At 37.3% G+C, this 72,089-nt stretch overlaps 2 protein-coding genes across 2 annotated transcripts; one reads left to right on the forward strand and one right to left on the reverse strand.

Annotated features, from left to right (window-relative positions):
* Positions 1 to 18,313: 18,313 nt before the first annotated feature.
* On the forward strand, positions 18,314 to 25,104 carry LOC145167890 (long chain acyl-CoA synthetase 4-like). The gene is made up of 18 exons (XM_079087156.1): positions 18,314 to 18,521; positions 20,190 to 20,253; positions 20,347 to 20,436; positions 20,532 to 20,588; positions 20,761 to 20,809; positions 20,895 to 20,971; positions 21,082 to 21,121; positions 21,201 to 21,295; positions 21,401 to 21,574; positions 21,715 to 21,825; positions 22,357 to 22,511; positions 22,639 to 22,714; positions 22,806 to 22,923; positions 23,461 to 23,718; positions 23,843 to 23,982; positions 24,137 to 24,319; positions 24,626 to 24,745; positions 24,845 to 25,104. Exons 1-18 carry the CDS (start codon positions 18,370 to 18,372, stop codon positions 24,878 to 24,880), a joined length of 1,995 nt encoding a protein of 664 aa, XP_078943282.1. The 5' UTR covers positions 18,314 to 18,369; the 3' UTR covers positions 24,881 to 25,104.
* Positions 25,105 to 44,174: 19,070 nt separating this feature from the next.
* On the reverse strand, positions 44,175 to 49,390 carry LOC145167891 (cyclic nucleotide-gated ion channel 1-like). Its single transcript, XM_079087158.1, has 9 exons — positions 49,263 to 49,390; positions 48,742 to 48,798; positions 48,089 to 48,662; positions 47,258 to 47,470; positions 46,883 to 47,178; positions 46,680 to 46,791; positions 46,146 to 46,382; positions 45,606 to 46,000; positions 44,175 to 44,981 (listed from the first exon to the last, which is right to left on the reverse strand). Exons 2-9 carry the CDS (start codon positions 48,768 to 48,770, stop codon positions 44,669 to 44,671), a joined length of 2,169 nt encoding a protein of 722 aa, XP_078943284.1. The 5' UTR covers positions 48,771 to 48,798; positions 49,263 to 49,390; the 3' UTR covers positions 44,175 to 44,668.
* Between the last annotated feature and the right edge of the window lie 22,699 nt (positions 49,391 to 72,089).

The raw sequence follows: 72,089 nt of genomic DNA on the forward strand, positions 1-72,089 counted from the left end.
AATAACCTCTCGCGTCTCCTGTTCTGCACGCTCAGCCCTAGCCCTCATGTGGTGTATCTGATCAGCGGTGCTCTGCGCCAGGTCGCCAGTGTCCCGCAGTCGTCTTACCATGACTGGAAGTGCGCGATCAGCTGGTCCTCCCTCCCTCAAGTCGTAGAACTCATGTGACATGCCGAATGGAGTTCGCTGTCCCTGCTGTCTGCTCCATCTCCAAAGATCGATACCCCAGGGAGGTCTAGGGCCGGTCGGGCCCATCCGGTGAGCGGGCACCCTAGTCGGGTAAGGGGGGTTGATGACTTCGGACTCTGTGTCTGAATCATCATCGCTGGGTTCTTCCTCGATGTCCTCTCCGGCTTCTCCTTCTTCCTGTACCTCTACTGGCTCGGCAGGTCCGCCTTCGACTTCCTCCTCAGGTTCCTCCTCAGACCCTTCCTCGGGGTCTTCCTCGGGTTCCTCTTCCAGCCATCTGTTATTTCCCTGATTGGGGAAATACGGATCTCCAGGGTGATGGAAGCCGGCCATACTGTCTGCGGGGGGGGGGGGGGGTATATATATATATATATATATATATATATATATATAAACTATCATTACTTCTAATATGATCTAGTTATTATGTAATTTGAGTTAATGTTCTTTTCTTGGTAATCAAGGGTATATTTTTAAGCTTACTGACCATCGAGGCTTTCTCAGAGCCTATGATAGTTGCACTTTGGAGAAAGTATAGTTGATCAGGCTACACTCACCCCTTACTACAACCATGAACAGTCCCTGACTTAACCGAGATGTCAATGTTATTTTGTTTGATTTAGTATTATGTTCTCTTTCCTATATCACACAAGTAAGGATGTTTTATTGTTGTGTTTTATTCGTTTTGTTCAAAGTTGGGTTAGTGCCTCTTTGGTTTATAGTTGCAAATCAATGTGTGGTTAGATATGCTAGTTCACTATAAACAGTGCTCTGATACCAACCTGTCACACCCCCGAAACCAGACGGCGGAAACGTCCGGGGGCTCGTGTGACTTAAATTGAATACCATCACAATGAATATACATGAATCATAACACAAACATCACCATGCATCAATACATTACAACTGATATTGTTTTACATTCAGTACATTGTTTTCAAATATTACACATCATAACACAAATTGTTCCAAAGTTTCCAACACAAAATAATCTAACATACTTGGTATTACTCTTCCGCTTATCTGTTCCCTGAGAATACAAGTTATTTTGGAAAAACGTCAACATATGAAATGTTGGTGAGTTCATAAGCATAGTTGTAAATAAAATGATTTGTATAGTTTGTAAAACCCAGAAAATCCGATATTTTCTGAAAAGACATTTGTTTATCAAAATGTGAAGATCCATAGTAGATGCATGAGTGATTTCAAACATATACATGAAAGGTGTTTTGTATTTTAGTTATAGAATTTTCGAGCGAGTAGTATTGATTTCCCCGGAAAACCCGACGTTTTCCGATGTCGTAAGGTATGCGTAAGTATTAGTTCTAGTATCGTTATATCGAATGAATATCGTCCTAATTCCGTCTACCTTGAAAAATAGTAAGCCTTAGCGAACGAAGAGAAGAGGAACACTATGTCCTGCTACTATCGTAAGTACCTTAGGCTGTCGTGGATGCGAAAGACACGATGGTCCAACTCGCATTTGATTACTGTGACCTTACTAGCTTTTCTAATGAGACACTTTGGCCCACTAGCACATAAAAGCTATTGAAAGTCCTTTTATAAAATATTGGGTCATTAAAGGCCCAATAACATATAAGCGTTATCCCTTTGGGCCCAAAGATCATACTGATGGGCTTGCAAGGCCCAACATGCATGATTTGAAACTCATAAGCCCAAAGTTTGTAAGTTTACTCATCGTAGGTATCGCGTATCGTTGGAGTGTTTGATTTAAACGTTGGTTATATTGTATCGATTCGAGACCGAATCGATTCGTGTATCACGATATTTGGAGTCAAACGTGTATTCGTCTTTCGAATTGTCGGTAGTCGTTGTTTTGTATTTTGACTTAATGAAATAGTTGGTCAAAATAGAAGTTTGACCTTTTCATTTCCTTTCTTTTATAAAAATAACAGTTTAAGTCCTTTAAATAAAAGAACTACATTTTTAGTCCTTAAAACAATTTCTTGACACTTTTTGCATCATAAATTTGTTGAAATAATAGTTTTAATCCAAAATTTATTTTGTTAACAGATTCAGCCCTTTCAAAATAGTATTTCTCGGTTAAAACCCCATTTTTCGCAACTTTTACAGTTTTGGCCCAAAATCCAAAAACTTTACATTTTTTATCCTTTTTGGAATTGAAAAGCATTTTTGACTTTTGAAATAGTTTTATTACACTTCTTATCCCCTGTTTTGCAGAAAGTTTCATTTCAGCCCCTTTAAAACTTCATTTTTCGCAATTTTGGGCTTATTGGGCCAAAAAGCCCAAAATTAGCCCATTAAGCTAAAAATTTACATTTCAAATCCTTTGAAAATTCTAATATTCAGAAAAATGATTATAGAAACTGTTTTGACCCTTTTGACCCTCCAAAAGCCGTGACTTGATAATTTTTGACCCTAGTTTTGTATATTTGACATTTTAAGCCCAAAATGGGTTTTTATGTTGAAATATGTTCATCATAATCTTGTAAGCTATTATTCTTGACTTGTTTAGTGTAAAATAACTTAGATTATGTTTGTTTCCTTTCTCATGTCATATATCTCGAGTTAACAACCCTTTTGGTTACATATTCATCACAAAAACACATAAAATCACACATACATGCATAAAATCACATATAGCATACACATACACATAGATCTACACATTTTCTTGTATTCTCCCCCATAAAACATATGAAAACCGAAAAGAGAGGGGTATGAAGCTCACCTTGAGTTGTGTTTTCGGTTTTGAAGAGAGAAGATGAGGAAATTTCGATCCTAGTAAGCTTTCTTGGAGGATCTCGAACTTAGATGCTTCTAAGGTGCAAGATCGCAAGTTTGATTAGATTTAGAAGAGATTTTGATGAAATGAAGTAGCTAGATCATGGATTAGTCATCAACTTACCTTAGATGATGAATTACTTGATGAAAACCTCTTGAAACACAAGCAAATTTCGAGATTTTTGGATGAAGAAGAAGGGATGAGTCTTGAGTGATTTAGAGAGAGTTTTGTGAGGTGTGTGTGTTTATTCTCTTGCTCTCGGCCGAAGGAAAAAGAGAGAGGGGAAGAGAGAAGATTGATGAGATGTTTACTTGGAAGTATGGGAATTGCATGGAAAACCATTAAGTAAAAATGAGGTGGCACACTAAAAGTCAACTCCTCATTCTTTGTGGGCTTGGGCCGAGAATGGAGAGGGGAAAAGAGAAGATGATTGGGCCTTGCATGCTTAAGCCCATATCATGACTTATTAGATGATTTTTGGTCCAAAATAAATCAAGGTATAATTTTTATGATTCACTAGGGCTAAATTAAATTGGTTGTGACCCATTAAGGCCCATTAAAATTTACCTAGTTTATTTTGGGTTCATAAGGCCCAAAAATATTAAGTTTCATGTATATAGGTCCAATTAGGGCCCATTTGAGAGTTCTAGGTTCAAGATAGATAAATTGGAAGCTTATTAGTCCATTAGGCCCAATAAGGAAATCCTAGTCCAAAATGGACTTAAACCGGGATTTCAAAGGTTTCCAATTCTTTGTTAACCATTTTTAGTGCTAGAATGAAGAATTTGATGAAGTTTTGTTGTTATAGAATAAGCATCATGCATGCTTTCATGTTATTGATTCATAGTTGTTATAAGTGTTGTAGTTACAAGGCACCAAAATTTCTAGTTGTGACACCCCAGGCCCACAACCAACGGGTTGGATTGCCAACACACTATGGGTCCAATCAACCATCAGGTTGGAATACCCCAGGCCCACAACCAACATGTTGGAATTCCCACATACTCTGAGTCCAATCATCATCGGGATGGAATACTCACGGCGCACAACCTACAGGTTGGAATGCCCAGGTCTATTGGCCTTCGCACCAAGCAGTTAAGCCTCAACCGCCAAACAAACATGTGCACATATAATAGATAATCACATAACAATCTAGAGACAATACTTGATCTAACGGATCTTACCACATAGCACATAACACCATCCTATCTACCAGGATGCCAATCTAACAGATCATACCACATATCATATAATATTATCCTACCCTCTAGGATACCGATCTAACAGATCATACTAGCATAACATAACCATATAATAATCCAAAGGGCCAGCCTTGGTGCCTTAGAACCTTGAGTATAGTGAGGAAAACTCACCTCACAACTGTCGTCTGAAACTAGAAGCTCAACTCCCGGATCACCAACACGAACTCCACCACCTATCGTTACCATAAAACCCTTTTTCGTAAATCTCCAAATTACCAGAATACTCTCAGAAGTCAACTGGTCAACTCTTGGTCAAAGTCAAAGTCCCCAATCATAGTCAACAGTCCATGTTGACTCGACTCGTCGAGTGTAGACCATCGACTCGTCGAGTCCTTCCTGAACTCGAGAAGTCGTGAAATCCTTGATTAGCTCGTCGATTTCCCCTTTAGCTCGCCGAGTTCATATGTGTCCAAGAATTGGGAGAAACCCTAGCCGACTCACCGAGTCTTCGAACAACTCGCCGAGTTCAAGGCAATCTTCAACGGACTCGCCGAGTTTGTTCATCAACTCGACGAGTTCACGACCATCTTCATATGACTCGCCGAGTTGACTATGCAACTCACCGAGTCCTTGCAGACCTTCATCCATGCAGACACTTTTTAAGCCATGCCAAGGTTCCAGATTGCAGATCCAAGCTTCTAAGGCATGTTTAACATGTAAAGTTGCAAACTTTACACACATGCAAGGCCCTAAAGGCTCTAAATGACCAATCTAAGCTTCTAATGGAGCTTTACACCTTGGGAGAGTCTCATCCTTGCAAGAGCTGGAAACTTTATGGAATTAGGACTCAAAAGAGGTTCAGATCTGAAGTTTCAACTTTAGATCTAGCTCCCATACCAAAATACCTTCATGAATAACTAAAGAAAGCCCTAGTTTTCACATATGAATGATTCTTAGAAGAAAAAGAGGTTAAAGTAACAGCTGGTTACCTCCAAAACGTGCCCAAACTAAAGTAGACTCTGGATCCACACGGAAATCTTGATGCTAGCCTCTTGATCTACAAATTTCCTTCACAAAAGTCACTCCCCAAAGCTCCAAAACACTCTCCAAGCTCTCACTCACGGCAATTAGAGTTTCTGGGTCTCAAGAGGGTGATAGAGGACAATAGGAGGCGCTAATGGTCCAATATATAGGATGCAAAACCCTGAAAATTAGGGTTTCCACTACCAGCTCCTACTCGTCGAGTCCCTTCTTGGACTCGGCGAGTAGGCCACTAAATACGCGAACCAACCCGCTGCTACCCGACGAGTAGGGCAACCAACTCGTCGAGTAGGCCTTGAAACAAATTAAATTCTTATTTAAACAATACTTGAGAATCGGGGCGTTACAATTCTCCCCCACTTGAACTAGACTTCGCCCTCGAAGTCTGCTGGAATAAACAACGTCGGGTAGTGCTCTCGCATTTCCGCCTCTGGCTCCCATGTCCACTCGGATGCCCTCCGATGCTCCCATTGTATCTTTACCAACGGAACCTCCTTGTTGCGCATGACTTTCACTTTCCTTTCGAAAACGGCAATCGGCCTCTCAATATAATTCAGGCGCTCATCAACCTGAATGTCATCCAGTGGCACCACTGCCTCCGGGTCCACAATGCATTTTCGCAACTGCGAAACTTGGAATGTACTCTGGATCCGACTAATGTAACACCTAAAAATTCAAACCAATTTAAACTTTTAAAAACATTTCAAACCATTAAAAATCATTACAACTTTGTTTTCAAAATGTATAATACCAGAGTTTTCCCAGAAACATAGACAAAACATGAGGAGCTGTACGATCACGCCTTCGCCTTGCCGCGATCCCCTGATGTACCTGAAACAATAAACTGAAACTGTAAGCCCGAGAGCTTAGTGAGTTCCCCCAAAATACCGATACACATACAGTCCATATAAACATATTATAACAAACTGAACGACATGTAATGGGTCCCCAGCTCACAGACTGGATTACCCCTGAGCCCACAGTACGAGTCTCCCTTTAGCCCGTAACTGGAATGCTCCCGAGCCCACAGTACGAGTCTCCCTTTAGCCCGTAACTGGAATGCTCCCGAGCCCACAGTACGAGTCTCCCTTTAGCCTGTAAGTAGAATGCTCCTAAGGTCTGTTGGCTACCGCACGGAGCAGTACAACCTCAACCCATCCCTTATAACATATAACATACCACATAACCACTAAGCATGCAATAGTCATATAACATCACAGGTAGTCCTATAGGTCTACCTAACTAACATAACTACTAGCATGCAACACTAACTTATACTCAACATCTAACACTGCTAGAATAACATATCCAATGGGCTGGCCTTGGTGCCTTAGACCCCTTAGTATAGTGAGGATAACTCACCTTACAACTGTTGTCTGAAACTAGAAAGCTCAACTCCCGGATCACCAACACGAACTTCACCACCTATAGTTACCATAAAACCCTTTTTCATAAATCTCCAAATTACCATAATACCCTCAGAAGTCAACTGGTCAACTCTTGGTCAAAGTCAAAGTCCACAGTCAAAGTCAACAGTCCATGTTGAATCAACTCGTCGAGTGCAGTTCACCGACTCGTCGAGTCCTTCCTGAACTCGAGAAGTCGTGAAATCCTTGATTGGCTCGTCGATTTCCCCTTTAACTCGCCGAGTTCATACGTGTCCAAGAATTGGGAGAAACCCTAGCCGACTCGCCGAGTCTTCGAACGACTCGCCGAGTTCAAGGCAATCTTCAACGGACTCGCCGAGTTTGTTCATCAACTCGACGAGTTAACGACCATCTTCATATGACTCGCCGAGTTGACTATGCAACTCGCCGAGTCCTTGCAGACCTTCATCCATGCAGACACTTTTTAAGCCATGCCAAGGTTCCAGATTACAGATCCAAGCTTCTAAGGCATGTTTAACACGTAAAGTTGCAAACTTTACACACATGCAAGGCCCTAAAGGCTCTAAATGACCAATCTAAGCTTCTAATGGAGCTTTACACCTTGGGAGAGTCTCATCATTGCAAGAGCTAGAAACTTTATGGACTTAGGACTCAAAAGAGGTTCAGATATGAAGTTTCAACTTCAGATCTAGCTCCCATACCAAAATCCCTTCATGAATAACTAAAGAAAGCCCTAGTTTTCACATATGAATGATTCTTAGAAGAAAAAGAGGTTAAGGTAACAGCTGATTACCTCCAAAACGTGCCCAAACTGAAGTAGACTCTGGATCCACACGAAAATCTTGATGCTAGCCTCTTGATCTACAAATTTCCTTCACAAAAGTTACTCTCCAAAGCTCCAAAACACTCTCCAAGCTCTCACTCACGGCAATTAGGGTTTCTGGGTCTTAAGAGGGTGATAGAGGACAGTGGGAGGCGCTAATGGTCCAATATATAGGGTGAAAAACCCTGAAAATTAGGGTTTCCACTGCCAGCTCCTACTCGTCGAGTCCCTTCTTGGACTCGGCGAGTAGGCCACTAAATACGCGAACCAACCCTCTGCTACTCGACGAGTAGGGCAACCAACTCGTCGAGTAGGGCAACCAACTCGTCGAGTAGGCCTTGAAACCAATTAAATTCTTATTTAAACAATACCTGAGAATCAGGGCGTTACACTTCTACTTATAAAGTTATTTTTTTAACTTTTTACATATTATACTTAATTTGTTAGTTTTAATATATTGTTGGATGCAAACCATTATCATTTTAAAGCTACAACTTTTGAACAATTTGTATAAAATATTTAAATTATAAATTTAAATATAACATTACAGGACTAACTTAAATATAAATTTTAGTTTAATTTAAACAATGCGAATAATATTTTGTAAATAGTTAAAAGTAATAAATTATAGTGTCTTTCTAATAATGATTATAATTTGGTTAATAAGGTTAATAAAATATCAAACTTAAAGTGTAATAATAAATAAACTAAATTTCAATATTAAAATAATATATTTACTTCTACTTATAAAGTTATGTCTTTAACTTTTAACATATTATACTTCATTTATTAGATTTAATATGTTGTTATATGTAAACCATTATCAATTTAAAGCTACAACTTTTGAATAGTTTGGACAAAATACTTAAACTGTTAATTTAAATATAACATTACAGTGTCAACTTAAATATAAATTTCAGTTCCACTTAAAAAACCAAATGAATATTTTGTGAATAGTTAAAAGTAATAAATTGTAGTGTTAAATGCAAAACTAAATTATAATATCAATTTAACTAAAATATTTCCTAAAGATATTTATATAATCGATAAAAGTTTTCAAATAAGTAGCTTAAAATAACTTACAATAATAACAGTTAAAAATAACTCTATATAAATGATTTTACTGTTACCTTTAAAATCAAAAAACAATGTCTGATGTTTTAAATAATTATAATGATATAAATTAAAACGTTAAGAAAATAAATTTAAAAAAATTAATTAACAATAACAAAAACTATAAATAACATTAAACCATATATTATATTTAATTTTATTAATGAGTAACGAAGTCATTCAAACGGTTGAGATTATACAGTTATAATAGAGGTATATATTATCATATAATTCAAAATAATCAATATATTATATCAATTTAGTATACGAATTATTATATCAAATTTAACAACAACATTATTGTTATATTTAAAAAACATATGTTTGTAAAGATTTCAACTATATAGGTGTTTCTACGCAATGCGCAAACATTCGTTTAGTATATTTATAAAAGATGCATTTTTACTTGCACTACATGCATTTGAAACCTCCATGACTTTTCAATTTCTTTCTAATAATTATTCTAAATTGGTTAATAATGTAAACATAATGCAAAAAGTAAATTCTAATCATAAATTAACTAAACTACAATATTAAAATATCATATTTTACTTCTATTTATAAAATTACGACTTTAACTTTTTAAAAATATTATAGTTAACTTATTAGTTTAGATATGTTGTTTTATGTGAGCAATTATCATTTTAAAGTCACAACTTTTGTATAATTTATAATTTTATGCAAAATAGTTAAATTATTAATTTTAATATAATGTTAAACGGTTAATTTAAATCAAAATTTCAGATATACTCGAAAAAAATCGAGAGAATATTCTATAAAAAGTTAAAATTTTAAATCAAGAAAGGTATTCTTCTAAACCCTAATATGATTAGATTTCGTTTTCTTGTATGCTAGATTAAGGTTTTGGTTTGGAAAATTAATTTGCATGTATAAATTGAGAAAAACCTAGATCTAAATCAAATAGGGTTGCATGTGCACATAAGAATGTTGTAATGCTCAAAACTCATCAGTGACATCTGAGCTTAGGGTGTTTTTCTGTTATATATATATATATATATATATATATATATATATATATATATATATGATGCAATTGTAATTTGTTCAAAGCTAAACCAAAATCGTTTTGCTCACTGCCTGCTGAACTCGATGAGTCCAAAGATGGACTCGACGAGTTGGACCGACTCGACGAGTCCACGCCCAGGCTCGACGAGTTGGTTCGTCTGTTGGCATATTTTTCGGATTTCAGGCCTAAATTAGATAAGGATCATTACCTTAAATTGTGTTTAACTGTTTAAATGCGAATTTTCTGATATGGTAATGAATATCCTCATCTAATTGAAAGATAATGGTAAAATTTTAAGATAATGTTCAAAATTATATGATTAGTTTAATTATTTAAAATTTGATCTAGAAAGTTTTGAAAAGTTTCAAAATTTGCCCTCAAGTTTTGGAATTTAAAATTTGATTAAAAGTTTTAATTTTGAAATATTAAATGCTAAAACCCTAGTGTTTTAAAAGTTTAAAATACAACCCTTATACTATTATAATATTAAAAGATTAATATGTATGTATATATATATATATATATATATATATATATATATATATATAAGATGAGTCAGTCTTACCGTTAGTAGGCCTCATTCACGAAGCTGGTCTATAAGGGGTGTTTAAGGAAGCGGACTATAAAATGACCGTCGTTGGGTATCCACTCTTACCTACCACACTCTTGACTAGTGGATGGTCGTTAGCCGAACGGGTATGAGAGGACATTAATTCTCTCATTAATAAGTATAATGATTATAATAAAGTAACTAAATGTTTTTATAAATTCCCAATCTTAGTTACTTTAGGAAAAATGTGAAATGATGCTAGTCCATGAAATTGCACTTTGCACCTTGCCAAGTCGTTAGTGGAGCGTGTGTGGTTAACCAGAACACTAACTTGAACTAACAAGGGTGGCAAAGGGTAGCTCAAGAATTACCATAGATCAGTGGAGTGTGTGTGGTTAACCAGCACGTTGATTAGGTGGTAAACGACATCGAGAGTGCCAAGCTAATTTGCATGGTTATTCACACCTTGTTTGTTATCCTCGGTATCCCAGTCACAAACTTGAAGGGAATAATCGAGATTAAACATGTCACTGAAAAGTTCAATGAATCTCAAAAGAATCTAAGAATTTCATTTCATTTAAAACCTAATTCTTCATTTCGTTTATCGTGGTGGAATTGGTATATCATCATTTACCTACCTTCAAATAATTTGCAATTAGATTACGGCATCCCTCTTCTGAATTGTGAATTATTGTGTTGGGTCCTAGCCTTAATATTTCATTTGGGTGTTATATTAAGGATTCTTTATCTAATCAAAACTTTGTTCCTTTTATTTTTCAGATGTCTGGCTCAAACAACGCTTCAGGATCGAACTCCAACTCCTCAAGCTCTTTTTCTCTTTTGAACATTTGTGGTAGGGTCACCTTCGATGGCTCCAGTTTTAATGATTGGATTAGCAACATTCGAATGGCCCTGCGATATGAGGAGAAAGAATACGTCCTCGACAAAGAACTCAAAAAGATAGATGAAACCAAAGCTAGTGCTGAACAAATAGCTGAGTATAGGGATCACGAAAAGGACGCGACAAAGGTGTCGTGTATTATGGTAGCCACTAGGACTCCTGAGCTGCAGTGGTTCTACGAGGACTACTGGCCTTACGACATGTGCCAAGATTTGATGGAAAAGTACCATCAAAGCGCGCATCAAGAAAGGTACGAGATTTTCGCCTTGCTAATAACAACCAAGATGAAAGATGGAGAGTCCATCACGAGCCACTTGCAAATGATGAAAAGGTATGTGGATCAATTGCTCAAGTTGAATGTCAACTTTGACGAAGAGTTGGTGATTGATATAATCCTACACTCTTTACCTCCTTGTTATGATCAGTTCAAGGTGGCTTATCATATGAACAAGGAGGAAGTCACCTTGAGCAAACGTCAAGGTTTATTGAGAACTGCTGAAAGTGGACTTAAAGGCCAAGCTGTCGAGTCCACCCCTACTGCTGCTGCCCCGGTCCTTGCTATAGGATATGGAAAAAGGAAAAAGAGGAAAGCTCCCTCTAAGAGCCACAATGGAAAGTCCCATGATGGATCCTCTTCAAATGGATCCAAAGGTAAAGTTGGTTCTGCCACTCCCTCATCCGATCCTAAAGAAGCAACGTGCTTCTACTGTCACGAGAAGGGGCATTGGAAATGAAGCTGCCTGAAATACTTGAAGGACATCAAGGATGGGAAGATAAAGCCCTCCTTCGTAGGTATTTATACTATTCACTCTAATAACTCATCACATGCTAGTTCTTGGGTCCTTGATACAAGATGTGGTTTTCACATTTGTTCTGATTTGCAGGGGCTAAGAAGAAGTAGGGATGTAGAGCATGGGAAGACAAACCTGATAATGAGGAACAGGAAATCGTCGCCTGTCACCAAGATCGGGATTTACTCTTTAGTGCTTAGTAGTGGGTTAGGATTAGAGTTGAATGATTGTTGCTACTCGTCAGAGATTATACTTGTAAACGAGCTATGAACATATTGTATTAAATTTTGAATGTTATATATTAAGCTGTGAATTTTATTCACGACTTAATATATTAAATTCACAATTTAATACATAGACATGCCTCTATATATGAACGTATAAATGTAAGTTTTAATTTGAGAATATGGATGTGAATATATCGTTTTTGTGTATTAAACTATGCATTTATTGTATTAAGCTGTGAATTTTGTGTATTAAACTTAAGATTGATTGTATTAAGAGTTTTAAGTTGATAATATGACTATGAATTTTATACTTTTTGTTTATTAAACTATGAATTTATTGTAATAAGTTGTGAATTTTATGTATTAAGTTGTGATTTTTGTGTTCTAAACTATGAATTAACTACATTAAGCTGTGAATTTTTTGTTTAAACTATGAATTGACTATATTAAGCTGCTAATTGTGTATCAAACTGTGATTTTTGTGTTTAAAATTTTAAATTGACTGCATTAAGCTGTGAATTTTCTATATAAACAGTGAATTAACTGTATTAAGTTGTGAATTTTTAATGGATTTTGTGTTAAAATATGAATGATTTATACATGAATGTTTGTATTAATTTTCTTGTGAATATATTAATTTTTTGTGTTGTATAAATATTTAAGAGTATTAATTTTTTATATGTAACATCCCAATTTTCAAGATCAAAAATTTCGTTTTTGACTAAGTAATTTAATAAAAACCATTTCGGAAAAACAACATCCATATCATATCAAACTAATAACCCATAAGTCAAATGTCATAAAAACATATCCTTGAGTAATAATAGTGTCAGAGTACAATCCCAAGGTTATCATAGTGCGGAAATCATGTGTGTGTGATGCGCTGCTACCGTGACGGCTCCTTCCCCTTCACTGAAGAGGTACCTGAAAACAAAACTGTAAACTGTAAGCACGAAGCTTAGTGAGTTTCCCCATCATACCACATACCATACAATAATTAATAAACGTACTGTCAAACATATCTGGGTGCCCGAACTACCCTGCTAGGCATACCGGGGTGCCTAACCTACCCCTGTCAGACATACCGGGGTGTCCGACCTACCCCTCCGGTTTATCTCGACCGGTTATGGGGACTATTTCACCCCTACTACTACCACACAATAACATAACATAATCATATTGTCCAACATAACCGGGTACCATACTACCCCTTCGACCCTATCGACCGGTAACCGGGGACTATCCCCCTTACTACCGCTATCACATAACATCATATTATACTAGCATGAAAAAATCATCAGATAGCGGCAAACCCAAGTAATTATCACAAAGACAACTACTCGACAAACAATCCCTACTAGTGGGCCGACATTGTGGCCGTAGACCCACACCTATTGGAAGGTAACCCACCTCAATGTCGCATAGTGTCTGCACTAGTCTCGATCTGGAAACCGACTCTCCTCGACTCCTCAATCCCTACACGACAACCCTTCCGAGTTATCAACTCATACTCATACTCGTTACCCTTACAAGGGTCATTCAATCCCAGTCAACGTCCAAGCCAAATCCATGGTCAAAGTCCACTTTTTTGTCAAAGTCAACATCTGGTCAACTCGACTCGCCGAGTTGGCCCGCCAACTCGTCGAGTCCCCATATCCACCAAAATGTCATAAACCCGTCTCTACCCGTCGAGTCTAGCAAGAGCTCAACGAGTTCACCATCATCAATACACCGGACAATCTTCAACCGACTCGCCGAGTTCGTTCTTGAACTCGTCGAGTTCATCTTCATCCATAAGGAGATGTTCAGTCTATGACTCGCCGAGTTCTTATTGAACTCGCCGAGTCTGTCTTCATAAGTTGGGAGATTGCCTTGGACTCGCCGAGTCTGTTCATACACTCGTCGAGTCCCATGATTTCAAGGTCCAAGACAAACCCCTAGCAGGCTGAGTGTTCCTTCCACTCAACCAAAACCATTTCCAGAAGACGTTTTGGGGGAAAAAGCGTCCCGACTCGCCGAGTCATCCAAGTGACTCGCCGAGTCCCTCTTTGTCCAATACCATACAATCGATTTCAGTGGGACTTAATGCATCCCAATCATAGATCTGACCTCCTAGGGTCCCTTTTATACGTAAAGTTACGAACTTGATATCCATGCATGGAGTTTTTGGCTCAAAAGGCTATAAAATGGGGTTTATATGATGCATGGGTCTCCCATGGCCATAAAGTTGGCACCTTTATGCCATGGGAACCCTCAATGGTTCTAGATCTGAAGCACAAACCCACATATGCAAGCAAATCTGAGCATAGCCTCTCAAAAGCTTAGAAAAGGTAGAAAAATAGCCCCAAAACAAGATCTAGGAAATAGATGGTCAAGGTTCAAGCTTTTTACCTTGAATGGACTGAGAATGAAGCAAAATCTCTGGATCTACTAGCTTTCTCTTGATCTCCTAAGCTCTCTTCTTCTTCTTCAACTTCAAACACACATAAAAAGGCACAAAAGAGCTCAAAATCACTCAAAAATGGTTTAGGGTTTTAATCTAGGGTTTCTCTGAGTTGGGAGGGTGATGGAGGCTGGTGTGGGACGAGATAAAGTGTTTAAATAGGGTGCAAACCCTAAATATTAGGGTTTTGTCCAGACAGCTCCTACTCGTCGAGTCGGTCTTCCGACTCGTCGAGTAGGTCACTTAAACCTCCGATCGTCAGTCGAGTCTACTCGACGAGTCGGGCCTCCAACTCATCGAGTCCCAGAGTAAATTGCAATGTTTTCTTTAATTTAAATGCGTACCAGGAATCGGGTGCTACATTATAATTATTTTGCATTAAACTTACAATAAGTGAAATAATTGGTTTATTAAATTGTGAATATAGTATTTAACCTGTCAGTTAATGATTTTATATACAAATCTAATTTGGAAAGAAAGATGATTGCAACGGTGACACATGTGGTTGGTGGTGGTGTGTGGTAGTTGGTGGTGGTGGTGGTAGAGTTTGGATTTGACTTCTTTAAATATATAAATTAGTGTATAATATATTGTATTATGTTATGTTGTGAATTTTATGTATTAAAGTATAACTAGACTGTATTAAGTTGTATATTTTATATAAATTTCATGTTAAAATATGAATAAAGGTATGCATGCAAATATTAAATTACGTATTAGTGAATTAATATATTTATTAAACTGCGAATAATATATTTTAAAATGTGAATACAACTTATACACAATATATATTTCATAAAGATATCTACAATTTACAAAAAAAATGAATTTATCAAGGCATAATTCTATTTTTTTTACTAAAACTTTGTATATTTTGGCTGGAAAAATAAAAAGTATTTCCAAAGAAATGGGAGCTTTAATGTTTATTTTATTAAGCTATGTGGCAAGTAGTTTGTATACTAAGGAAAAGAAAAGTTTTCTTAATACAATATAAATGTTGGATTAGTCCAAAATGTCCTAAATAAAAACATTTAAAAAATGGCTCTTAACCTTTTTGGGTTTTTATTTGAACCACTCACACACACACACACTCACACACACACACACACACACTCTCTCTCTCTCTCTATATATATATATATATATATATATATATATATATATATATATATATATATATATATATATATATATGTCACCATAAATTAAAAAACCTCTGAGTTAGTATAATAAGTGAAAAAGGCTTTTCAAGTGTAGTAATTAAGTAAAATAAGTTAAAGAGTTGTGACGGTTTTAAATAAATAAAGTTTAAAATAAATGTTATTTTGAGCCATATTTAGATGACTTTTATTACAAAAATTATATAAATACATATATATTATAATGTTATATTATGTATTTTAATATAAAAAAGAACACTTAATAAACATAAATAGTTAAAGTACAGATAATAAAATAATATAAAAAATTATATTAATATAAGAATATAAATCAGTATAAATATTTAACATTAATTATTATTAATAATAAAATAATATAGCTTCTAACTTGTTTTTAAATAATAATTATAATTTAAAAGTTTAAATATAAATTATTATAACTTATAGTTAAAACTTAAAAATAAATAATATTAAAAAAAGTTAACGAATTTGTTTTTTTTATTAAATTAATAATCAAAAAAGTAAATTATATCTACCTTTATGTAACATATATATCACATCATGGTATATCTAGAAAATAGAAAAATATAAAATATAAAAATGAACGGTGTAATTAGCAATTGCTACGTATATATACTTGTATCTCATGAAAAAAACGTCACAAAAACTTTAAAATTTAGGATAAATTACACCAATAATCCCTCGTGTAGGTGCCAAAAAGCATGTTTAGTCCTATTTTCAAAAATTAACTCGGACCGTCCCTTATATCGTAAAAAGGTACATATTTCGTCCCTCCTTACTTTAAATTTGCATGCTTCGTCCCTTGTGAGAATTGGAATGACTAAAATGTCCTTTATAATTTATTTTTCATTTATTTTTAATATTTATTATTAATTTATTAAACTTAATATCTATATATCTATCTTTTTGTTTTGTTGAAGAAGACTTAAGCACCACCACCACCACTTGACTGCACAAACACCATCGGAATGCACAACCACCACTGAAATCTCCACATCCATCACCAGAATGCACAACCAACCACCACTTGTTCCCCGGAAAAATAACCACAAAACCACCACCTCCTTCACCATCGCCACCCTCCTGTACAACAACCGATAACCACCCCCTTTTAACACTACATGTCACCGCTCTATCATCATTACCGTCGGAGGATCTAGCCTTTTGCTGGAGTGCATATCTGAACGGTAAGGTAGAAGCGTAGGGAGTGCTGCAATATCAATACCCTCTCGCCAGAAAAACAGGAGGCGGCTAAGGTTTGGTGAAGCGATGGACCACCCACATTTTCCGGTGCAACCGCCTCAAATACTCCCTTCTTCATTCCCCTCCAATAGTGAAACCTTATTCTATCTTCTAAGTTCGATCGACAACCACAGATCGAGAATCAGAAACCAGATCTGCTACCCTATCGTCGGGAATGAGGATGATGACGTAGATGAAGATGAAGGGTGTTGGCAGTTCGTTCTATCTTCTCAGTTCGTTCTTCTTTTTCTGTTCAATGAGGATGATGACGCAGATGAAGGGTGTTGGCAGGAGTGCATTTGAAGGGTGGTGTACAGACGATGAATGATGGCGGCGATGGTTGCTCTGATGATTGCCTTGCTCCTATGGTGGCTGAGATAGAGTTCGTGAGATGCACAGAAAGAAATGGATGAGATGTGTGGTCGTCCGTTGGGTTGCAGAAGAGAGAAGACGGTGGATGAATAGATTTCGTCGGTGGCTGCTTCATGGTTGTCGGCGGCTTCATGGTTGCAGTTTGTCGATAGTTAGAGGAAAAGGGGGAAACGAGTACGGGGAAAGAAAAAAAAATGGGGGAGGGGGGGGGGGTTGAAGATACGTTTTTTTCTTTTTTTCTTTTTAATGTAAAAATAATAAAAGAATAAAAGAAAATTAAAAAAGAAATTGTTAAGGGTAAAATAGTCTTTTTATGTCTGGAGGGACTAAGTGTGTAAGAAAAAACAAATCTAGGGACCGTCCGAGTTAATTTTTAAAAATAAGGACCAAACGTACTTTTGGACACATGCACGAGGGACTAATGGTGTAATTTACCCTAAAATTTAAAAAGAAGATGAGATGAACTAAGCATTTTTTTTTTCTACCGCCAATATTATGGATGTTATCATAAATGATTTCCACGATGTTTAAAATATATTTTGATACATGATGTAGGCTTTTATTTTTATAGGAGTCATCTCATTCGAAAATAGAATATGATGTAACAATGCTTTTCACTTTGTTAAACACTATGAAAAAAAAACATTCAATGTCAATTTATATTTCTCAATATGTTACTTCCAATTAAATAATTGCCAAATAAAAACAATCATTTACACGAAAAAAATAGAAAAATTACCGTACCAATCTACATTATTTACATTCAATCAAAAAGTACATATTTGACCATCTTAATCAACCAGTCAATGCATTTAGAAGCAAATCAAATTGCATTAATTAGAATTAACAAGACATTAAATGTAATTAAAACAAAAAAAAAAGTTTTTCTTGTTGACCAACTAGTTGACCATTTATATTGTGGTGGCCACCTGCAACTGTAAATTGTCTTTGAGGGTTTGATCTTCGTACTATAAACAATTTGTTAGGCCACCCACATACACAATTTCGTGAAACTCTTTGAAAGCCCATTTTTAAATTTCGATATTATTTATAGGCTTATAGCTACTCTTTCTTCATTCATTTCTCACAAAAGAAATAAGAAAAAACACAAAATGGCCATGAAGAAATATGTGGTAGAGATTGAAAAAGCAAAAGAAGCAAAAGGTGGCAGGCCGTCGGTTGGTCCGGTGTACCGGAATGTGCTGGCAAAAGATGGATTCCGGCCTCTCAAGGACGGTGTCAATAGTTGTTGGGATGTTTTCCGGTAGGTCCAACTCTCCTTTTCCTCTTCCTTTTGGTTTTTGTATTTTCATGTTATAAATTTACATTCATGCATGATTTATTGTTCTTTTGTTATAGTAATTAGTTATATCCGATTTTATTAATATTCAAAATTTCTGTTTTAACCATTATAAACATAACATCCAGGATTCATTGTATTTTGTTCTCAAGGATTTAATTCAAGATTTAGGGGTGTTTGGGATTGTTAACTTGTTGTTTGTGTGTGTGTGTGTTTTTTTTTTTCTGTCAAATTGCTTATTTTAAGCGTTATCAAAACAAAGTCTTACAAAAAGGTTTGAATTAGTTTACCAAAACATAATAATTTTGTTTATTAGTGTTCGACAAACGATGGTTATATATTTAGCAAGAAAGAAGTAAATAGTAAATTAATATGTATGTCGCCGGTGGTGATGAAAATAATAAACATACGAGGCTGCAATTCATATGATTTTTAGGGTTAAGACAAGGTAAAAAAGGTAAAAGATTGATTTTCACCAATAATAATTACTTTCAAATAATTTAGAAAGAAACAAAAACTATGTATTTAAGTCGACACATAATTTATATTTTAAAAAGTCCAAATACTCAAAAAGTCTTAAGTAAGCAATTTGAGTATGTATCTTCTTAAAGGCAGCAGCTGTAATTTTATTTATTGTAATTTTCTTTAAAAGATACATACTCAAATTGCTTACTTAAGAACTTTTGAGTATTTTTAATAAAACTACTATATTTTCTTAAAATTGAATTTTTTTTTTTGCAAAATTTGACCCAAGAACCTATAACATGTTTCTAAAATTTTGGAAAGTTAGAACGGTTTTATGATGATTTTTCGAAAGTTAACAGCATTGGGAGTATAGTACTCAAATTAAATAATAAATATAAAGTAAAAGCCTTAATAATTTATGCATTGTGAATTATGTTCATATGTTTTGGGTCGAGGCCCATATACATGTATTTGATGGGCCAACGGCTGAAAGTCAATACTAGTCTGTTTTAGTTCCCGCTATTACAATCATTTTTTCTTCTAGTTTCTTCTAAGATGGATGCATAGTGCCTATGCTACTATGCAGAGTGTTGATTTCAACATGGAACTGTCGTGTAAGTATCTAGCTTTGTGCGCTTAATTTTGTCGATTATATAGATGCAACATGTATAAATCTCTGTGTGTTTAATGTAATTGCGTTGCCTGATGTATGCTACATAATTTCGTCTTTAAATAGATGAACTGATTGATCTACTATGTTGCTGTATTGTTAAAATTTATAAAAAAAACATCACGATATGAAATGTTTAAATGTACAACACCGTTATCAATGCATTGTCGTGCTCGCAATGTGCAATTATCGATGCATTTGTGATTTTTCTGATGTGTAAAATCTACTTCGCGTTGACGATAGAACGTAATTTTTTGAACCTGTAACATTGTAAATAGGTTTAGATTGGCATTTAGTAGCCATTTGTATTCGTAAAGGCGTTTGCGATTATCTGTAATTGCTCTTTGTAAATTAGGATTAGGTTTTTGAACCTGGAATCTGGTGTTATTTGTCTGTTCTTAATATGATTTGCTCTAAAAATTAACAAAAGAACTGCGAAGAACTTAACGTTCATGGAATCATGGTCATTTGAGCTGTTATATTCTATTTTTACACAGTTTATCAGTGGAGAAATATCCTAACAACCAGATGCTTGGCCAGCGGGAGATTATTGATGGCAAGGTACTTAATTATAGACATAATCTTGCTCCTTTTTATGATTTCTGTAGTTTTTTTTCCTCTGAATCTCATTGAGTGGTTTCTGATTTTGTTCAGGCTGGTAAATATGTTTGGTTAACTTACAAAGAAGTATATGATACTGTACTGAATGTTGGAGAATCTATATATAGTCGTGGAATTAAGAAAGTGAGGATTTTTTTCTAATATATTTTACAGTTTACTTGCTTTTATTCACTTGTCATAGTATAGAAAGGCTTACCATTACAGTTGCTCATGTTCAGGGGGCACGATGTGGAATATATGGGATAAATTGCACTAATTGGGTTGTAAGCATGCAGGTAACTTTGATGATTTAGATTTATATACATACATACATAGATATGTTCTTTTCATTGACCTTCACTTTTTGTTTTAAAAACTAAAATTTTTATTAAATTCCAAATTATGTTCTATAATTTTGAAGTTTTATGCTGCAAGGATATTCAACTAATTGCATTAAATCTTCTGTAGGCCTGCAATGCTCATGGCCTTCATTGTGTTCCTTTATATGACACTTTAGGTAATACATTTTGTTCCAGTTTTTTTGTAAAGATCTTTTTAAATAAATTGATTACATAACAAGTAAACAAACAACATTTTTTCAGGTGCTGGTGCAGTGAAATACATCATATGTCATGCAGAAGTCTCAATTATATTTGCAGAAGCAACTAAAATTTCTGAGGTAAGTAATTCTACATCGTCATTAAGAAAAATTATGATGCTTAATTGTTATATACTATTTTGGTCATGCTTATATGTTGTCACTTACAAAAACGTTCTCACTGTTTATAGGTGTTAAAAACTTTTCCTGATACTGAGAAGTACTTGAAAAGTAAGTTTTATTTATCTGCTTTTCTCATAATAGTGATATACCCCTCTCATGAGTTAATATGTTTTGTCGTATTTTATAGCTCTTGTTAGCTTTAACACAATCACAAATGAGCAGAAGTTAGTTGCTGAAAAATGTGGTTTGGAAATTTATTCTTGGGAAGAATTTTTACATCTGGTAAGCAGATATGATATTCTTAACTCATTATATTGTGTAAGTTTGTTTGTTTTTTTTTTTTATAGTATATATGACTGATGTGGTTGGTTGATTAATACTTAATAGTCAAAGGAAGTTGAAGACAGAGTTGAGCTGCCATTGAAGACTAGAAGTGACATCTGTACAATCATGTATACTAGTGGAACTACTGGTGAACCAAAAGGAGTGATGTTAACCAATGAAAGCATTCTTTCAATGTTGTCTGGAGTAAATCACCACCTTGACAGCATGAGTGAAGAGGTTACTATTAAATATTAATTAACACACAGCCTAAATTACATTTATTTTGTGCATTTAATTACATCACACTTTCTTATCCTTTTTAATTTAATCCCACATGTCTTTTAACTTTTTTTTTTTTTTCTTCTGGTTTTTATCAGTTCCAAGTGAGCGATGTATTTTTTTCATATCTACCTCTTGCCCATATATTCGATCGGGTCATTGAAGAATTATTCATTTCCACTGGTGCCTCAATAGGATTTTGGCGTGGGGTAAGTCATAATCACATTCAAAAATTTTGTAATATGTGTGTGTGTGTGTGTGTATATAGGTGTTTATGTCATATAGACCATTAAAGTTTCATTTATTTTTTTTCCATTCACCTTTTGATCATTAAAGGTTTTTAGAACTTAACTTGATGTTTTGTATTCATTTTATCATTGTAACATACTGTAGCATGTTTTATATGTTTTTTCCTACATGGCATCCTGTGTGCCACGTGGCACATACATGGCATCGTATGTCTCTGCCACATGGATGCCACGTAGACAGAAAACCTATAAAACATGCTCGAACCAGTAAAATAGTAAAATAAAACAAAACATCAACTTAATTGACAAACTCGTCCCTTTAAAAGCCTTAATGGTCAAAAGGGTAAATGAGAAAGGTTTCAATGGTCATATATAACATAATCTCTAGATATATATACGTATGTGTGTGTAACTGTAACTGTGTATATGTACCCACATGCATTGCATGTATATATATTGTGATGTAACAATTCTTTTGATACTGAATTTCAGGACATAAAATTATTGATAGACGATGTGAAAGAGCTAAAGCCAACAGTGTTCTGTGCTGTGCCACGTGTGCTAGACAGAATCTATTCAGGGTTGCTGGAGAAAATTTCTTCAGGCGGTTTTCTCAAGCATACTTTATTTAATATTGCATATACATAGTGAGTTTATATATATATATATATATATATATATATATATATATATATAGTTTTTTTTTTCATTCATATGTATACAAGAGTTATATGAAAAGTTTCATATTAAAAAAGTTGACTTTTATATCTGCAGCAAACTGCATAACATGATTCGAGGGTACAAACATGAAGAGGCAGCACCAAGGTTTGACAAGATTATTTTTAGTAAGGTAATGCATGTAGTTGAATTTTTTTTTTTGTAATCATTAGATACGTAGATGGTATTTTAATCATTTAATTTATGTTTAAAAAAAAAAAAAGGTGAAAGAAGGTCTAGGAGGAAAAATGCGACTTATCTTATCTGGAGCAGCACCTCTTTCTCCTTCTGTGGAAACCTTCTTAAGAGTGGTCACATGTGCTCATGTTCTTCAAGGATATGGTATAAAATAAATTTATTACAAAGTATAAAGTAAAAACTACATTTTTGGTCCCTGTACTTAGTAATTTTCGTTTCTTTTAGTCCAAAAAGAATCTGTTTTCATTTTTGATCCAGTTGCTTAGTATTATCTTTGGCTTTGGTCTTAGTCCAACTTGAATAGTTTTTCATTTTTGCCCCCTGTGCTTAGTAATTTTCTTTGATTTTAGTCTAAAAATAAATCCTTTTCATTTTAGGTCTGTATGCATATGAATTTTCTCGGTAATTTTTTTCTTCAGTGTAGGTCTGGTGCTCAATAGTTATCTTTGGTTTTGGTAAATTTTTTTTCTTCATTTTTGGTCCCTATGTTTAGTAATTTGGTTTGGTTTTGGTCCAAGGAGTCATTTTTCATTCTAGGTCCCCATGCTTAGTAGTTTTCTAATCAACTTTACCTGGATGAGTTGAAGGAAGGTCGATTGTAGTTATACTGTCTTTTGGAAGTTGTCATTTAAAATGATTAATTAATTAATTATTAAATACATATGTGAATTTTTTTTATAGGTTTAACAGAAACGTGTGCGGGATCATTTGTTGCACAACCAAATGAATTATCAATGAGTGGGACAGTGGGCCCACCGTTACCAAATGTGGATGTATGTTTAGTTTCAGTTCCCGAAATGGGATACGATGCTCTGGGGATGGGGCCCACTACACCTCCACGTGGAGAAATATTATTACGTGGAAATTCATTATTCTCTGGATACTATAAACGTCAAGACCTCACCAAAGAAGTTCTTGTAGATGGATGGTTCCACACAGGTATTTTTATAATTCTACCATGTCACCTTTTGCATTTAAGTAATGCCAAATACTCTTTTATAAGTGGTCATTGAACTCGATTATTTTGTTGAACCTAAAAATTAATATACTAAAACTGTTTTAGGGGATATTGGGGAGTGGCAACCGGATGGAAGCATGAAAATTATTGACCGAAAAAAGAATATTTTTAAGCTTTCACAAGGCGAGTATGTCTCCGTCGAGAATCTAGAAAGCATATTCTCCCTTGTTCCCACCATTGATTCGGTAAATATGTATATATATATATATATATATATATATATATATATATATATATATATATATATATATATATATATATATATATTTTGTTAATTACGTTTCTCTTTCGCTGTGTTATGGTCATTGAAGGGCAAAATGGTCATTTTACATGTTTCAGATATGGGTATATGGAAACAGCTTTGAATCTTTCCTTGTTGCGGTTGTGAACCCAAACAAAGAATCACTTGAACAATGGGCAGTAGAAAACGGGGTGGATGGTGATTTCTGTACCATTTGTGAAAACCCGAAAACAAATGCTTATATTCTTGGAGAGCTAATGAATATTGCTAAAGAGAAAAAGGTTTATTTATTTATTTATTATATCTGTATAATTTATGAAAGAGTAAATCACATTTTTGGTCCCAAAAAGCTTTCACTTGCAATTTTGGTCCGTGTTCCAAATCAAATGACATATATTTTGTGACCAAATTTGCAAAAATCAGCTGTGTTCAAGGTCCCAAAAAATAGTCATTTTACTTAGAACAGGGACCAAAAACGTTACAAAAACCTCAAATAAGGACCAAAGTTGCAAGAGAAACCTTTTTAGGACCAAAATTGTAATTTACTCTATAAATTATAATAACTAATTCTGAATATTTGTTGGCAGTTGAAAGGTTTTGAATTTGTGAAAGCTGTTCATCTTGATCCTGTACCATTTGACATGGATCGTGATCTGCTAACTCCAACCTTCAAGAAGAAGAGAGCCCAGTTTCTTAAATACTACCAGGTAACTAATTACCTGGTTTCTTTCCTTTAGTATTCAAATAATCATAATGAATTTTTTTATTTTTTTATCATATAATAATTTATTCAAACCATTTTGCAGAATGTGGTGGATGGTATGTATAAAAGCAGCCGATAATCAAGATATTTTCAGATGCCTCTAATATAATATAAATAAGCAATATATTTTCTATGAGGATCCAAATGATTATTTTCAGCTACTACCAATCAGATTATATTTCTACTTCAAACTTTAAAGTAGTTTTTTATTTGATTGCTATCAAAGTGTGTTGTAGTATTTCATACATTTTATATATGTATATCGGAAATTATTAATGAGTATTATGGATTTTAAGCATTTAATCCGGCATGTTATACGTGGTTATTTCTTTTTGAGTTAATTTGGACATAAAGACTTGATAGATTAAGCAAGAACCTGAATTAATGTTTTATGACACCAACCCTTTATATTTTTCCCCTTTCCCCTAACCCAACTCCATTCACATTAAAGTTGTTTGTTGGAATGTATGTCAAATGATCATTAGCCTCAAAGGAATCCAAATCTGTGTACAAACACATAAGACTTGTTCATAATTTACAAGATAACCTTCCAAGAATGTCCATAGTGAGTTAAGTCTGAATCTTGATGGTTATACATGCCTATATATATTTCACTTAATCTTGTAAGGGTAAATTGGTCATTCTTAGTTTAAAAAAGAAACATATCTTTATTTATACAACACTTCATACAGAAGCACTTTGCTCAAATCAAATGAATCCAAATCTATATGCACAAACTCACTAGACTTGTTCATAAATTACAACAAGATAATCTTCTAAAAATCTATATAAAAGAAACATGTATTATTTATATAGTACCTTATTCAAGATGATCGTCACTAAAATCGGGCTCCACCGGCTTTTGTGGCAACAATGTGGGAACCACAGGCGGCAATAATTTTGTCCCATGTGAATGGTTTCTCCTTAAATTACGTAAAATATTGGCGGCAAACCTAGACGCATAAATGGTGGCTCCAAGACTTGGGGAGGCGGTTTCACCACCCTTTTCTAATGCTTCATGCAGTCTTTTTTCTTCCTCCCGTAATGCCGCCTCTTGCTTCCTTCTACAGTGTCTACGCCATGCCGCCTGTATAAAACAAGCTCACCATGTCTTCCATTGTTGTGAGTAGTACCTGTATATATTATATTCATATCAAGGTTTATTAATAAAATATGATGGAATATTCTATAGCATTATAAACAATAAAACATATAATAGTTGAATTTTCTTTTAAATAATTACAACTTATTTGATAACACAATTGTTGTCACAACTAGTATTTTTGGCTAGGAAATTCCGTCCTCATGTAAGCAATGACTATTGTGAGACTTGTGCTAACACATTAAAGTGTACAATATGATTCCTAATGAGCCATGTAGTGTTAGAATGCAAATATCTCCCAAATCTCTCTATGTATCTCAAATCTCTCCCAAATCTCTCTATATATCTCAAATCTCTCCCAAGTCTCTCCATGCATCTCAAATCTCTCCCAAATCTCTCCATGTATCTCAAATCTCTCTCAAATCTCCCTATGTAGTTTTTCCTTAGTCAAAATCAACTCAAAATGAAAGGAGAAAGCTTGAAAGAACAAGCCAAGTTGGAACCTCTTTAAGCAACTTCGGACCCCCCCCCCCCCATTCGGAACCCTAGGAAATGGCTCCGGAATTAAGGTGCTCCGGAATGACCTTGCACCAAACAATCTCACTCCAGAATGATCGCTCCGGACAATCACGTTTGGATCCTTCGTCGCTTCGGAAAGTACCGCCTCGCGGCCTCGGAAGAATTGGTTCCGGATCAGAGCTGACTCCGGAAGTGAGGCTTGACTCCGGAAATTAAGGCTTGACTCCGGAAATTGGGAATGATCTTCGGAACTCATTAAGTGGCTCTGGAACTCTCTTCTTGACTCCAGATTTTAGACCACTTCGAAACTTTTCTTCTTTTAAGGCACTTTGACGTCGGGAATTCCTCCAAACTCGTATTTTTCCTAACTTAGACCCCTTAAACCCCTATTTTATGCCAAATTTGATTATTTTAAACATATTTACATAAAATAAAATCCAAACTTTATAAAGGAATCCTAAGGTAGAGAAGAGGGTTTGACTTTATGATGTGATGTAAATCCCCCATTTCCCATGCAAATCCCAGTAATCTATGCATTAACCCTTAGTGATAAACATTACCCTCCAATACTCCAAGCAAGTGTCAAGTCACCCTTATCCTCCATTATAGAAAAACTTGGACTACTCTTTTCTCCATATCCCACTTCCCATATCTTCAATCTGTGAACTCCAAAGTGTGCTCTCAAACTTGTTCAAGCTTCAAGTTCCATTCCTTCAAGGAAATTCCCAGATTTTTGGTAAGTATCTCCCCTTCTTTGACTAAGTGATTCTCCACATTATTCCTAAAACTCCATTATATTTACATATTCCTAGGATATTCTAAAGTTCAAAGAGTTATCAAACCTTTCAAGTGTTAGAACTTGGAAACTCCTTAACACCTCTTCAAATCACACAACAAGCTAAATCAAAGTGAGCTTCATACCCCTATTTTGATGTTTTTCATTGTTTTTGGGGGGAGAATACAAGTCAAGGGTCTTGCGAAATATTAGTATATTTGCTTGTTTATGCATGTATGTTTTGATTCATATGCTTAAAGTCATGAACTCCATCTAATGGTTCAAGAATTCGAGATTTTTAGCCAGTCTCAAGGTCCTGAACTATATATCACCAATTATATGTTAGAACACAAAAACTAGTATGTTTATGGATTATTGATCATAAATTGTTATGTCAAGAAACTTAAGAATTTGTTTCCAAAAATGTGTTAAACAAGTTGTTGAACATAATATCTTGAAAGTGGGTAAAACATGGAAATAATGATATTTTGGGGATCATTTTCGGCCCCATATATATATATATATATATATATATATATATATATATATATATATAAAGACCATTTTGGAAAATATAATAAAATTTATGAAATATTGAACATCTCAAAATTTTAATGGACCAAAAAGAAATTTTTGGATAAACAAGGGCCTTTTGAATATTTCCTCAAATATAAGTTTGAAATGAACTTTTAAGAAGAAATGGGCCATCCTCACACATTTAACCAAGTTTTAGGCTACTTATAACACCTTTTGGCAAATATGGGCCTCATCTGATGTTTTATAAAAAGAAGGGTCATTTTCGCCAATCCCGATAATTTTGGGACATTTTTGATAAAAATGATTCCAAATGGATTACCCTCAATAAACGAAAACGATAAACCTAGTCAACTAGCACAAGTAATGTTATTTATTAAATAACGGATCTTATCGATTGCTAAAAAAAACCAGTTGGTATTCTAGTGAAGACGAGTCTCAAAAAGTACCTAAATATAAATATATTAGTGTATGTCTAAAGTCCTGTAGGGAGTTATAACCAGATTCTCCTGGAGGGAGAGCGAGAATTTGTGTATAGATATATACGGGGTTGACACCCCGCACCTTCGCTGTTCGCTACAGCTAGACCAGCCAGTCTAGGGTGACAAATGTCTTTATTCGATTTGGGCACCTGAGAAGCGCCAAAACAGGTCTCCGTCATATTAGTATGGTTATAACGACTCACTAGAATATGTTATTGTATTTAGAAATTTATGTAAGGAAGATCTCATAAATAAAATTTGGCACGTTGTGTTGACCGCCCCTACGCATGGTAGTGATGGTCCGCATTTGTTGTGCAGACCGTCCTTTTTCATTGCGCGGAATATCCACAAACGCCATGTTGATTTCTTTCACCTAACAAGTATCAGGGTCTTAATACTACTATTTTACAAAGCAGAAAATATAGGATTTTCTGGAGTAAACGATTTTATACGATTTCGAAAAGGATAAACTAGAACGCACACTCAATTATACCTGATAAGAAAAACAAGATTTACAATTATATTCCTTTTAGAAATATGGGATTTTTTGGAAACCGTTTGTATTACTACTCAAAAGAACTTTTTTCAAACACAACTCGCTTTTACAAATTATACTAGTTTTCAAAAATCACTCCTTATAAGGATGAACAAAAAGTAATGACATGCACGCATATATCCATGATTTCAAAGCAAGACCTCAAACGATTTTATAGAAAATATCGGATTTTCTGAAAGTGCAATGAGAACGATTCTAAACAGGTGTAAAACTACTTCATACAAAAATGCATATGAACTCACCAACTTTTTAATTGACGCTTTTCAAAACGACTTGTATTCTCAGGGATCTGGTAAGCAGGTAAAAGGGACGCGGATGCAGGACTATTGGACTGCAATTTGGAATTTATTTACTTATGTCTCTTTTGTGTAAATTGAAGAACAAATACAAAATGTAAACAATGTAAGTTTGTTATCTCAATGTATGATGTTTGGATTTGCTATGCTTCATTTATATTCAATTGTTATGATACTGCACAATGAAGTCACCCGCCTCCGGACGTTTCCGCCGTCAGGTCCGGGGGTGTGACAGATTGGTATCAGAGCATTGTTTAACAAGCAACTCCACACAAACAATCATTAAATTTATTTTATAAGAAAACCAACCTAAACAGGATACTTTTCACCAGTAATTCCTTGAGGCTTCCAAAAGTACAAAATCTTCGGTCAACTGCGGCTACCAAATAACAAGCAACTCCACACACAAATCCCAGTCGCTAAACCCATTTCGACTCTTCCTGCTACCACCTGCTGCTTCTCAGACGTAGCCGAGACCTACCTGGTCCCAACTTGTCTGCCCGCTACCCGAAACACCAGACACCTCACCGATTGATGAGCCAAAAGACACACACACACACACAGCCGTCCCACGCGTCTCCCAAAAAAGAAAACCGACTGGCCGGGCTTGCTTACACACCTTGCCATCAAACTTTTGCTAACAGAATAAACGTTACATGACTTACTGCAGTCTCATCTCATACCCGGTCTTTAACAACCCATCTTTTCCTCACTTCAGACATGCTATGGCTATTTCACGGATAAAACCAACCCAAGACACATCACAATAACTCAAACTGCCATCAACTAAACTCATCCATCACCCTTGAACCCTGCGATTGAAGCCCTCAGCGTGTGAATATCTAAATCTGTGTTCTGCTGGAACGAAAAATCATGCACTAAACATGCGCAATACCCGACTTGAGATCTTACCCACAACCGATTCGATACTCACTCTTGTCCCAACATCAACGAATCTGCACCTGCATCTCACACCACATCCTCCTGAGTACCAACCCTCTTACCTAACCGATGGGTTGCTATACCCAATCCGTCTTCGAGACTTCCAATCTCGCACCTGGTCCAACCACCAAGTTCCCAAGAGTCAACCACCAAGCTACTCAGCGTGAACCCTTCCGCATCCAACACTGGTTACCCGCATATTCTGCAACCGAAGATCCAACCCTTGACTCAACAGTCTCTACCAGTTCCAACCTGAATTTTCCATAATCACCCAAGCTCACCTACGGACACCGAAGATCCTCAATCCCAAAATAGAGAATAATTCCCTGACGGCCCTGGCCGGCGTTCCTAAAGCACGAGCTGATCTCTCTTTCATGCCTGTGACCATCATATAAATAGTCTAATTCGGACCGATGAATGCTATGATCCTATCGTAGCCTAACACTACTTCCATCCAACCATGCTTACCACCCATGGCCTTACCACACTCCACTATCACATCGTCGCACCTCTCAAACCGAATCCTATATCCCATCAGGAGTTCGGGTCACACCTATGGATTCCCACTGCTCACTATGCATAATCATGGCGATGCCAACCGGCGATTGGGAGTTTCCTGAACTCCCACCAGCACAACCGAGGCCTAAACAACCACTTGTTTCTCCCCCACTTGGGCTCGACGATGTTCTTCCACCTCTTACACCTTACAGTCCTTCAATCTATTTCCATCAATATACATGACCAGCCCAAATCCTGCGCCGAACAACACAAGCGCCCCATTGCTAACCAAACACAATGATCACTCAACTCCGAATATCCTGAAGACTACTCTTGTAATCTTAAACAATCGGATCATCCTAATCACTTCCCAAGCCACCCTTTTATCAAATAAGTCCGAAGGCGAATAAAAATTTACCACCATCTTACTGCTGTCTAGGGACCGGTAGATGCTACGGGCTACTCCGTAGTCTCACAACACTCTCGTCCCGACTGATCACTAGTGTATGCCACGACTTCCCACCCCCGTAGTCTTACAACACTCTCACCTTACTAAAATTATCCAAAACCTTACCGCCGATCCATCAGATCGGTCACACCCAAGGTCGAGCATCCACTCGCAACGTCACCTGCTGACATGATCAATCCTGCTACGCTTGTAGCATCCCATACTCCTGGAGCGATATCTCCATCGCACAGTTTCCCGCGCATGCCGTAGTGACTCCGATCCTGCTGGCATATCAAACGCTGCTCCAAAGTCTTGGGTCTCTTCCCGAGACCCTCCACTAAATGCACCTGACCTGAACCTCTCTTCTCGAGTTACTCCGAATTGATCTTCCACCCTCAGGCTCTGGGATCCCCATCATTCAGGGTCTCGCACCCTATCACACTCACCAGCTTAATCGTCAACCGGGCTACAAACTATCCCTAAGGCATAGTCTCCACTCCTGATAGTGCAATAGATCGCATAATCAATCCTTGCCGCCTGCTATAAGAGATCCAAGGAGAACTCAAAATCATGACAGTCCTTCCACTAGATGGCTCACCACCGAAGCCGGGACCAAACCCTGGTCCTTCCCATACGTGCTCATCCTCATTCTGCAAAGCAGCTATTCCCACGATCAAGGCATAACCAAGAATTCTCCTTCCCATAAGCTTCTTAGATTCTCCAAGACTCTCACCGATTCGAGTATGGATCCTGTGCTTTCAGTAGTACGGGCCCAATACTGCCTTCCACACTTATCGATACTTTCCTCAGCAATCCTCCCGAATCCTCTAAGTCACTTACTCCACCGGTATACTAAATGTTTGTTAAACATCAACACGATCTCTACCGTAACACCTCCTAGGCTCCCCCTAGGTTCCTAACTTCACCGAACCGCCCACAAAACTCACTGGAGCATATCCTAGGCTTTCCTTGGTTCCCAACCTCACCCTGCCCTCAGCTGCTGAAATATGACCATTAATGTCAACTAGCTACCTCATGAATATAGCCACACGTAGCAGAGATCAGATAATCCTTCAAGTAAAAGACTCATCCCTAGAACGGTTGGACTCATACAAGAGCTGCGCAATAGGGTCAAGTCCATCACTCTGAGATTATCCATTATGTTCTACATGTGACTTAGCATATTCACTTAATAGCTAACTCACATTAATAAGAGTCCTACAAAGCACAAAGCAAGCATCATTCAGGTAATCGGTAAATCTAACCAGCGTACACTAGACAAGTCAGTCTATCCACACATACAATCCGCAAGCAGGTAACACCTATCGCTAACCTCATCCTAGGCTTACCCTAGGGTAGTCTCCGACCCATGAACTATCATAAAACATTCGGCCCACATACCACCACTCATGCTGTCCACATCCATCCATCCTCGCTGCCGGCTGCCTTATGCATGCAAATTGTACACAGAACAGGAAACGAGCCAAATCAATTATTCTAAGGCTATAAGATCCTAACCGTATACAATTTTTAAAACATACACTTAGCATTTATCAATACCAAGAATCATTCTCATTCTAGCATGGCATCTAGTATTCCAGGGCTACAAGCATCACATATCAGGTCAATCTATCGCCGGCTACTCAGCACTAGCATGCAAGTTAACCAGCTCATACAACATATAAAGGCATATCTCCTAGCCCTAACTAGCATGCGATACACAGATTCATAATCAAATTATAATAGATAACAAATGTGGGTATTGTGGGAAATTTACTTGAGCTCGGCTGATTGCATGCACCACACCCTTTCTTGTCTTAGAAAACTTTTTCCTTGAAAACATTTATCTTTTTGAAAACTTTACAGATCCTCAGTTTGAGTTCAGACACACCCGAAAGTATGTCCGAATCCCTTAAACCAAGGCTCTGATACCAACTTGTAACGACCCAAAAATCAAGGGTAAAAATTTCATTTTTAATATAGCTAAAACATTGATACTATTTATTTCAAACATTTCAAATCATCATTAAGTAAAACATTTATCAGATTTCATCCCAAAATCATTAATTGCGGAAATCATAGGTGTGTGCACTGCGATCAATCCGAGGCCTTCTTTTCCAAATCGATGATACCTGAAACCAAAACTGTAAACCGTAAGCAGAAAGCTTAGTGAGTCCCCCAGAGCATACCCCATGCACAATCCACATAATACATATCATATTAGCTATAAAAGCTACATATATCACATAAGCCTTGCATATAATTGATGGGTTTTGAGCATTCTAACACTCCTAAGGTGTACATGAAACCCTAAATACGTTGGATCTATGTTTTCTCTATTATACATGCAAAAGTTCATTTTCCAAGGTATTACCCTAAATAGCATACAAAGCTTTGATACTTGGGTAATAAAACAAGTTAGATAACATACCTTTTGTTGTAGCTTGTTGCCCTTGATGTATTTGGCCTTTAAGAACTTAGCACCAATAGTGTGAATGCGTTAAATGGAATCACAACACATCTATGACAAATGATGACATTTTGAGAGAGAATCTTGAACCCAAAATCAACCATGAACTCCAAGAACTAGTAGTATTGATTTTGGCTATAGAGTCACATATTTATATGTGGGATTCCAAGGGTCATGGGTTAACCCTAATCCATACCCATGGGTTTATGATCCATGGTTCATGTGGCCCAACTCTTTATGTATCCATACATAAACTTAGTCCAACATAGATCATAAGCCCAACATATAAATATAACTAATTTACACAATTAGTCCCCATTTATTTAATTAGTCTCTTTTGATCACTAAATTAATTCCAAACTAATTCTTGATCAATACTAATTAAATCATATGATTTCATATTAATATATTAGAACTTATAATATATTAATAAACCATAAATAACCTCTTCTCAAAAGTCCATCCTAACAAATTGTCCTATGATATGCAACCCAAATGGACCATGCTACTCTCGGGTCAAGTACATACCAATTATAGTTATGGGCTTAGACACCTAATCCAACAATAATCATATAAGGAAGCCATGGAAACCCTCCAGGGTCTTACACCTAGTTCTCTGGGAACCCCCACGTAGTCTTATCTGCCATGGGAACCCCCACATGGTTTTCCTGCCTTGGGAACCCCCACAAGGTCTTCCTGCCAAACAAGACATAATGCAAACTATACATAAAAAAATATGAGCTAAACATACAAACATATAAGGATGCCCTGGAAACCCTCCAAGGTCTTACACCGGGTGGCACTGGAACCCCCACGTGGTCTTAGCCCACTGCCATGGGAACCCCCACATGGTCTTAGCCTGGAAAGCCATGGGAACCCCCACATGGTCTTATATCCAACTGCCTCGGGAACCCCCCGGGGTCTTCCATGCAAGTATCACAAAGACAACTAGACTACCAAATACCACACAATCAACTAGCATACTACATATATAACTATTTGCCATGGGAACCCCCGCATGGTCTTCACATAAATACATAATGTATCAATAACACATTCGCAACAATCATCACAACTAGATAAATGGGCCGGCCTTGGTGCCTTAGACCCATTGGTATGGTGAGAAGACTCACCTCGAATGCAGAAGCTTCCCGAATGACATCCTAAGCTGCTCCCCCGCCAGCTTCCTGAGTTGTCACTACCAATCAATATACCCAATTAGCAATTGGGTTCTAATCCATAACTATAACTTCATACCCGGGGTAAAAGACCATTATACCCCTATTATATCATGTTGGGTCAAAAATATGGTTTATACTTTGCTTTTCTAAGCATTTATTGTTTTAATTATTTGGGCCAAAAATAGTATAGGATTAATTGGTCTAGCATTGGATTATTTGTATTTTGGGCTTGACCTTAGGTCCATATATATATATATATATATATATATATATATATATATATATATATATATATATATATATATATATATATAGGGTGAGGAGTGCATGTGAGGGTAAGAGCCAAGGAGCTTAAGTGTGTGCATTCTAAGGTGTGAGAGAAACAAGAGAGAAGAGTGTGTGTGAACTATGTGTATGGAGCTTCAATCATTTCATTGAATACATCATAGATTCATTTTCTTCTTCTTCTCCTTCTCTTCTATTTGATCTGACATCATCCGTTTGATTGAGATTCCGCACCATCAAACGGATCTGATTGATACACAAGCAGATTAGGGACTTACAATTGGTATCAGAGCTTGGTTGTATCAATCAATTTTTGTCAGATCTGGAGCTTATTTGATCTTATTTTTAAAAAATTCCTGCGTTTTTGGATAGATCTCTAAAAATTAGGGGGGGGGGGGTTTGTTCTTCGCGTTTTTCATAAAAACGAGTTTTTGATCGAGTTTTGAAGCAAAAAAGGGGCAAAACGCTATTTTTGGTCGTAACCAGCGAGGGGGTGGCGGCGTTTACGGTCAGCAGCTAGGGTTTCCGAAGTTTACGGTCTGGAGTTTGCGGCCTGGCGGTTTACGGCTCGCACGTGTACGGTCCAGCAGGGTTTCCGGTTCGCAAACCTTCTCGGTCAGCAGCGTCCCCGCCTCGCAGCCTCGTCCTCGCTTCGCATCGCACTTCGTTCAGAATCAGCATCCTCGCAGCATCTTATTAAAAAAATTGGACACGGAGTTGGAGGTACCGGGGATCGAACTCGCGACCTCCAAATCAACAACACTCGCGCCTTACCAAGTCGGCTAGCAAGCCTTTTGTGTCATCTCTTCGAAATTTAAAACATAACCTGTTCTTTTCGCTTCCAAATTTCGCAATTTGACATTTTTAACCCAAAAATTCAAAAATTTTATTTTTAAAATCCTTTTTCAACCTAAAAATTTTAATTTTTAATTTTTGACTTTTATTTTTGACTTTTTCCTTAAAATTTTGACTTTGACTTTAAAGTTTGACCTTTGACTTTAAACTTTGACTTTCTCGTTTGCCTTTTTAAATTTGACTTTTGAGGTTGACTTTTGAGTTTTTAGTTAAAGGGCACATTTTTTTTAAATGAGTTCTTCAAACGTTCCAGTCACTAAAGTTTCATGTACTCCATCTTGTGAAACTACGATTAAATTTCTTCGGGAACAAATTGATTTATTAAAAAGAGAAGTTGAGGACGTGAGATATGAAGGATATCAACTTAGGAAAGGACAAAAGCCCCTTAAGGCCCAGTTAGAAACTAAAATAAAAGATTTTAGAAGAATTCAGGCAGAATACAGTGAAAAGTGTGAACTGTATGATTATGTTAAAAGACAAAATGATGCGCTAATTACCGAGCTTGATACATTAAAAGGACAATTTGAAGATGCAAACTTTAAATTTAGAAAATTTGATGGATCAAGCGAGGTAGTTGCCAACATGATCGATCATTGCATGGATTTTAAACGAAACCAACAAAAGGGTTTAGGATATGATAGTGTACCTCCTCCATATAATCATACCTATCAGTATCAACCCCTATCCAAGGATGAGATTGCCAATGAATCTTTCATGGTTTATGGCAAGTCATCTCGTTTCGTCTCAGGAGGATTTATTAATGTTGAAAGTACTGACGTTTCTACTTCCCCTGCAGATCAATCCTTAGATCAGTCAAAGCACAAAGTTGAAGGTTCTGTTTCTGATAACAAAACTGAGCTTGAACCTAATGTTTCTGTTTCCAATGAACAACCTTCTGTTTCTGATGATAAAGTTGATGATACATCTTGTGATGCCTTTGATGCTTTTGCATCGGATCATGTTGAGTTAATTTTTTTTTGACATATTTGATTATTTGTTTGAAAATACTGATGTTCATGTTTCTAGCACATCTACTTCATGTACAGGTAAAGTAGCAGAGGATGAGAACAAGGAGAAAACCACTGAACAAACCAACATCTCCTTGAGCCCTGAATCTGTTGCTTCGAACTCAGTTGCTTCTAATCAACCTGTTGTTGAGAAGTACAGGCCACCAATTCCAGTGAAACAGAGTGCCTGTTGTAACTGTGCGTGTGGGAAAAGCAAGAAACAAGGCAAGGATACGCCACCAGGGGCAGGAAGAAACAATTTCCCAGTGAAGAAAAGGACTTTCTTTCACTGTGGAACACCTGGACACATTGCCAGACATTGTCCAAATCGCGCATACGTTCCCTACTATGCACAAGGGTGGCAGAACGCGCCAAGAGGGAGATATTCCAAAAGAAACCCCTCAAGGTCACGTTCAGACAATGATGACTGGAATGCGCAGAAGAGCAAGAATCAAACTCCAAAGGCCAAGAATCAAACCTACAAGGCCAAGAATCCGAATCCCAAGGGAAATAAGGGAATGCCGGCCAAGAAGACAAATCCAAGAGATGCTCCCGTGAAGCCAAAATCAAAGTCATCTCAATGGCCGACATCAAGTTCAAAAGAAAGTACTGAGCCACCCATCAGATCGAAAAAGAAATGGGTTAAACCCAACTACAAATGGGTTCCAAAGGCTCACTCTCCCAAATCAACTAATGACTATAATATTTCTTCATCTTCTGTTTGTGATAAACAGGATATGTCATGAGAGAGAGTACCGTGCAAGGATGACAAAGGTCGACCCAGTTTCAAAATGGACTGGGTTTCAAAGACCAACTAATCCCGCTCTGTGTCGGAGCAGCTATGGAGGCATATCATCAGACTTCGGTTTGTTGGTAGTGGCTGTTCCAGGCACATGATAGGGGACATCTCTCAACTGTCAACATTAATAACTTTGTTTGGGAGTATGTGTCCTTTGCGGGAAAGGAAGAAAAGAAGGGATCACACATGGGGTTAGTGCTTAATGACATGAAGAATTTTCGGATCTGTTTTGAGATTATGCGTGCTGTTCTCAGACCTTCTGGATGCAGATTCAATCGGTGACTTACGGTTTGAGTTTTCTTCTCTATACTCCTGAGTTTTTCTTAAGCTGATTCGCTTTAAAGACTAATTTTTGTTTTAGGATAGTTTAAATTTGCGCATTTACTTTCGTTTCTCTTCTATGCACAAATTTAGGGGGAGAAATAAAAACAAAACAAAAATTAAAAAAAAAAAATTTAAAAAATCCAAAAACATTAGAAAATCAGAAAATCCAAAAATATGTTGTTAATGGAATGTGCTTGAGGGAGATGTTTTGGGAAGTGATATTATCAAGTGATAACAGGCAATCTGAGTCTGCGTAACGTACCCAAAGTTGAAGGGTCTATGCTCTGGTTTGATGCGCCGGTAGGCACGAAAGATTCTAAATGGACTTGACTAGGCAGAGTTGAACTTAAGAAATTATAGACTCGACAAATCTTGACCTAGTTAGATCCGTTTAGCCTGACAATACGACGCTTGGATAGGTTGACCAGGGAGATATATATGAGAATCTACTGGTCACACTAAAGAACCTGTATCTGGAACCGTGGATTAACCTTTCCTCGATGTGCGGATTCTGTCCTTAATTCCGGTATTGATGGGGCGACTGGGGAATTCCGATAAAGTAGGTCTGTAGAAAATTATTTTCTTTCTCTCTTACTGTTAGTCATATGTTGCCTCCTTTACTTTATTGGAAGAGATCCGACCTGGACTGCAACATATGCAAATCTATTTCTCTGCATATTATATCTACGAAATTCTTCCTATCTGTTAGCCATATGCTGTCTCCTTTGTGTGATTAACAATCCGACCTGATACACAGCATATGCAACCTTCTACTTCTCAATCCCTCTAAAAACTATAATTAATAATAATCTAAATCTATCCTCTCTATGAATAATAGTCTGCTCACCTAAAGTAAGGAGTATCTCGGAAGTTCTTGATTATTTGGAGCATATCAGGAAGCGGGAACCATGTTCTAGTACAATTAACAATTGAACATTCACAGATTGTCTATAGATCTCGCTGCTCAATTTAGGTGGACAACAATATCCCTGGTCGTCGTCAGCTGAATGGTCTTTAAGATATAGTATCTAGGAACTTAGGATCAGATATAGTATCTAGGAACTTAGGATCACCTTGTCTTGTAACTAATAGTATGTCCTAAATCTGTCACAATTTTTCGTGTTTAAGTGGACAACAATACCGGCGATCGACCAGACAAAGAAGTGAAGATGAAAGGTACCGACAAGTGGATTAAGGCTGTCTAAAAAAAACTTTGATCCCGAATCACTCTTAAAGTTAGATATCATTTTATTTTTGTTAAATTTGTTCATAGTTTTCTTCTAATTTAAATATTAGGGGAGAATTAAAAAAATTTAAAAACCAAACAAAAATCAGAAAATTAAAAAAAAAAATCCAAAAATAGCGTTATTTCTGTTTTATTTCTTTTTCAGAAAATTAAAAAAAAATCCAAAAATATTGTGTGCTAAGTTTTCTTTTAGTTTTGTTTTGTCTTGAAAAGTGAATTCAGGTGAAGATGAAACTCATGGAGTTTGTGTCGAAGATTTCTGAGCCAAGGCTTCATCCGTGATCATCGAAGAATTCTCATTCGAAGGAGCAAGAAATGAAGATTATTCTTTTGACATTCAATCTTTCAACCCCAGAAGCAAGGTGAAGCTGCAATTGAAGATTATGTGATGGATTGCATTGAAGCCTCCTCAATCAGTCTGCTGCTATCTTGAACCTGCTGAAGTGATCCAGAAGTTTTGTTCTCTCTGATGTTCTCTTTGAAGATTCTCAAGCTGAAAGCGCTATTTTTCAAGAATCAGTACGTCAAGCCTCCTCACCCAATATGAGTTCAATGCCAAATTCTGAAGAAAAGCCCAACTGCTCAAGATGAAGTCATTCATTGAAGATTCATCAAGTTCATCTTGAAGTCGTGAAGAATTTGAAGATTAAAGCTGAAGCCAAGCTCCCAATGAAGATTATCAAGAAAAGTCAGCTACTTTTTAGGGGGAGCTTGTTGGGTCATTTAGAAAAGAAAGCTATAAACCAAGGGGGAGATTGTTGGGTCAAAAATATGGTTGATACTTTGCTTTTCTAAGCATTTATTGTTTTAATTATTTGGGCCAAAAATAGTATAGGATTAATTGGTCTAGCATTGGATTATTTGTATTTTGGGCTTGGCCTTAGGTCCATATATATATATATATATATATATATATATATATATATATATATATATATATATATATATATATAGGGTGAGGAGTGCATGTGAGGGTAAGAGCCAAGGAGCTTAAGTGTGTGCATTCTAAGGTGTGAGAGAAACAAGAGAGAAGAATGTGTGTGAACTATGTGTATGGAGCTTCAATCATTTCGTTGAATACATCATAGATTCATTTTCTTCTTCTTCTCCTTCTCTTCTATTTGATCTGACATCATCCGTTTGATTGAGATTCCGCACCATCAAACGGATCTGATTGATACACAATCAGATTAGGGACTTGCATATCACTTGACCAAAACTTTGGCCCGAGCTATAATATGAAAGGCCCCAAAGGCCAATTAATCCACTAATGGCCCAATTTTCCAAATTGGTCCCAAACCTAATAGTCCACAAGGCCCAATACCAAAAACTCCCCAAGACCCAATCTATGGCCTAATTTTCCAAATTGGGCTCAAAACCATAATGGGCCTCCACAAATAAATATCAACCCCAAAACCTGATGGCCCAATAGAGCCCAAAACACCCAGTCCAAAACCATAAGATCCATAAAGGCCCATTAATGGCCCAATTTCCAAATTGGGCCCATACTCCTTATTGGGCCTCATCCTAAGATCACATCCTTCAACTAGTCTAGAACACAACCACTCTAATAGTCCATTAGGGCCCAAGAATCGAGGCCCAAACCCTAAGCCCAAAGTCCGAAATCCAACCTGACTGAGTACGCAGGGCGTACTCAGCAGTAAGCTGCGCGTACTCGCTTAATGGCTTGTACGCTACGCGTACTTGCTTGTACGTACAGCGTACTACCCGCTAGACCCACTTCTGCCATTAAGCACTTAATTCTTTAAGCCATAAGTCCAAACCACAGATCTGAGTTCCTCTTAACGTCTAAATCCATAAAGTCACGGATTTGGTGACTTTGCATGTCCCACATAAGCTCAAACTCCAAAAATGATAATCTACTTCCATGAAAATGGTCTTCACTCATGCATGAACCCATTAAGACCTCCAAGATGGCAACTTTCTGCCTTAGGGGCTCATTTAACACTGAGAGTGGCAACTCTAAGCCTAAGAATCAAATTTTAACCATAAAGCTTCATCCTTGGGACCAAAATGAACTAAAACTCACAAATGAGAGATCCAAGATATCCATGGTCAAGTTCAGAGCTTTATACCTTCATAAAGCTGACAATGAATCACAAAAGCCAGATCCATAAGCTTCTTCTTGATCCCCATCTTTGCATCAAACTCCACCTTCTTGAAAATGGGCCAAACACTCCAAAAATGGACTCCATAAGCTCAAAATGCCACCATGAATGGTTAAAGACGATTTCTGGGGTTTTAGAGGGTGGAGGCTGAAGATATTAGGGTTAGGTTATGAGATAAGGAGATTAAATAGGGTCCAAGACTCTAAAATAGGGTTCTGATCTGACTGGCGTACGCCTAACGTACATATGGTATGCCCAACGTACTCCGGGGAACATTCGCGACCATCCTGGTCAGTACGCCCAACGTTGCCAAGGTACGCCCCGCGTACTACCTTTTTCACTAGTACGCCCCGCGTACTCTTTGTGTACGCCCTGTGTACTCGGCTAAGCCTGAAAACCACAAAACTTCCGAAGGCCATAACTTCTTCGTTATAAGCTAGATTCCGACGATCCTTATATCCACGGAAAGGTAACGAGAAGCCCTACACTTCTAACAACTCAAACCTTTCTTAAGACCTTCTGAACAAAAATCCATTTTCCACAAAGGCCTGAACTGATACTTTACTGAAATACCCCTACGCTCCAAAATACGAACCGAACACCCGAATCACTTCTAATGCATCACCGGCACCCAAATGGGCCTAGATCTTACCTTTTCAAAATCCCTAATCCTTATGATGACCGATCTTCGGGCCACAGCCTCAGACTAGGAATCGATTCAGAACAGGATGTTACAGATGTATTTCTAGATGATTGTCGTTATACTTTGATTTTCACTTAATGTTTTTTTGTAAACAATGAATGGTTGGTGGTCCTATCAAATTTAAAAATGAAATTTTTGTTATGAATTTTTCGGACGTTACAACTTCATATTGTTTATTCTTTTTTTTTTAACCAGGATTACAGAAAATGAAAAAACTTCAAATCCTACTTTTATGATTTGTTAATAGTTTTCCTGAAAATATGCATTTTTTTTTTCATATTAAATAAATTGCTTCTACTTTGTATTTGGATGCCAACGTTATTAAAAGAAATAAAAGTAGCATTTCACCCATAAATAAATAAGGGCACATTTGTAAAAAGGTGAAGACTTAAAAGGGAAAATTTATAAAACTAAACGAGGGAAAATTTTGAATTGTTTATAAAACTATGTAGGATTAAAGAAGTCTGACCATGAAGATTTTCTATAAACTTTCTTTTGAAAAATGTTAGGTTTCAGGTTAGGAAAGGAGTATTGTACTTCTGCTTATTGCTTCATATTCTTTATTCTTTTTTTAACCAGAATCATGGAAAATGAAATATCTTCATATTCTTTCTATTATTTAGAAACATGACCACTTTTTTCATTTGTACAGGTTGCCATTCTTGAGCTGGCAACAAATGAAACATTTAGACTTTATTCAGGTGACATATTGTTATACTTTTTTTTTTTTTGAAAAAGACAGTTCATTAATTATTAGCTTAAGATTAGGGTCTGTTGGTTTTGAAGGAATGCAATGGGATGAAAGTGGAATGGAATGGAAAGAGTAAGTGAAAGAAAAAGGTGATGAAATCAGCGTTACATTCCATGAACATGTGTGGTTACCCTATAGGAATGGAATGAGTTTTCATATGATAAGCTATTGAGCTGATAGTAGCAATCTATTTTCATTTTTCTACCTATAATGGCAACATACTTTAATTTTTTCTCGCTAATAGCAATATGAAACCATTTTATTACATTTAGTAGCAGTGAACTTACATTTCCACTATTTTTTTTTCTATTTCATGGTTGCACGAATCACCTCTTTGCAACATCTATCCGGTAAGTAAGGACACAATATGAAACCCTTTGAGTGGATCTTCATGTTCCCATATAAGGACACCCTGTTGACTCAATCCAAAAAAAGAAAATAATAATAAGCCTCCCAAAACATGCGAAGCATGAGCCTCATTACTAGTTATCATATATGTTTATTTATTTATTTATGAAAAAAGGTTCACCGTTTGGAATAATTAGACAAAATTTGAAGCATTGCTAACTTAAGATTCAACTGTTTCTATTGAGATAAAATTTGACTATTATCATAACAAAGTTAGTAATACCATTAATATCATAACAAACTAGGTTTATATGATTAATACGACACTAATCATTCATCAAATAGTTTCTATTGAGATAAAAATTCTTCAAAATGTTAAAAATCCATCGGCTTCTACAACTTCACTCACTGTCTAGGTACAGGTTAATCGTTTAGCGTCTTCTAGTCGACCGAGTAGCGCCTAAGGACTAATCGGAGATTAATCGGTGCCTAATTGAGATTTTTACAACATTGATTTCAAGTATTGACATGAAGCATAGATGGTTATGTTGAGACTAATAGCAGAGAATTAATGGATAGAAACTGGATTTAGCTTCCATGAAGTAAACAACCTTGCAGCTTTACTATTATTTGTATCAATTGTAATACCCAGATTGAAAGTTTTATAACTGTATTTGTAAATGAAATGGAATTTTTTAGGACCATAATTTATAAATGGGGCCCATTAACAAAAAATGTTTTATTAACCATAATATTTTAATATAAAAAAGATTGGATGTTACAGTTTATATGTTATATGTGCAGACTACAATAGTGACCCTACATCTAGGCGGTCAAATACATGGTATTGTGTCTTTGTTGAAGGTGATCTTGTTTCTAGGAAAAGTAAGAAACATAATGTAGTTTCATGTTGAAGTGTAGAATCTAAGTATAGAGCTATGACACAAACGACTTGCGAACTCATAAGGTTGTGTAATCTACTTGATGAGATTGTGTTTCCTCAATCAAAACCAATGTATCTATGGTGTGAGAACGAAACCACAATTCATATCGCTCACAATCCAATATTTCATGAGACAACCAAACATATAGAAATGGATTGTAATTTCACTCAGAGAGAAGATACAACATAGAAGTGGATTGTCATTTCGCTTGAGAAATATAGAAGATGGAGTGATTACAACTTCCCATGTTAGGACGGGGTTAGTTGGCTGGCGTGTTCACAAAAACGTTACCTAGGAGTGGAATTAATTACATTTGTAACAAGTTTGGCATAACCAATATCTACGCTTCGGCTTGGGGGAAAGTGTTTAAGTGTATATAGTATTTAGATCCAAAAAAGGCCCACTGTCTTCTTGGGTTTGGTTTTAGTGGTATTCTCTCGTCGATATTTCTTTGTATATTCTTTTTATGATTATCAAGTAAATACAAGTTTCTTAGCATTTTAGTCTCTGATTACACATAGTGAAGAGCAAAAATGCATATATATAGTTTTATACAGAAGCACCTTGCTCAAATTAATCCAAATCTATATGCAGAAACTCACTAGACTTGTTTATAAACTACAACAAGATACTCTTCTAAAACTATACATAAAAGAAAACATGTATATATACCTTATTCAAGATCATCATCACTAAAAGAAGGCTCCACCGGCTTTTGTGGAAGCAATGTGGGAACCACAGGTGCCATTAATTTTGTCCCATGTGAAGGGTTCCTCCTTAAATTACGTAAAATATTGGCGGCAAACCTAGACGCATAAATGGCGGCTCCAAGACTTGGGGAGGCGGTTTCACCACCCTTTGCTAATGCTTCTTGCAGTCTTTTTTCTTCTTCCCATAAAGCTGCTTCTTGCTTCCTTCTACAGTGTCTGCGCCATGCAACTTGTATAAAACAAGCCCCCCATGTCCTCCATTGTTGTGAGTAGTACCTGTATATATATATTTCATATTTATATCAACCTTTATTAATAAAAATATAATAGAATATTTTATTTATACATTGTAGTATCGTTATAACTTAATCTTTTATTGTTACATTGTGTATTTTTTTTTTAAAGTTTAATATACAATTCTGAAATATAACCAACCACATATCCAAGGAGTATTGGGGTATACTACTCATTAATAATAAACATAAAACAAAACTTAGAATAAATTTAGATGCATAAATCTCTACAATCAACTTTGTTAGTTTGAAAATCTCAGTGTTTTCATCGCAAGGCATTTTATTAAAAACTAATTTACTTATACTTCAACATTTTTTGTAAATAAAGAAAAAGTAAATTGCATTTTTGGTCCCTAAGTATAGCTGATTTTTGCAAGTTTGGTCCCAAAAATAGTCATTTTAATTTGATGAGGGGCCAAAAACGATACAAAAAACCTCAAATAAGGGAACAAGAACTTGGTTACTATTTAGTGACAATTCCCCTTAAAGCATGTAAAATGAAAGTTTGAGTGATTAAAATTTCAAACTTGGTTATATTTAGCGATAATTTCCCTAGATATAAAATATAAAGAATAAGAAAGTAGCCAAGTAGGTTGGTTGTTATTACCTGAAAGTATGTTGGAAGCGCCTGCTATGCAGACGCCTAAATTGCGAAGCAACAAATCTGAGATGTTCAGCCTTCAAAGAAAAAGCTTCAACATCTGTAAGCGGTCTAACAGTTCTTGTTGAAATGGGAAGAGTTGAAGACAAATTGGGATCCAAAGCCCACGTCAGCAATTCATCTCCACAAAAATCACCAGCTTTTAAATAACTGGAATTAAAAAAACCAGTTCTTCCACCATTTGTTGTCATTGACAACAACTCCCCACGCATCACAAACAACATCTCATCCACCGGATCCCCCTCACGAACTATGCAACTGTTTTCGGTGTAAAGAACCGGTTTCAAACAGTCGCACATTGCATCCAACAGTCTTTCATCCATTATTTCAAACATTGGCACCTGCGTACGTTGTGTATCAAAATCAAATATATATATATATATATATATATATATATATATATATATATATATATATATATATATGTTGATTTGTTATCCACAGAAGATATACGAGAAACAAGTGTAAGAGATGGATGTAACTTACTCTCATGAGTAGGGACAAGCAAAGATGACGTTTGATGTCTCTTCTTAAATCCTTTGGTAGATTGTGAATGAGTGACTCTTCATCGACTCCTCTGTTTTCTTGCCATTTGTATTGCTCGTAACGCCTCACACGGGATTTCAATTCATCAGGAAGCATGCGGTGGGACATCCATAACTCCGCATCTCTTCTTTTCACCCTCATTTCTTCTACTCTCACAGTGATCGATTGAAGATATTTCTGTTATTTACAAAAAGTATTTAACAACCATATCACAAATTTAAAAAAAAAAATCTGGCCTAAATTACATTCATCATCCCCTTAGTTTATCCAAAGTTATGGATTCTATATATCCCTGAAAGTATTGACCATCACCGTGGTTTGGTTTTGGTCCGTAATCAATGTAAAAGATGACTATTTTGCCCTTATCTGATTTTCTTTTTAAACGTTTACTATTATTTTTTTCAACTTGTTTAAAACCATATATAGTATCACTCTATAGTCAAAATTTGATGAACATGAAGAATATATATGAACCTGCATGTTTCCGATGAGAAATGAAAACAAGACCAATCCAAGCACCGAAATCAAGACAGCAAATAGGATCTCCCATTCGTAGGTACTTGTCTTGAGGTTTTGACCAAGTGAGCTGAAAATTTTAACATAAAAAATTTAACAAAAAACGTTTCAAATATCTAGACATTTATTTCTAAATTTTATCAATGAACAAACAAACAAACCTTAAACTTCTCAAACCCCACCAAAAGCAGTACAAGAACTTTTGTGGGAAATCTTTAGTTTCCACAATGTGAGATTCAAAAGCATCAAGGAATATACCGAAATCAAAATCTGATGAATTTTTTATTTGATCTGGTTGAAGCATTGTGCATGAACTATTTAACCATGAATAATCCGCCTCACGCTTTTCATCACAGTATAAATACTTGGCATCACAATTGTTGTTTTTATTGCATGCATTACGCCAGCAATCATCTTCCCTTTCTATAGCAAATAAGTACCAGAAGGACCCAATTATCTGAAAAAATAAACAAATTATATAAACAAATAGTTTCCGAGCATGCATGAACTTTGTAGAATACAAGTATCAAACGTACATGACTTCCTAGCATGTAGATTAAGAGATTAAAAGCAGCTCCAGCCCATGGCGTTTCGGTAAATATGCCAGAAGTTCTTGTCACTTCTCTATATAGTGGAAAGATACGAAGCAAACGTGGGATGTATTGTGCAAATATCACAAACTTTATCAAATCCTTTGTAACTAATGAAACCGGTCCATTGCTCATTGGTATGATGAACAAAATCGTCACCTGGATATTGTAAATTCACAAACTGTATATATTAATTTTAGGCAAGCTAAAATCTTTTATGATGTTGTTGCAGTACAAAATTAAATGTGTAGTCTTGTTTATGTTTATGTTTTTGTCACTTCAAGTTTAGTACTTTTGTAAATGGTTTGGTTTCTAGAGAGAAGCGTAAAATGGTCATTTATCCATATTTGGTCCAGAAGGGTAAAATGGTCTTTATGTATATATCATGTTATCCGGAGAACATCATATACCCATTCAACACGTTTCCCAGACGGGTAAATGGTTTAGTAGTCTTGTTAATGGTTTGATACTTTGATTTGTATGAAATAAGGGTAAAATAGTCATTTTACTCGGATACAGACAGTTAAAAAAAAGGAGTCTGTCTGTGTACATCAACTTATCCAGAGAGACATCATTTACCCATTCATCACTTTACCAATAGAGATAAATGGGTTAGAAGTCTTGTTAAACTAAAAGGTAAAATGGTCATTTGCTCAGATTCGGTCAAGAAAAAAAAAACAGTTTTATCCACACAAACATCATTTACCTATTCACCATTTTACCAAGCGAGGTAAATGGTTTGATTTCCAGAAAGAAAAGGGTAAAATGGTCATTTACCTGGGGAAGGGGAAGAATCGCCAAGACGTCTATAATGAAGTAGGAGCAGAAGTAGTGTTTTGCTATAGCATAAGAGTCCTCGATTAATTCACCTCTTCCAAAGATTCTAGAAGGAGGAGCAATAAATCCGGTGCGAAACTTGAAGATTATATGGAGAATGTAAATTAGGTCAATCAAAGTGCGAAGAACACACGAAATGATCTTCATATTGTTGTCCATACCAATGCACTTTTGATCACCATCGATAACAGGAATGTAGAAAAAAAGAGGATCTAAAGATACCGCAATAATGCTAAGGAGTACAAATATCTTATTCCACTTTTGAAGAAAAGATCCTTGTGGATCTAGGATTTTCTTTTTCTTCTTCGAAATTAAAACTACTTGTTTTGTTGGTTTATCACTCGGTGATTCAGGGAAGATTAGCGAATTCTTTAATCCACCAACACCTCTAGAAGTTTGCTTTAATCCTCTTTGAATCTTATCTACCACTGACCTCAAATATGGCCTTAGTCCATATTTTCTTGGGATTTGTTGATCAGAACTGTAAGATTGATCCGAACTAATACCCTTAAACCTGAAGAGATGACCATAACTAGTGATCAGTAACAGTTACTTAGGTCATTTAACACCATAAATCCATACTAATTACTAACCTTGTGTATCTTTCATGTTTGACCTTCATATCCACAATTCCTATGTAATTAAAGCCTCTGAAATAAACAAATTATTATCAATGCACTTGATCGATAAACAACTAGTACATTCTCCTACAATAGACACAGGCAATTTAGGGTACGCTATGGTAACCAGGTTTTCGTATAAACAGAGGGGCTAAACAAGAAAAAAGGAAACGAAATCGGAAGATATGTTAACCAAACTAGAAGAGATTTTGAGGATATCGTAAAGATGGAAACACAAATAATACAAATTACATGATCCAATAGAAAGAAAAAAAAATCAAAAGCCTCCTCTTACAACATTTTCTTTTTTCAAAATTCCTACAATATCTAACAACCGGAAAATCTGACTTTTGCTCATAGTTAAGCCTTCAGAACTCGTTGAAATCAACAAATTAAACCAATAATCCTCCATTTTATTTGATTTCCTCAGCACAAACATTCAATTCAGAAACATGAAGAGAGAACTAGATGCTGGATGGAAGAAGAAAACTTACGATTTGCCCACTGACTCTGCAAACGACGATGACCAGTGAAGTGAAATGAAGAAATCTGAAATTTCTTAAAGTAAATACAGGCCTCTATTTTTGAGAACTTTCGTGGAGATTTACTGCTGCATGCAGCCATTGACTCGGTAGAGTTTTAGCGGGAGAATAGTCTTCGTCAACCGGTCAGTTCAGTCGTCTTCTTCATATTTGTTTTATAATAATCTTTTCACAAATTGAGAAAACGGTCCTTATAGTTTGCATTTTTTTGTATATTCTCCAAAATAGTTTTAACTTACAAAAATGGTTCTTATTTGAGGGTTTGGCTGTGATTTTGATCCCCATTTGTGACGGTTGTTAAAAGGGTTCCATTTAGCTGGGTAAAAAGACAACATTACCTTTTATATAATCATTTTGTATTATTTTCTTTCTATAGAGACCATTTTTGCAGACTTGTCTTTTCCCCGACCAGAAATCCATCACTATCATCAACTCGTCATTTGATGGTTAATTATCAAGTTATACACCTCCCATCACTAATTCCTTAGAGTTAATGCTCCACCAATCAGAAAAAATTTGGTTTATCTCTATTCACAAGTTTAATCGAAACCAAACATTCAATAATAACTGAAACCCAAAAATTTGGAAACAATAGCGATTTAGCTCCATTTAAGTTGTTTAACATCTCCTCATGCGTTTTCTTTCTGGTTTTGTCGTGTCTCCCCGGAAAGGAAAGGGTTTAGTGTAACATTTGAAAGTATTGGTATGTTTCCCTTTTAACCCTTTATGTAAAAACCTTTCATTTTGGTCCCTAGCTTAGTACGCGGGGCGTACCCTATGGGTACGCTGAGCGTACTGGCTCTCCGATGGACCGCGGATGCACCCACGTACGCTGGGCGTACGTGGGAGAATGCGGGGCGTACTCCGGCCAGTTAGAAACCCTAATATTTAGGGTTTTACCCCTATATAATCTCATTATGTCCCATGAGCTTTGCCTCTTATCAACCTCCATATCTCCTTGTAACGCTCAGATCCTGGTATGTATTTTTAAATCAAATTATTTATTTTTGCAAAGGGACTCGACGAGTTGGAGGCCCCAAACTCGTCGAGTAGGAATGGAATTTGGACGCGGGACTTGAAGTCTACTCGACAAGTTGAGAGCCTCACTTCGACGAGTAGGGCTACCAGAGTGAACCCCTATTTTTCAGGGTTTTGCACCCTATTTAAACACCTTAACCTCCAAAGGTTAGCCTCATTTGCAGCCTCCATCACCCCAAACCCTAGCCACGAAACCCTAATCCACTTTTGAGTGCTTTTGAGCCATTGTTGTGTGTTCTTTGTGATTTTGAAGCTTGAGAAGGAAGGAGAAGCTTGGGGGTTCAAGAGGAAGATAGTAGATCTGGAGTTTGAGCTGTATTGCTGACTCATTTGAGGTATAAAGTTGATACCTTGGCTTTCTATTACTTAGATCTTCATTTAGAGTAGTATGTTGTCATTTTTGGGCCATATTGAAGTCATTTTCGGGATTGGAGTGTATCATGGAGTTGTGACTTCAGATCTAGGAACTCATGAGCTTGTGAGGCTTAAAGTTGCCAACTTTATCCAGCCTTGGCCCTTCCCCATGCCCTAGACCTCTTATATAGCTTATTTTTGGTGTTTCTAGCTTCACGACACCATGCATGAACGTAAAGTTAGCAACTTTACATGGTAACTTAGTCCTAGGGGACCAGATATATGATGTGGAAGCATTAAACTCGATTGGAAGTGACTGAATGGGTTTCGACTAAGGGGGACTCGACGAGTTGTTCATCCAACTCGGCGAGTTAGGTCGTGGTCCCCCCAACCTATTTTGTTACTGAACAAACTCGTTGAGTCTAGGAGATGACTCAACGAGTTGGCCATAGTTTTTGGGTTTTGAATATTGAAGAACTCGACGAGTTCAAGGAGGAACTCGGCGAGTTGTGAGTGAAATACCCTGACTCTGTTATGAGGGGGAACTCGACGAGTTCATAAAAGAACTCGACGAGTTGGATCGAGATTTCCAGGGTTTTATGGATCATGGAACTCGACGAGTTGATGGACCAACTCGGTGAGTTGAGTCAACCAGGATGTTGACTTTGACCAGTACGTTGACTTTGACGAGAAGGTTGACTTTGTCTTGGACTTTGACTAGAGTTGACCCTTAAAGGGGTTATGAGTATGAAAGCGTAATTAAAGGAGATTTTTCTGTGTAGGAGTTTGAGAGGAGTTGATTTCCAGAGCCGAGGATAGTTCAGCTACTTCACGACATTGAGGCGAGTTACCTTCCAGTAGAAGTGGGTCGAAGGCACCAATACCGGCCCACTAGTAAGAGTTATAGTAGAGATGATTGTCTTTGTGATAATTATCTGGTATGCCACTATCTGTTATGCTTTATGTGCTAGTATGCTATGATATTATGTGATAGTGGTAGGAGCGGTAGAATAGGCCCCAATACCGATCGAAAGGACCGAAGGGGTATGCCAGCACCCTGATAAGCTAGGCAGTATATGACTTATGTGTTTATGTACTAGGATGTTATATGGTAGAAGTAGGGGGTGAAATAGTCCCCGGTACCGGTCGAGAGGACCGAAGGGGTAGGCCATCACCCTGATATGCTAGGCGAGGTACTAGTCGAAAGGACCGAAGGGGTAGGCAAACACCCTGATATGCTAGGCAAGTTACCGGTTGAAAGTGACCGAAGGGGTAGTTCAGTACCCGAACATGTTAGAAAATATGTTTATTGTATGGTATGTGGTATGATGGGGGAACTCACTAAGCTTTGTGCTTACGGTTTTCAGTTTTGTTTCAGGTCCTTCTTCTTCGATGAGAAAGGAGCCGGCACGGTAGCAGCGCATCACACACACGATTTTTCGCATATGAGATTCTTGGGATTTATATTCTGATGTTGTTTTATCATGACATGTTTTGACTATTGATACTTTGGTTTTGATATAAGTTGATACTATGGTTGTTTTCAGACAAGTGGTTTTATAATTATTATATTAAAAATGAAATTTTTGGTCCTGATTTTGGGATGTTACAAGTTGGTATCAGAGCATTGGTTTGAGGGATTCGGGCACACTCTTAGGTGTGTCTTAACTCAAACTGAGGACTTGGTATGAAAATTTTCAAAAGAAAATCATTTTATAAAAAGAATTTTAAAAGAATTTTGAAAAGAGAAAAGAAGAAGGTGTGTGATGCGTGCAATCGGCCGAGCTCAAATAAGTTTCCCCAAGATACCCATACATGTTTGTTATGATATATGATATGATTGTGAGAACTGCATGCTAGATTAGGGCTAAGGATCTAGGAAGGATGCCTTATATGCCTACTGTATGTGTATGAGAACTGCATGCTAGACTAGGGCTAAGGGTCTAGGAAGATGCCTTATGTGCCTGTTGTATGTGCTTATTGACTAGTAAGTGATATGATAGCCTGATTAGGATATGCTTGGTTTTGGTTACTCAATGCTCGAATGCTGCTTGCTTTGTGCTTTTAGGAGTCCTAGTTATTTTTTTACTAACTAGTAACCGAATACGTTAATTTACATATTACAAGGACTAAATAATTTCAGAAGGTTAGGTCTAGCACTATTTCGCAGCTCTTTTCTGAGTCCAACCGTTGTAGGGTAAGACCTCTCATTCGAGGAATTATCTAGTTTTAGTAATATGTACTGGTATTCGCGAGCTAGTTAGGGAGAGGTAGTAGGGACTTCTTATGCAGCTGATGGCAGAGAGTGGGTTGGAGATTACCCTAGGGGTAAGCCTAGGATGAGATTAGTAAATCGAGCAGCAGTAGTGAAAGGGACTTGGTAAAGTCAATGCAATTCTTGAGGAAAGAACGGATAGATGTGGAAGGTAGTATGGGCCCGTACTACTGAAAGCAGAGGATCCGTACTCGAGTCAAGAAGGGCTGAGATAGAACCAGGGAACTTGTAGAGTGTGTGATACCTCTCGAGGTTATATATATGACCCTGACGATTATGTGTTTTGTTTCAAAATGGTGGTGACACGTCACAGAGCAGGAGGTTCAGGGTCTGGGTCAGGTTCAGGTTCAGGTTTGGGTGCAGGTTCCGAGCCAGTTGATGACGGATTGCACGGGTTCATCGCATCTGAGATTACGAGAAGCATGCTTGAGGCGACCCCGGTGATTTTCGAGTCGATCAAGGAAGGGATCATTGAGTTGATGGAGGATCGCCTGAGGGCATTCCAGAGTGACATGACATCTGTCCCGTCAGAGACGCGCACACTCTCCTTCAAGGATTTCAGGGGATGTGGTGTGCTAGACTTTCACGGGGTGAAGGACCCCATTGTGGCCAGGAGATGGATTGTAGACATTGAGTCTGTACAGTTGACGAGCTTCTGTCCTGAGGGGTCGAAGGTCCGGTATGTTGCAGGTTGTTTGAGATACAGAGTTTGAGAGAGGTGGGAGGCAATCATTGATTCGTTGGGAGCCCCAGCCATTGAGGCTATGACTTGGTCGAACATTGTGACCAGGTTTAGGGCTGAGTTTGCGCCAACTATGGAGATTCAGCAGCTAGCCAGGGAGTTTCTTGATATGAGACAGACGACCGAGTCAGTGGCGTAGATTACCGCCAAGTTCAGGGAGAGGGCCTTACTGGTGCCTCAGTACGCGGGTGATGAGGAGATGAGGAAGACCCGATACTACGATATGTTCAGAGCTGACATCCGAAAACATGTCAGCGACTCAGCATGCCCGACTTTGGAGGACATGACAGCCAGGACGAGGGAGCGGGAGATTGATATAGAACACATTCGGAAGAGGAAGGCGGAGGCTGGGCAGGTGACTGGGATTTCAGGGAAGAAAACCGAGGGATCCGACTCTAGGTCGAAGGGCCAGCAGGGCTGGAGCCGCTGTGGGAAATGCGGCAAGACACATGAGGGAGTTTGTAGATTAGGATCCTTGGGCTGCTTTAAGTGCGACAAGCTTGGGCACTTTGGTAGGGATTGTACTGCCCCTACCCCACCCTCCGGATATCAAACTTGATTTGCTTTCATTGCAATCAGAAAGGCCATAAAAATGCCAACTGCCCGAGATTGACATCAGGAGCGCTAGTGGCGGCGCCAGCCCCAGCGACCCTGCGGATCACGGATGGCTAACAAGGCAAGACAAATGCTCTAGTGGTGAGGAGTCGAGCCTTCCAGCTGACCGCTGAGGAGGCGCGTGCCGCACCGGATGTGGTGATGGATATGTTTTCTTCTCCCCAACTCTTATTACATGTCGGTTATGATATTTATGTTCTATGTTTTATGTGTTTTGCTTAGGATCGTTCCATGTGAACGGTATCCTAGTACATGTGTTATTCGACTTGGGGGCTACCCGATCATTTGTCTCTCTTACACTTAGCAAGAGGTTTTCTGAGTCTTTGGGGACTTTGAATTCTCCTTTAGAGGTCGAGAAGGCTGACGACCGATCTGTCCGAGCATCAAAGGTTTTCAGAGATTGCGTTTTAAGGATGTATGACGAGCGTTACCTCTTGGATTTGGTTCCCATTCCGTTGCGTGGGAACAAGGTTATAATCGGCATGGATTGGCTGAGCCCCAATGGGGCGGTGATCGACTGTGCGCAGTAGTTGGTATGTGTCAGGACCCCAAGTGGGGGAGAGCTGGTGATTCAGGGCGAGAGGCCGCATCGTGGGCCATCTTTATGTTTGGCAACGAGGGCTAGACGCTACCTTTAGCAGGGTTGCACAGGTTATGTCGCCTACGTCATGGATACCCGGGAGGCGGGTGAGGCGACCGTGAGAGATGTGCCAGTGGTGCGAGACTACCCGGACTTATTTCCAGAGGAGTTTCCTGGGATACCTCCGGAGAGACAGATGGAGTTTAGGATCGACCTAGTCCCTGGTGCGGTTCCGATAGCCAAGGCACCATACCGGTTGGCTCCTCCTGAGATGCAGGAGTTGTCTACATAGCTGCAGGAGCTTTTAGACAAGGGGTTCATTAGACCGAGCAGTTCGCCTTGGGGAGTCCCGATCCTGTTTGTGAAGAAGAAGGACGGGTCGCATCAAATGTGTATAGACTACCGGGAGCTGAACAAGGTAATGGTGAAGAACCGTTACCCACTCCTGAGGATTGATGATCTCTTCGACCAGCTACAGGGGGCATCTTGGTTTTCCAAGATAGATTTGCATTCAGGCTACCACCAGATGCGATTCAGAGATGAGGATGTACAGAAGACTGCTTTTCGGACTCGCTATGGCCACTATGAGTTCGTGGTGATGCCCTTTGGGCTCACCAATGCCCCTGACGCGTTCATGGACCTCATGAACCGCGTATGCTAACCGATGCTAGATCGGTCTGTGATCGTCTTTATTGATGACATCTTGGTTTACTCCAAGGCGCAGGAGCAGCATGATGAGCACTTGCGGGAGGTGTTGGATACCCTGAGGAGGGAGAACTTGTACGCCAAGTTCTCCAAGTGTGAGTTTTGGTTGCGCGAGGTCCAGTTTTTGGGGCACCTTGTCAACCAGAACTGTATTTTGGTCGACTTGGCCAAAGTGAAGGCCGTGATGAGATGGGAGGTTCTGAAAGTCTCCATCTGAGATTTAGAGTTTCCTCAGGTTAGGAGGCCATTACCGGAGATTCATATAGGATTTCTCCAAGATAGCAGTACCATTGACCTGGCTGACAAAGAAGGTCGTTGTATTTCGCTAGGGGCCTGAGCAGCAGACGACGTTCGATACATTGAGGCAGAGGTTGTGCGAGGCGCCGATCTTAGCCCTTCCAGAGGGCATGGAGGATTTTGTAGTATAATTCGATGCGTGCATTTCAGGCTTGGGCGTAGTGTTGATGCAGAGGGGGCAGGTCATCGCCTACTCCTCGAAGCAGATGAAGCCTCACGAGGCGAACTACCCGACACACGATCTGGAGTTGGTGGCAGTTGTTTTCGCCCTCAATATTTGGCGAAACTACCTCTATGGGGTCCATTGTACCATTTACACGGACCACAAAAGCTTGAGGTACCTCATGGATCAGCCAAATCTGAACATGAGGCAGCGTCGGTGGCTAGATGTGGTGAAGGATTACGACTGTGAGATCCTCTACCACCCGGGGAAGGCCAATGTTGTGGCCGATGCACTTAGCCGTAAGGCATTCGCAACTCCGATTAGAGGTATCTGTCTGAGGATGACAGTAGTGACTCCACTTCTGGAGAAGATCCGAGAGGCACAACAGGAGGCTATGAAGGAGGAACACCAGAAGAGTGAGCATATCGTGGTTCAGATTTCCTCCTTCGACTGTGATAGCCGCAGGCTGTTGACACTTCACCATAGAGTGTGGGTTCCGTACGCAGGCGGTGTGCGCCATATCCTAATGAATGAGGCGCACAAATCCAGATTTCCCATCCATCACGGGGCCACGAAGATGTATAGAGATCTTCGTCCTGATTACTGGTGGCCCTGCATGAAGCGGGTTGTATCCTGGTACGTTGAGAGGTGCTTGACTTGCAGGAAGGTCAAGGCCGAGCACCAGAGACCTCACGACAAGACGTAACCGTTGGATATCCCTGTGTGGAAATGAAGGGGATATTACTATGGATTTCATCACGAAGCTTCCCAAGACCGCATGGGGAGTGGATTCGATTTGGGTCATCATGGATTGGTTGACCAAGAGTGCCCACTTCATCCTGATCCAGGAGATTATTTCGGCCGAGAAGCTGGCCGACATCTACATGAGGGAGGTAGTAGCTCGACACGGAGTGCCAGTTTCCGTGATTTCTGACCGAGACGTGCGGTTTACTTCCAGATTCTGGAAGAAATTTCATGATGAGTTAGGTACTCGTCTGCACTTTATCACATCTTTTCACCCACAGACGGATGGTCAGATTGAGCGGACCATCCAGACTTTGGAGAATATGTTGTGGGCGTGTGTCTTAGACTTCGATGGTAGCCGGGATACCTACCTTCCCTTGGAAGAGTTTTCTTATAATAATAGCTACCATGCCAGCATCGACCGTCCTCCCTTCTATATGTTATATGAGAGGAAGTACAGAACCCCGATATGTTAGGGTGAGGTTGGACAGAGGGTCATGGGGAGTACCGAAGTGGTACTCAAGACGACAGAGAGGATCCAATAGGTCCGGAGTAGACTCCAGACGGCCCAGAGTCGGCAGAAGATTTACGCCGACAGACGACGATCAGACCTAGAGTTTCAGGTAGAAGATATGGTCCTCCTGAAGATGTCACCTTGGAAAGGTTTCATCCGGTTCAGGAAGCGGAGCAAGTTGGGCCCCAGCTACATTGGACCGTTCAGGGTTATAGCCCGGGTGGGCAAGGTTGCGTACAGGCTGGATCTGTTGGGTTTTAGTATACTACAACATCCTATGGTGCACATACAACCCTAAATTATTTGGATCTATGTTTTCTCTAATTATAAATTCAATATTGTTTCCAAAGCATAAATCCTACAACTAGCAAACAATTGACATAAACAACATAAAATACTAGTTAGGAGTTTACCTCTTTATGTAGCTTGTAGAACTTGTTATATTTGGCCTTTAAGAACTTAGCACCCCAAGTGTGATGCCTCAAACGGTTCACAACACACCTAGGACAAAGGAGAACTTGAGAGAGATGTTGCTAACTCCAAAATCGGCTCTAATGAACTCCAAGAACTCTAGTAGTCGATTTTGGGTGCCAAGGGAGTCCTTTTATATTGTGGCAAAGTATAGGGTTACATCCATGCAAACCCTAATGCCCATGACCTTTCATATTACTTAGGCTCCATGGGTTAAACCTCCATGGACTATCCATGGACTACCATATTGGTTTAGCCCATCCTAAATAACAATTGGCCCACACTATAAGAATCATTGATTTACCAAATCAATCTCCATATATTTAATTAGTCTCTTTTGATCACACAGTTAATTCCAAATTAATTCTTGATCAATACTAATTAAATAATATGATTTCATATTAATATATTAGAACTTATAATATATTAATAAATCATAAGTAACCTCTTACTCAAGTATCCACCCTATGAAATTGTCCTAGTGATATGCAACCCGAAATGGACCATGCTACTCTCGGGTCAAGTACATACCAATAATAGTTATGGGCTTAGACACCTAATCCAACAGTCTCCCACTTGAATAAGTCTAATAACTATTATTGCAAGTACGACTCCAAAATCCCGACTAGCAATCGTAGCTCTTAAAAGCCGTTGTCGAACTCTGACCTAGTCAATGACGCGTCTATTAGATAAGGGATCATATATTCCTCCATTCTAGATATCATATGGACTGAGACATTGATTATAATCATTCTCTCTGTCCATCTGTTGTTTCCCGATTTCCGATTTATAACGACCGACTAATTGAACAAATCAAATCAGTCCAGGTTTGGCCAAGCACTTAGGGTTGTCATCACTAAATCATCGAGGGGCCCGCAGATATCGCTTTTATCCCTCTAAGGGTAAAAGGAATGGATAAACTTCGACTCAAATGCTTGCTTGTATTTACTCATCAAATCACACACAACAATATGTTTTATAACACCAAGTTACTGTTGTATTTACATATGTTAATGTGCAACCGACTTGCAAATTACAACTCACATGTCTTGGTTTCAAGAATATAAGATATTATCGTCTCACAATCACTCGTGATGAAATCCATGAAGTGATTCAGATGAGCGTGGGTTTAATCCAATACTCGAATATTATTCCAGGAGTACTCATGAACACTGCAACAAACTTGTGATATGTCTAAAACATCTAGACAATCTACAGTTCGATTCATGACAGTCTTGTTGGATAAGGTGTCTAAGTCCATAACTTATTTGGTATATACTTGACCCGACCCGGCATGGTCCATTTCGGTTGCACTTCACCCGAACTATTTATATGGATAACATTATGAGAAGAGTATATTTGCGGCCTACTAATATATTATAAGTTATAATATATTAATATGAAATTGTATTATTTAATTAGTATTGATCTTAAATTCGTTATGAATTAATTTAGTGATCATAAGGTGACTAATTAAATAATGGGCTATTGTACTTATATAGTGTGGGCTAACACTCATTAGGGAATGGGATAAGCTTAAATGGGAGTCCATGGATGATCCATGGAGCTTTTAACCCATGGATCCTTGGAATAGGAAAAGACATGGGTTATTAGGGTTTGCATGGTTCATAACCCTAATCATCTACACTATATAAAGAGGCTTATGGTGATTGAGAAGACACTATGTGTGTGTGCATAAGGTGTGGCCGAATTTCTAGAGTGATTGGATACTCTCTCATAAGTTTTCCAAGTTTGTGGTGATTTGTGATTTCCATTTGAGGCATTCACATTATTGGTGCTTGGCTCTCAAACTCTCAAGGAGTCAACTCACTAACAAAGGTATGTAATTCATCTAGTATCTTTTATGTTTAAAAGTACCCCATGTATGCTAGATAGGTTATGAACCTTGGAAAATTATTTTGCATGTATTTTAGACAAACATAGATCCAAGGTTTCTAGGGTTGCATGAACACCTTAGGAGTGTTAGTTTGCTCAAAACCCAACAGTGGTATCAGAGCCTAGGTTTGTTTGTTTGATACTTGATGCATACTTGTTGAAAAACTCAAGTTTTCTGCATTCTGCAGCATGAACTCGCCGAGTCCATGGGGGGACTCGCCGAGTCCATGAGTAAATTCATCCTACTCGCCGAGTAGGTTCGTGCACTCGACGAGTAGGAGCCTCAGAATGCAGATTTTCGAGTTTTGCTGCTAGAAATGGACTAGAAACATTACCCTAAACTGTTTTGGTGTTATAAAACCTGTTTTAGATGGTGTAATGTTTATGCTAATCCATTTACAATGGCTTATATCAAAATTGCATGATGATATGTGTTCATATGTTCTTGGAATTTTTGATATGAAGTTCATGTTCTTATGAATTATTGTTAGATCATAGGAATTATTTGCTAAATTGTTTATTGATAATTCTTGATCATTTATGTGTTTTAATGGAGTCCATAATTTATCCTCAAGTTATGGATATCCAAAGGTCACTTTCATTTATGCACACTTAAAACACATAAGTTACATGAAAATGAAGAGTCTTCATTTTATGAACCTTTAATTCATAAGTTATGAAATGAAAAGTTTTGAATAGTTTCAAAACTTGTCCTCAAGTTTTGGAATTTGTAAAGTTACACACACTTTAATATACTTTAATTCCAAACCCTTAGAGTTTTAAAAGTTAAAATTCAACCCTTATACTATTTATAACATTAATGGTTAATTATTATATATATGTATAAGATTAAGTCGTTTTACCGTTAGTAGGCCTCATTCACGAAGCCGATCTATAAGGGGGGTATAAGGTTGTTGCCTATAAAATGGCAACTTAATGGGTGTCCATTCTCACCCACCGCTTCCTTGATCGGTGGAGGGTCGTTAGCCGAACGGGTAGGACAATGACTTTAAATTCTCATTAAAAGTATAATGAATATTATAAAGTAACTAAACCTTTAATAAATTCCCAATCTTAGTTACTTTAGGAAAATGTGAATATGGTGCTAACCCATGAAATTCACACTTTGTACCTTACCAAGTCGTTGGTGGAGCGTGTGTGGTTAACCGGCACACTAACTTGGACTAGTAAGGATCACGAAGGGTGACTTAATGTTTATCATAGATCGGTGGAGCGTGTGTGGTTAACCGGCACATTGATTAGGTGATAATATTAAGGGTACCAAGTGAATTTGCATGGTTATTCACACCTTGTTTTGTGATCCTCGGCATCCCAGTCACAAAACTTGAAGGGCACAATCGAGATTGAAACATGCCATTGAAAAGTTCAATGAATCTCAAAAGAATCTAGGAATTTCAAAACCAATTAAACCTAATAATTCATTTCGTTTTCATGGTGGAAATTGGTGAATCGTCATTCACCTACCTTCAAATATGTTATAGCTTAGATTACGACATCCCTCTTCTAAGTTATAATATATTGTGTTGGATCCTAGCCTTAATATTACATTTGGGTGTATTATTAAGGATTCGATATATCTAATGTAAACTTGTTTTCTTCTTTTCAGATGTCTTCCAACAACAAAGCTTCGGGCTCTAACCCTACTGGCTCCTTTTCCCTCATGAACCTTTGCGGGAGGGTCATCTTTGATGGTTCCAACTTCATGGATTGGATCCGGAACATCAGGATGGTCACTCGTTACGAGGACAAGGAATATGTCCTCGATAAGGAACTAAAGGAGCTTGATGAGTCCACTGCTACTCCTGAGGAGGTCGCTGAGTATCAGGCACATGAAAGAGATGCCACTAAGGTGGCATGCATCATGATGGCCACCATGACAGTTGAACTCCAAAAGTCCTATAAGGACTATTACCCTTTTGAGATGCATCAGGATCTGATGGAAAGGTACCATCAGAGTGCTCGTCAAGAGCGGTATGAAATAATCTCCTCCATGATCACTACCCGTATGAAGGATAACGAACCTATCACGAGCAACATGCAGAAAATGCAAAGGTATGTGGACCGTCTAATGAAACTGAATGTGAACTTCCCTGAGGAGTTGGCAATTGATATCATTTTGCACTTCTTGCCCTCGTGTTATGATCAATTTCGTATGACATACCACATGAACAAGGAGGAAGTCACACTCAGTAAGCTTCAAGGACTTCTAAAGACTGCCGAGAGTGGTCTTAAGAGTAAGTCGGTTACTACTCCTACTCCTACTACTACCCCTGTTTTGGCTATCGGGCAAGGCAAAGGGAAGAAGAGGAAGCACCCTTCGAAGGGTACCAAGGGAATGTCCCTTGAAGACTCTTCATCTAGAACAAAAGGTGGTTCTATCACTCCTTTTGCCATCCCTAAGGATGCTGAATGCTTCTACTGTCAAAATAAGGGGCACTGGAAGCGAAACTGCCCAAAGTACTTGCAGGATGTCAAGGATGGGAAAGTGAAACCATCCCATGCATGTATTTACACTATATTGTCTAATAAATCACCATATTCTAATTCTTGGGTTCTTGATACAGGTTGTGGTATTCACATCTGTTGTGACTTGCAGAGCCTAAGAAGAAGTGAGGATGTGGAGCATGGAAAGATAAACTTAATCATGGGGAACAAGAAGGTTACACCTGTTACCAAGATTGGAGTTTATACTTTGTTTCTAGATAGTGGGTTAAAGTTAGATTTGAATAAATATGTGTACTCGTCTAAAATGACGAGGAATATTATTTCCTTTCATGCTTTGTACAAACAAGGTTTTACCTTTTCTTTTGATAATGAAGTTGGTAGTATTAATGCTTTCTTTAATAATGTTCTTTATTTTAAAGCATTACCTTGTGATGGAGTGTATGAAGCTGTATCGGTTGTAGATAATTTAGGAAATAATGTATTATGTATTGATTCTTCTACTAGCTTGGATAAAGCATCTTTGTGGCATTATCGTCTTGGACATGTAAGCAAGAAACGCATAGGCCAGCTCCAACAGGATGGAGTCTTGGAGTCGTTCGACCTCAAGTCGGATGATAGTTGTGAGTCTTGTCTACTTGGAAAAATGACAAAATCACCCTTCACTGGTACTTGTGCAAGGGGTGAGGGTTTGTTGGACCTTATACATACTGATGTATGTGGACCATTCAAAACCGCCACAGGGGATGCTAATCGCTATTATGTGACTTTTATTGATGATTTTAGTAGATATGGTTATGTCTACTTAATCAAACATAAGTCAGAAACTTTTGAAAGGTTTAAAGAGTTTAAACAGGAAGTAGAAAATCAATTGGGCCGGAACATTAAGATGCTTCGATCCGATCGAGGTGGTGAGTATCTTAGTACTGAGTTCCTCGACTATATTAAGGAGTGTGGGATTGTCTCACAATTGACACCTCCCAGGACACCACAGCTGAATGGTATAGCTGAGAGGCGTAATCGAACTTTGTTGGACATGGTTCGCTCTATGATGAGTCGAGCTTCGCTACCAATCTCCTTTTGGGGGTATGCCTTAGAGACTGCCGCCCACATCCTTAATCTAGTCCCTACAAAGAAGGTTGCCAAAACACCTCATGAAATGTGGACTGGGAAAGTTCCCAATTTGGATCACATCAAGATTTAGGGTTGCGAGGCTTTCGTGAGGCGTGAGACTCATGATAAACTCGAACCTCGAAGTGAAAGGTGTATTTTCATCGGCTACCCACAAAAATCCTTTGGTTACCTCTTCTATAGACCCAGTGAGAATGTGGTCTTTGTAGCTAGGAGAGGGGTCTTTCGAGAGAGAGAATTTATAAACCAAGGAGACAGTGGGAGGCAAATTGACCTTGAAGAAATTCAAGACTCGATTGGTAAAGGAACCTCAGACACTAGCAATCAACTTGAGGAGGAAATTCCTGTTGATCCAGCTGACGAGTCTATACTTCCGAGGCGTTCCACAAGGGTTAGGAACACACCTGAGTTTTATTATGGATTTCATATTACTACGGAAGGTGATACATTTATCAGTGACAGTACATTGGTAAATCTGGATGAACCTAACAGTGTTAAGGAAGCTATGGCAGGCCCAGAGTCTGCTAAATGGAAGGAGGCTATGGACAGCGAGATACAGTCCATGTATGACAATCAAGTTTGGAACTTGGTTGATAATGTACCAGGCCGTAAGACAGTCGGGTGCAAATGGATCTTCAAGAAGAAGACCGACATGGATGGAAAGGTGCACACTTATAAGGCTCGACTGGTTGCGAAGGGTTTTACTCAGACTCAGGGTATTGATTATGATGAAACCTTTTCACCAGTAGCAAAGATTAAGTCTATTAGGGTTATGCTAGCCATTGCTGCATTTCATGATTATGAAATATGGCAAATGGATGTCAAAACCGCTTTCCTTAACGGAAAGTTGGCTGAGGATGTTTACATTAATCTGATGGGATTTAGGTACAACAAATAAACTAGAAAACAATTCCTAAGTTCACATGCAACCTACTTTGGATCTATGTTTTAACTATTGAACATACAACTTTGAATTGCAAAACAAGAACCCTAGAGGAGAGAGGCTAATTTCGAAAATAACAAACTAGGGTTTAGGGTTTACATACCTTTCAATTGTTATAACAAACAATTGATATTCCCTTGATCTTGATCTTGATCTTCTTGGAAGCTTTAGCACCACAAGTGTAATGCCTCTAATGGAATCACACCCAATGACTAGCAAGAAGGAAAGTAGAAGAAGAGAGAGGGGAGGGAGTATGCAATTTCGGCCAAGGTATTCTTCCAAAGAATGAGTACCCTAAAATGTGAGCCAGAAGGCTCCTTAAATAGTTGAGGGAACTAGGGTTTAGGGAAAACCCTAGTTATCCTTTGCTTAGGGCCTAAGCAAGACCCAAGGCCTTATCTTGGACCCCTTGGACGAATTCTCTAGGGTTTCCCCTAGGGTTTTCGTCCACCCCCTTCCAAGGGAGTTCTGGATCCTTCCATTCAACTATCAGTTAATTACAAACTAGTCCCTGCACTTTATAATTAATTCTTTTAACCCCAAAATCAATTCTGATTAATTTATGGCTAACAATTAATTAAACATAATGATTTCTAATTAATATATTAATCCATTAACATATTAATAAATCAATTATATATATATATATATATATATATATATATATATATATATATATATATTAATTTATTAATCTTAGAAATTAATATCTCTCCTTTCATAATTTCCTTGTCCAGTTGCTAGGTTGAGGGCAACCCGAAAGGACTGTGCTGCTATCAATTCAAGTACATACCAATTATAGTTATGGGCTTAGACACCTAATCCAACAGTCTCCCACTTGGATAAGTCTGTAACTATAATTGCTAGTATGCCTTCTAAATTTGACCAGCAAATTGTAGCTTCCAAAAAGCTGCTGCCGAACTCTGACCCAGTCAGTTATGTGTCCTAAGATAAGTGATCATATAACCCTTCGTTCTGCTTGATATCCCCAGACAAAAGACATGGAATGTAATCAATCTGTTTGTCCAGAATCTATGTTTCCCGATTCCTGATTTGTGATGATGTAGGACTTCTAATCGAACACATCAATTTAGTCCTGGCTGGGCCCAGCACATAAGTCAACACCAAATCATCGAGGGGCCCACAGATATCGCTTTTCCGGTTAGGGCAAAAGGAACGAATAAACGTTGACTCATATGCTTGTATCTTTTACTCATCAAATTATGCATGACAATACGTTTTATAACACCACGTTACTGATGTGTTTTCGTATCACCAATGCATGGCCGACTTGTAAATCACAACTCATATATCTTCGTTTCAAGATTACAAGATATTATCGTCTCAGTATTACTCGTGATGAATTCCATGAAGTAATACTCTGAGCGAGGGTATATCCAATACTCAAATCTCAATTTCTGAGTACTCATGAACGTTGCAACAATTCTATTGCCATGTCTATCCTCAGACAATCTGCAATCCAATTCATGACAGTCTTAATTCACTACTTACTTCCAAGAGTACGAGCGACTGTGGAGTTTGAATAATCTCATTATCCAGGAAGTAAAACATGCAAAATATGAAACACAATAATAAACAATTGACAAAAGGTAGTAGCCAAACTTATAAATAATACATTATTATTTAATCACCAAAAGTCAATTACATTTACTGTTGGATTAATGTCTAAGTCAATAACTATAATTGGTAAGACTTGACCCGACCCGGCATGGTCCATTTGGGTTGCATGGCATCCTGCATTTGGATAGACTATAATGAGAGAAATAACACTTAAGGTTGGTTAATATATTATAAGTTCTAATATATTAATAAGGTTATTTAATTAGTATTGATCAAGAATTAATTTGGAATTAATTAAGTGATCAAAAGGAGACTAATTAAATATATGGGTTGATTGTGTAAATCATTCATTCTTATATATGTTGGCTTGTGATCCAAGATTCCTTATGTTGGACTAAGTCCATAGGGTGACCCATGGATACTCCATGGAGGTTAAAATCCATGGAGCATAAGGAATGGGTAAAGTTATGAGTTACATGGTGTAACCCTAATAGCCACCATATAAAAGAATCCCATGGCTCAAGAAATCTTGCACTAATGTGTGAGTGTGAGGGCTAGACGATTTCAAGGAGTGTTCAAGTTTCTCTCAAGTTATTCCAAGTGTATTTGGTGTTGTGTGAACTGTTTGAGGTGTCACACTTGGGGCACTAGGCACTCAAGCTTCATGAAGGCATTCTACATCAAAGAGGTATGTATTCTATCTTGTTATATTTATTAATTTGTATGCTAGATTAGGATAATACCTTGGATGTTCATAATTGTATGTATAATAGAGAAAACATAGATCCAAGGTATTTAGGGTTGCATGTACACTTAGGAGTGTTAGAATGCTCATAACCGAACAGTGGTATCAGAGCCTAGTCTTGTTTTCTTGTTATACTTGCAAAAGTAGCTGAAAAATCGAGTTGGATGCATATATTCGATTGTTTTGGCTGGAATTAGACTAGGAACATTACCCTAAGATGTTTTTGGACTTATAAACTTGTTTTTGATGTGGTAATGTTCATGCTAATCCAATTTCTAAGATAATTGTCATAATTTCAAGATTTGTATTAGTTTGTATGTTCATGCTAATTTCTTGAAGATTGATGATTTGAATTATCTTGTTCTTATGAGGTTCTTAGATTAATAGAAAAGTTGTGTGAAATAGTTGTTTTCAATCCATTTTAATCTAAGAGTTGATTCCAAAGTGTGTTTTTGTAACTTGTCCTCAAGTTATATGAAAATTCACATTTAAGAATCATAAAACTCATAAAAGTTGGCAAAGGTTACAAAAATGAAGAGTCTTGTCCTCATTAAATGGTTTTATGACTCCATAACTTGTCCTCAAGTTATGGAGGTTCAAGAGTCACTTCATTAAATGATAAAATGTGTAACCTTAATTAGTTCCATAAGTTACAAAAATAAAGAAAAGTTACATTCTTTTATTAGTTTAAAGTCTTCCATAACTTGTCCTCAAGTTATGGAACTTGAAGAGTTTTTTTTAATTAAAACTACTTTAAACACATAAGTTATGGAATTAATTAGTTTTGAATAATTTCAAAACTTGCCCTCAAGTTTTGGAATTTGAAAAGTTTTCACTTATGAATACTTTAATTCCAAGTTAGCCCTTAGAATTTTAAAAGTTAAAATTCAACCCTTATACTTTATAATATTATAAGTTAATAATATTTAAATATATGTATAAGAGCAAGTCAGTCTTACCGTTAGTAGGCCTCATTCACGAAGCCGGTCTATAAGGGGGGTATAAGGTTACTGCCTATAAAATGGCAGTTTAATGGGTGTCCACTCTCACCCACCGCTTCCTTGACTGGTGGAGGGTCGTTAGCCGAACGGGTAGGAGAAGGACTATAATTCTCCCTTCATTAAAAGTATTAATGATAAATACTAAGTAACTAAACACTTATAAATTCCCAATCTTAGTTACTTAGGAAAATGTGAATAAGGTGCTAATCCATGAAATTTCACTTTACACTTTGTTTAAACCGTTAGTGGAGCGTGTGTGGTTAACCGGCACACTAACGTGGACTTAACAAGGTAGGCAAAGGGTAACTTAATATTTATCATAGTATCGGTGGAGCGTGTGTGGTTAACCGACACACTGATTAAGGGGTAAATATTAAGGGTACCAAGTATATTTGCATGGTTATTAACACCTTGTTTTGTGATCCTCGGCATCCCAGTCACAAAACCTGAAGGGCACACTCGAGATTGAAACATGCCTTTGAACAGTTCAATGAATCTCAAAGATCTAGGACTTTCAAATCCAATTAAAACCTAATAAATTATTTCGTTTTTCATGGTGGAAATTGGTGAATCGTCATTCACCTACCTTCAAATATTTTATAGCTTGGATTACAGCATCCCTCTTCTAAGTTATAAAATAGTTTGTTGGGTCCTAGCCTTAGTATTTCATATTGGGTGTCATATTAAGGACTTTAAATCAACTATCTTGAATATCTCCCAAAAATATGTCTGGTCTAGACATTTATGATCTTCCCAAATCTCTTGAAACAAGCTTTCCTAAATGAAGATGATGTCCCATGGATATCATACTTCTTTCACCTCCTCCAATTATTCTCCCTAACCCACAAGTTCCTAAAAAGTTTAAGGTCACTCAAGCCCTATTGGCAAGGCAAGGTCTAGGTGTGATCACATCTTGGAGATGTAGTCACATATTGACAAGCCGGGAGAGTTGGGTGTCAAAGTCTTGAGAAAGTTGGTGGCTCAACTACTTTCTAAGTCACATAGTGAGTTCTTTTGGGAATCCTATGAAACAGACTAAGACAAGACCCTTAATGATCTTATCTATTTGCTAAGATCAACTTCCTAAAATGCTATGGACATTGACAATGATGACATTGGATATCCAGTAAAGCTCTCTCTTCCCAATGGAAAGGGATCGGCCATAGTCAACTCGGTTGACCCAATGGTAAAGAGAGAGGCGAAGTCTGAGATAGTCCCATTATCAAGGGTCCAGAGGTAACTATTGCCAAAGGAAGGGGCATTGGTTACGAAGCTGCCAAATTTACCTAAGGATGTTAAAGTCAATAAGTTTGGCTCTACTTCAGGTAAAGTCCATTGTCTAACTCTATTAAGTACATGCTGATTCTGATCGCGAAGATGGATTTCAATCGTATGGTTCGGTGATCAGAATTTTGGGCTATTACTTAAGAGTTATGATATTTATATTGCTTAGGAATAGATAACAACAAGGTTTTCATATGGATTGTAACGATAAGTTTTTCCGCAAAGTTTTAAAATAAAAGAAAAAGGTTTTGATTTTATTTATTTTAAGTATCCTTACAATGTCATTTGTGAAAAGTTGTTGCTTATAAGATTCCATTGATAGCAATATTGGAAAAATGGATTTGATTCTTTCGGTTGTGGTAGTGTCTAATATTACCAAATAAGGAAAGATTCTCATCACCCAAGGTTCAATTGGACCGAAACTTGGAATCATGCAAGTTGTATAGTATGATGAATGAGAACTTTCAGCTTGGAAAATTAAGACTAATTCCTTATGTGAACAAGGAAAGGACTAAGGGATCGAGTACACATTCTTGTGCACTGGTCAAGTCCACCACAAAAGATCAAGAAGACTATTCGTCATGATTTACTTAAGTTCAGTAAATATGGTTATACTTATAAGTTTAAGTATAAGTCTGTAGCATTGGAGAAGTTTCAATGTGAGACAGAACGAATAAGAAGAATCAAAGTATGGCAGAAAGATAAAAGTTTCTCAAATCTGAAAAAATGGGAGAGTACTTTAGTATCATGTTTATGATCATCTTAATGATTAAGATACCATATCACAATTGGTCCTCTAAAGTCATCTTAGTGCATTCTTATTACTAAGAAGAGGAGTCATGAATTGTTGAAATGGTTAAATCAAAAAGATGAGTCATACTTCGTTCCAAAACAATTCTTAGAGTCACACTCCAAGATTGTAACTTGAGTGACATATCTTAAAGAGGGTTTGTTAACACTAGTCAAATGTAAGAGTAAAAGGTTATCTACTCTTGTACATTTGAAATTGGTAAGTTGTGATGTTTTGGATAAAACAGAGACCAACTTAGGCCAGTTGTGTAAAGTGTTAGTCTTGATAAAGAATCCGCACTATCTCTTGAATATTTGACAAGGGAGTCTTATATGTCAAGAGGACAGTGGGAGTCTTAAAGCTCTTGAAAGTTTCAAGACTTAATCAAGAATAAAACCTAAAGTCCTTCACTAGCACACGACTTGAGGTTTATAACCTATCGTGTTGAAATTTTTGTGCCTATTCAAGTTGGCTTTGCATAGGAGTTCTGATAGTTCTCAATTGGTTGCACAACTACTTGGAAGCAATGACAGGCACCTGAGCTGCCAAATGACAAGAATTTAAGATTGCACAAGTTTAATCAATATGAGTTTGGATTTGTCACTAACCTTGTCTTGTGATTATGGTTTTGACAAATTCACATGGATAAGAACACATACACTATTAAATCTAAGTGTCATAAGGTTTCTCTCCGATTCATGAAAATGATGGTGAGGAAACACTTTCACTAAGTAGATTTTAGCTAGATAGCAATTGTGATATTTGCATTCTCAAAGTCGTTAGTGGAGCGTGTGTGGTTTACCGGCACACTAACATGGACTTGTGAGAAGTGGCAAAGGTCTAAACAATTGAGACTATGATTACGGCATCCCTTTTCATAGTTCTAAAATTGTTTAGAGATACATGTGAGCTACCTAAGAGAGGTGTATGATTTTGATAAAGTTTTATAAAAACAATCTAGTATCAGAAATCTGAACTTTGGTAAGAAAGTCAGCTGATTTATGAGTACATGTCAAAGCTAGTGGGAGCATAAGTGTTATGCTAATAATCATCATGTTAGTGGGAGCATGATAATTATGACAAAGGTTGCAAGTTAGCAATGTTAATTATAAAAAACAAAAGTTTCAATTCGTGAGGTTTCATGGGTTGAAAAAGTTGTTTTGCTATAATTAAGGGAGAGGAAATTATACTTCATTTCAATTCTAAAAGCTTAGATTGAGATTTTAATCGTATTTAATCAAGGATATATATATGAATTTCATGTTGGAATGGCCCAACATAAGGAAATTCTATATATGGGTCCATTATTTGCGTTCTAAAATTCGATTATGATTACGACATCCCTTTTCATAATCTAAATTTTGAGAACTTGGCAAATTGAAATGGAAATATTATAGCAAAAGACTGGTTTAGTCTTTATGTGAGACATCATGAATCGTGTCCCATATGCTTCGGATATAGGATCGATTACATGTGCTATATTCATCCTTTCTAAAATTTTCCAAATGCCTGGGGCATTATGAAGGGAAAAGGTCTAGAATTGGATATGACTAAAATGATTAAGCAATTGTCGAGGACAATCTAAGGTTTACCAAAGATTGGTTGCTCAAGGACAGTTGGAAGTATAATGTTAATTCTGGAAGGACCATATTGACATAATCTGTAAGGAGGCAACTCTTGTTCAGAAGTGATAGTCAAAATGGAATATGGAAATGTTTCAAAGTTAGAAATTATTCAATCTGTGTAAGATTAGGAAACTTAATGAAAGAAGGATGTTTCCAAGGAGCTGATCTCCTTTGAAATGCTCTGTAATGATTGTTGTCAAGTCTTTCTGACTTCGTGCATAATCATTAAGAGGATCAATGCATATAAGTTTAGAATCTAACAGATTTCAGTAAATGGCATGAATTTGGAATTCTTGCATTTGCAGTAAGGATTTGGGACTGTGAAAAGAGGATCATTGGAGTGATGTTCAATTAATCTATTTTACAAAGTAAAGATCATAGACAAACATAGTATGCATACTTGGTGTATGTCATGACTAGTGTTTAGAAAACATAGTGTACATGCTTGGAGCATGGGACAACTATTGTTTTAAATTCAAGTATAAAATTGATAAAACCGAAACAATGAATAATGAGTAATCAGTATGGTGATAAATAAAAGTGTGTATTTATATTCATAGGGTTTGATACCATATTTGATTCATTTATTCCTGTGTTTCACTTTGCATGTTTTGACTTCCAGAATAACTAAGTCGCTCTTCCTGAATGATTAAGTTATTCAAACCATCCACAGTCGGTCATATGTTGGAAGTAGATATGAATCAAGACTGTCATGGGTTGGTTTGTAGAGGTCCAAGTTGGTGGACAAAGTGGTGCTACAACACTCATGAGTGCTCATAAGTTCTGAGTATTGGATTCAACCCACGCTCATTTGAATCACTT

Source organism: Lactuca virosa, chromosome 3 (genome assembly GCF_052849685.1).
Source record: "Lactuca virosa cultivar CGN04683 chromosome 3, Lactuca_virosa_CGN04683_v6, whole genome shotgun sequence".
In the NCBI taxonomy this organism is placed as follows: Eukaryota; Viridiplantae; Streptophyta; class Magnoliopsida; order Asterales; family Asteraceae; genus Lactuca; species Lactuca virosa.

Excerpts from the sequence above, each read along its gene's own strand:
- LOC145167891 (XM_079087158.1), bottom strand. The coding sequence starts at position 48,770 with ATGAAGGTCAAACATGAAAGATACACAAG. Across the intron at positions 47,471-48,088 it reads CGATTCTTCCCCTTCCCCAG|GTGACGATTTTGTTCATCAT; the intron begins GTAAATGACCAT and ends TACAATATCCAG. Across the intron at positions 46,792-46,882 it reads TGGGGTTTGAGAAGTTTAAG|CTCACTTGGTCAAAACCTCA; the intron begins GTTTGTTTGTTT and ends TAAAATTTTCAG.
- LOC145167890 (XM_079087156.1), top strand. The coding sequence starts at position 18,370 with ATGGCCATGAAGAAATATGTGGTAGAGATTGAAAAAGCAAAAGAAGCA. Across the intron at positions 20,972-21,081 it reads AAGCAACTAAAATTTCTGAG|GTGTTAAAAACTTTTCCTGA; the intron begins GTAAGTAATTCT and ends CACTGTTTATAG. Across the intron at positions 21,826-22,356 it reads CAATAGGATTTTGGCGTGGG|GACATAAAATTATTGATAGA; the intron begins GTAAGTCATAAT and ends ACTGAATTTCAG.